Raw genomic sequence first — 72,089 nt, forward strand, 5'->3', positions numbered from 1 at the left:
AAGGGAGCTCGGTGGCGCTTCCGGTTGTGGAAGATATCGGCCTGCCGGCAAGGTGCTAGGGAGGCCTGGGCCATGGTGAAGACCCGGTTTACGAGGTCTGACCCAAACCACATGGCCGAAGTCGGACCTGTGGGGCCTGATGGGAAGGAGATCCCTGTAAGCTTAGTATACGGCCAAGTAGAATTGGCCGCAAAGTATTCCCAACAGGACTGTAAATTAGACAACCTGTTAGATGGTATAGAAGAGGAATACAATCAGTCAGAGTGACTATGTAATTGTTAATTGACATGTGTAATGCCTTCTAGCCGGATTGTAGATCGTTTGTCATTGCCGACCTTTTCGCTTCTACCTCGGGACCTGATGGTCCAGAGTGTGTCCGAATACCCTACCGGTTATGTACAAACCGGGGTATGCATGGAGACCAGGCGTAGGGGTCATTAGTGCTTTATCAGACAAGTGCCCAACTAGTTATGTTATATTACATGGTTAGTAAGAAACATCTTCCAGAGAGAATAGTTCCGTTAGGGGTTCCTTTCTCTGGGAGGCATGCCCTAAAGTGCATGTCCGGACTGCAAATGCAGGAAAATCATCTGGGGGCATGTATATAAATAAGGAAAAAAGGTCGTCTTTTAGTCACCGATCGAATATTCCCTTAAGAACGCTAGCTTTCGGCTTCACCCAGTCTGAGGTACACATCCGGCTGATCCGGCAGTAACAATCGCAGAGGTGCTCCCTTTACCGCCTAGCCGAACAATCGGGAACGTAGGGGTAAGCACAGGAGCCAGGCAACCCAGCTTGGCCAAAACTTAAGTCATATCGATGCATATAATGGTGAAGAAAAGGTACATGCGGAAGTTTGACGCATGTGTTGGGCGTGAAGCCCATATAAATAAGCTTCTGTTAAAGAAGCCCCCAGGTTTAATGAGCGCGGGTAGCGCGTCACTTAATGAGCCTTTAAGGGCTATAAGAGAAAAGAGGGGAAGGAGAGAAATGTAAGACAGAAAATGTAAAAAATGGACAGAGGAAGGAGACAAACACAGAGTCCGGCGCTAGGCATAGAATCTTCGGAGACGGGCGGCGTTCCATGGGTTCGGCTCGAGTCGGTTATCCGACGCATCTCGCAGGCGGTACGCTCCACCAGTCAGGACTTGGTCGATTATGAATGGACCTTCCCACTTGGGCTTGAGTTTGTCCTTTTTCTTATCCGGCAGGCGTAGAACTAGTTCGCCAACATTGTAATTTTTGGCCCGTACTTCTCTGCTTTGATATCTTCGAGCCTGCTGTTGATAAAATGCGGAACGGGCTTTTGCCACGTCACGCTCCTCCTCCAAGGCGTCCAAGTTGTCCTGCCGATCGAGCTCGGCTTCTCTTTCTTCGTACATGCGCACTCGAGGTGAGTCATGAATTATGTCGCAGGGCAGAACTGCCTCTGCGCCGTACACCATAAAGAATGGTGTGTATCCGGTGGTGCGATTCGGCGTGGTCCGCAGTCCCCAGAGTACGGAGTCGAGCTCCTCTACCCAGTGCGTGTTAGATTCCTTGAGGGACCGCACTAGTCTGGGTTTAATGCCGCTCATGATAAGACCATTTGCACGTTCGACCTGGCCGTTAGTTTGTGGGTGATAGACGGAAGCATAGTCGAGCTTGATGCCCATGTTTTTGCACCAGAGTTTTACCTCGTCGGAGGTGAAGTTTGTGCCGTTATCAGTGATGATGCTGTGGGGGACGCCGTAACGGTGTACAACCCCGGATATGAAGTCTATCACAGGTCCGGATTCGGCCGTCTTAACAGGCTTAGCTTCTATCCATTTGGTGAACTTATCCACCATGACCAGTAAGTATTTTTTCTTGTGGGTTCCGCCTTTAAGGGGTCCAACCATGTCAAGCCCCCAGACCGCGAAGGGCCAAGTGATGGGGATAGTTCGGAGGGCGGTGGGTGGCATATGGCTTTGGTTTGCAAAAAGCTGGCAACCGACGCATCGTTGGACCAAGTCCTGAGCGTCTGCTCGGGCCGTCGGCCAGTAAAAGCCCGTACGGAAAGCCTTGCTTACAAGGGACCGAGCTGCAGCGTGGTGGCCACCGAGTCCGGCATGAATTTCAGCCAGCAAGTTCCGCCCTTCCTCTTCGGAGATGCACCTTTGAAGGACTCCGGTAGTGCTTTTCTTATAAAGCTCTCCCTCGTGGACTTTATAGGCTTTAGATCGCCGCACTATGCAGCGTGCCTCGTTTTGGTCCTCTGGGAGTTCCTGCCTAGTAAGGTAGGCTAGGAACGGTTCTGTCCACGGGGCGATGACCGCCATTATTACGTGGGCTGAAGGTGTAATTTCGGTGGCAGGGCCTCCAATTATGTCAGATTGTTCGGCGTCGAGTGGTGCGGTTAGGTCCGGGCTGTTATCTGCGGGTTCCCCCTCCCATGCTACGGATGGCTTGAACAGTCTTTCTAAAAAGATGTTGGGGGGGACTGCATCGCGTTTTGCTCCAATGCGTGCCAGGACGTCCGCTGCCTGATTGTTTTCTCGGGCTATATGATGAAACTCCAACCCTTCGAACCGAGCTGACATTTTTAGGACGGCGTTGCGGTAAGCTGCCATTTTTGGATCCTTGGCGTCGAAGTCTCCGTTTATTTGGGATATCGCGAGGTTTGAGTCCCCGCGTACCTCTAGGCGTTGAATGCCCATGGATACTGCCATCCGGAGACCATGTAGGAGGGCCTCATATTCGGCTGCATTGTTGGAGTCCGTGTACATGATCTGGAGCACATATTGAACTGTGTCTCCTGTGGGGGACGTCAAGACGATGCCAGCCCCTAGTCCGGCCAACATTTTGGAGCCGTCGAAATGCATGATCCAGTTTGAATATGTGCCGTACTCTTTAGGGAGCTCGGCCTCCGTCCATTCTGCGACGAAGTCGGCCAAAACTTGCGATTTAATAGCTCGCCGTGGCTTATAGGTTATATCGAACGGGAGGAGCTCGATGGCCCATTTTGCGATCCGGCCCGTTGCATCGCGGTTGTTGATAATATCGTTGAGTGGTACTTCCGAGGCTACTGTTATGGAACACTCTTGAAAGTAATGTCGTAGCTTCCGGGATGCCATGAATACCGCGTATGCAATCTTTTGATAATGCGGGTACCGTGATTTGCATGGAGTGAGGACAGTGGACACGTAGTAGACCGGCCTTTGAAGGGGGAGTTTGTGTCCGTCCGTTTCCCGCTCGACGACGAGTACTGCGCTGACAACTTGATGGGTTGCTGCAATGTACAATAGCATTGGTTCGCCGGTGTTTGGCGCGGCCAGGACTGGGTTTGTTGCCAATATGGCTTTTATTTCATCAAGTCCGGCCGTGGCAGCATCCGTCCACTCGAAGTGTTCGGTGCGCCGAAGGAGGCGATAAAGGGGCAGTGCCTTTTCTCCCAAGCGAGAGATAAAGCGGCTTAGAGCCGCCACGCATCCGGTTAATTTTTGTATTTGTTTGAGGTCCTTTGGGATATCCAGTTGCGACAAAGCTCGGATCTTGGCCGGATTTGCTTCAATTCCTCTACCGGATACAATGAAGCCCAAAAGCTTTCCGGCTGGAACGCCGAAGACGCATTTTTCCGGGTTGAGCTTGATGTCGTATTTTCGGAGGTTGTCGAATGTTAGCCTCAAGTCGTCTACTAGAGATTCGACATGTCTTGTTTTGACGACCACATCATCCACGTACGCCTCCACTGTCTTGCCGATCTGGTTTGCCAGACATGTCTGAATCATGCGCTGATATGTTGCGCCGGCGTTTTTCAGCCCGAAGGGCATTGTGTTGAAGCAGAATGGGCCGTATGGTGTGATGAATGCTGTTGCGGCTTGGTCTGATTCTGCCATCTTAATTTGATGGTAACCGGAGTATGCGTCGAGGAAACACAACGAATCGTGTCCTGCGGTGGCATCGATAATTTGATCGATACGGGGGAGGGGGAAGGGATCCTTTGGGCAAGCCTTGTTAAGGTCTTTAAAATCGACACACAGGCGCCAGGATTTGTCCTTCTTTGGTACCATCACCAAGTTTGCTAGCCAGTCCGGATGTTTTATGTCTCTAATGAATCCGGCCTCCAATAGCTTGGCTAGCTCCTCTCCCATAGCCTGTCTCTTGGGTTCGGAAAAACGCCGAAGGGCTTGTTTGACAGGTTTGAATCCTTTTAGGATATTTAAGCTGTGTTCGGCCAGCCTGCGTGGGATTCCTGGCATGTCTGAAGGGTGCCAGGCGAAGATGTCCCAATTTTCACGTAGAAATTCTCGCAGTGCGGCGTCCATATCAGGGTTTAATCGTGCCCCGATGGATGCTGTTTTATTGGGGTCCGTTGGATGGACCTGGAACTTGACTATTTCGTCTGCTGGCTTAAAGGATGTGGACTTGGATCTCTTGTCGAGTATCACATCATCCCTGTTAACTGTGGAGCGCAGCGCAGTCAGTTCCTCAGCTGCTAAGGCTTCGGATAGTGCCTCCAGGGCTAATGCGGCTGTCTTGTTTTCGGCGCGGAGTGCTATGTCCGGATCACTAGCGAGAGTGATAATACCGTTCGGCCCGGGCATCTTGAGCTTCATGTACCCGTAATGGGGTATTGCTTGGAAAATTGTAAATGCTTCCCGCCCTAGTAGGGCGTGATATCCGCTGCTGAACGGGGCCACCTGAAATGTGACCTCTTCGGATCTGTAATTATCCGGCGTGCCGAACACCACATCTAGTGTGATTTTTCCTGTGCAGCGCGCTTCCCGACTGGGGATTATTCCTCTAAAGGTTGTGCTGCTTCGCTCAACGCGGCTCCAGTCTAGTCCCATTTTTTGAAGAGTTTCCTCATAAATGAGGTTCAATCCGCTGCCTCCATCCATGAGTACCTTGGTGAGGCGAAAGCCGTCCACTATCGGACTGAGGACCAATGCGGCTGGTGCTCGGGCTGTTCGGAATTTAGGTTCATCACTTGCGTTGAAGGTAATAGCCGTGTCGCTCCATGGGTTTATTGTTGCTACTTGATAGACTTCGGCAAGGCTGCGGAGTGTTCTTTTTCGCGTATTATTTGATGTGAAGGTCTCGAAGACTGTGAGAACGGTACTGGTGTCTCTGGGGTGGTTTTCTATGGCCTCCGAAATTAAGAGGTCCTCGCCAATTTTGGCCACTTGCCGGAGTATCCAACATGCTCTAAGGCTGTGAGTTGGTGTGGCGTCCTCTGTACTGTGAATTTTACAGGGTCCATCAAGCCATCTTTCCAGTACGGTTCCATGCTCTGTAGAGGGTTTTGGTTTTTTGGTGTTTAACCCGGGTGTCTTATGATGATGCACCCTCTTAGTTCGGACGGGATTGCTATTCAAGGCCGGATTATCCCAAAATTTTATTTCGGTTTTCCAGGCACTTTCCATCGCACAGTACTTTTGTACTATGGACGCCAAGTCAGCGAAGCGTGTAATATCACGACGACTTATGGCGTTAAGGATTCCCTCGTCCGTGCAATTACTGCAGAAGATTGATATTGCGTCTCCCTCACGTCAATCCTTTATCCTGTTCATAACCAGGAGGAATCTGGCCCAGTAATGATGTACTGTTTCCTCGGGCTTTTGCCTGATTTGGGAAAGATCGCTTATGTTCGGGTGGGCGGGTGGCGTTGATTCTGAAACCTCGCCCAATCTAAGATTCAGAGGCCGAAGAGCTTCCGAACTCTGAGGTCCGGATTCTTGGATGTTGTCCAATGAGTCTAGCCCGTTGCCTGATTTTAAGCTCAGGTCTCGAGTTACATCCTCCCCTCCGCGGGTATCCGGCTTGGAGGGGTCAGGAATTCGGACGTAACTAGTCCTTAAAATAGATGAAGGGTCGCCGCACTGCGCCTCTACCACGGCGACGTGGTGGGTGGCCTGGGGAGAGTTAATTTCTCTTAGATCGGGTTTAAGCCCAACCTGGTCGTAATCCGTAGTGACCCCCAGGGCGGCGATGCGATCCAAGAGCTCGTTTACGGAAGAGAGCTCCATTGGATCTAACTGCTCGGCGAGTTCCGAGCTGACGTGAAGATTGCTTTTGATGACCCGAGAGGTCATCGTCGGCGCAACAGCCGAACAGGCGTTCATAAGAAAACCGCCGAGCCGGAGAGTTTGGCCGACAGCCAAAGCTCCCTTAGCAACGGCGCCGTCTTTAAAGACGGGAAGAGGCATCCTTCCTGATTGCGACGACACAGAGGAACTCTCAATGAAAGCACCAATGTCGGTGTCAAAACCGGCGGATCTCGGGTAGGGGGTCCCGAACTGTGCGTCTAGGCGGATGGTAACAGGAGACGAGGGACACGATGTTTTTACCCAGGTTCGGGCCCTCTCGATGGAGGTAAAACCCTACTCCTGCTTGATTAATATTGATGATATGGGTAGTACAAGAGTAGATCTACCACGAGATCAAGGAGGCTAAACCCTAGAAGCTAGCCTATGGTATGATTGTTGTATGATGAAGTTGTCCTATGGACTAGAACCCTCCGGTTTATATAGACACCGGATAGGGTTAGGGTTACACAGAGTCGGTTACAATGGTAGGAGATCTTGAATATCCGCATCGCCAAGCTTGCCTTCCACGCCAAGGAAAGTCCCATCCGGACACGGGACGAAGTCTTCAATCTTGTATCTTCATAGTCCTGGAGTCCGACTGAAGGTATAGTCCGGCTATCCGAACACCCCCTAATCCAGGACTCCCTCACATTTCCTTATTACTTTAAGGATAATTTTGACTGTTGTCCAGTGATTCACTCCTAGATCACTCTTGTACCTCCTTGCCAAAACCATGGCAAGGCACACAATAAGTCTAGTACTTAGCATGGCATACTTTATAGAACCTATGACTGAGGCATAGGGAATGATTTTCATTCTCTCTATATATTTTGCTGTGGTCGTGTCTTGAGTCTAACTCAACTTCACACCATGTAATACAGGCAAGAACCCTTTCTTTGACTGATCCATTTTGAACTTCTTCAAAACTTTTATCAAGGTATGTGCTTTGTGAAAGTCTTATTAAGCATCTCGATCTATCCCTATAGATCTTGATGCCCAGTATTTAAGTAGCTTCACTGAAGTCTTTCATTGAAAAATTCTTATTCAAGTATCCTTTTATGCTATCCAGAATTTCTATATCAGTTCCGATCAATAATATGTCATCCACATATACTATCAGAAATGCTACAGAGCTCCCACTCACTTTCTTGTAAATACATGCTTCTCCAAAAGTCTGTATAAAACCATATGCTTTGATCACCTCATCAAAGCATATATTCCAACTCCGAGATGCTTGCACCAGTCCATAAGTGGATCCTGGAGCTTCACACTTTGTTAGCACCTTTAGGATTGACAAAACCTTCTGGTTGCATCATATACAACTCTTCTTTAAGATATCCATCAAGGAATGCAGTTTTCACATCCATTTGCCAGATTTTATAAAATGCGGCAATTACTAACATGATTGAATCAAGTTTTTGGTTAATACAATTCTAGCATGAATAATACATTTATCATGATATAAGGAAATATAAATAACAACTTTATTATTGCCTCTAGGGCATATTTACTTCACGTAGTGATACACATATTCATAATATTTATGCCAAAAGATGCAAAGTTGATAATGATAGTGCAACATACTTGTGGCACTGCCGTTTTGGTCATATTAGTGTAAAGCACATGAAGAAACTCCATGCAGATGGACTTTTGGAATCACTTGATTATGAATCATTTGATGCTTGCGAACCATGCCTCATGGGCAAGATGACTAAGACTCCGTTCTCTGGAACAAGAGAGCGAGCCACTGACTTATTGGAAATAATACATACCGATGTATGCGGTCTGATGAGTGTTGAGGCTCGCGGCGGGTATCATTATTTCCTAAACTTCAAAGATGATTTGAGCAGATATGAGTATATCTACTTAACGAAACACAAGTCTGAAACATTTGAAAAAGTTCAAAGAATTTCAGAGTGAAGTGGAGAATCATCGTAACAAGAAAATAAAGTTTCTACGATTTGATCGCGGAGGTGAATATCTGAGTTACGAGTTTGGTCTTCATTTGAAACAACGTGGAAAAGTTTTGCAATTCACGCCACCTGGAACACCACAGTGTAATGGTGTGTCCGAACATCATAACTGTACTTTATTAGATATGGTGCGATCTATGATGTCTCTTACCGATTTACCACTATCGTTTTGGAGTTATGCTTTAGAGACGAGTGCATTCACATTAAATAGGGCACCATCTAAATCCATTGAGACGACACCATATGAACTGTGGTTTGGCAAGAAACCTAAGATGTCATTTCTTAAAGTTTGGGGTTGCGATGCTTATGTGAAAAAACTTCAGCCTGATAAGGTCGAACCCAAATCAGAGAAATGTGTCTTCATAGGATACCCAAAGGAAACTATTGGGTACACCTTCTATCACAGATCCGAAGGCAAGGTATTCGTTGCTAAGAATGGATCCTTTCTAGAGAAGGAGTTTCTCTCGAAAGAAGTGAGTGGGAGGAAAGTAGAACTTGATGAGGTAGTTGTACCTTCTCTCAAATTGTAAAGTAGTTCATCACACAAATCAATTCCAATGATGCCTACACCAATTAGTGAGGAAGTTAATGATGATGATCATGAAACTTCAGATCAAGTTACTACCGAACCTCGTAGGTCAACCAAAGTACGTTCTGCACCAGAGTGGTACAGTAATCCTGTTCTGGAAGTCATGTTACTAGACCATGATGAACCTACGAACTATGAGGAAGCGATGGTGATCCCAGATTCCGCAAAATGGCTTGAGGCCATGAAATCTGAGATGGGATCTATGTACGAGAACAAGGTGTGGACTTTGGTTGACTTGCCCGATGATCGGCAAGCCATAGAAAATAAATGGATCTTCAAGAAGAAGATTGACGCTGATGGTAATGTTACTGTCTACAAAGCTCGACTTGTTGTGAAAGGTTTTCAACAAGTTCAAGGAGTTGACTATGATGAGACCTTGCCACCCATAGGGATGCTTAAGTCTGTCCGGATCATGTTAGCAATTACCACATTTTATGATTATGAAATTTGGCAAATGAATGTCAAAACTGCATTCCTTAATGGATTTCTCAAAGAAGAGTTGTATACGATGCAACCAGAAGGTTTTGTCGATCCTAAAGGTGCTAACAAAGTGTGCAAGCTCCAGCGATCCATTTATGGACTGGTGCAAGCATCTCGGAGTTGGAATATACGGTTTGATAGTGTGATAAGCATATGGTTTTATACAGACTTTTGGAGAAGCCTATATTTATAAGAAAGTGAGTGGGAGTTCTATAGCATTTCTATTATTATATGTGGATGGCATATTGTTGATTGGGAATAATACAGAATTTCTGGATAGCATAAAAGGATACTTGAATAAGAATTTTTCAATGAAAGACCTCGGTGAAGCTGCTTATATATTGGGCATCAAGATCTATAGAGATAGATCAAGACGATTAATTGGACTTTCACAAAGCACATACCTTGATAAAGTTTTGAAGAAGTTCAAAATGGATCAGTCAAAGAAAGGATTCTTTGTTGGGGAACGTTGCAGAAAATTAAAATTTTTCCTATGGTTTCACCAAGATCCATCTATGAGTTCATCTAAGAAACGAGTCAAGGGAGTGAGTTTGCATCTACATACCACTTGTAGATCGCGTGCGGAAGCGTTCAAGGGGATGGTGATGATGGAGTCGTACTCGACGTGATTCGGATCACCGATGACCAAGTGCTGAACGGACAGCACCTCCGCGTTCAACACACGTACGGGACGGACGACGTCTCCTCCGTCTTGATCCAGCAAGGAGGAAGGAGAGGTTGAGGAAGGCAGCTCCAACGGCAGCACGACGGCGTGGTGTAGTTGGTGCAGAAGTACTCCAACAGGGCTTCGCCAAGCACGTACGGAGGAGGAGAGGTGTTGGGGAGGGGAGGGGCTGCGCCTTGAGTTGTGTCTACTTGCAGCCCTCCCCTCACCCCTCTATATATAGGAGGAAAGGGGCAAGGGGGCCGGCCCTCTAGGGGAAACCCTAGAGGGGGGCGGTGGCCAAAGGGTGGGGGGCTTGCCCCCCAAGCAAGGGGGGTGCGCCCCCTTTAGGGTTCCCCCCCCCCCAACCCTAGGCGCATGGGCCCAAGGGGGGGGGGGCAAGCCCATCAGGGGCTGGCTGCTATCCCTACGCAGCCCAAGTGGCCCCCCGGGAGGGGTGGCCCCTCCGGGTGGACCCCCGGAACCTCTCTGGTGGTCCCGGTACAATACCGGTATGACCCCGAAACTTTCCGGTGTCCGTTTAACAACTTCCCATATATAAAACTTCACCTCCGGACCATTCCGGAACTCCTCGTGACGTCCGGGATCTCATCCGGGACTCCGAACAACTTTCGGTAATCACTTACAAGTCTTCCTAATAACCCTAGCGTCATCGAACCTTAAGTGTGTAGACCCTACGGGTTCGGGAGACATGCAGACATGACCGAGACTCTCCGGTCAATAACCAACAGCGGGATCTGGATACCCATGTTGGCTCCCACATGCTCCTCGATGATGTCATCGGATGAACCACGATGTCGAGGATTCAATCAAACCCCGTATACAATTCCCTTTGTCAATCGGTACGTTACTTGCCCGAGACCCGATCGTCGGTATCCCAATACCTTGTTCAGTCTCGTTACCGGTAAGTCACTTTACTTGTACCGTAATGCATGATCCCGTGATCAACCACTTGGTCACTTTGAGCTCATTATGATGATGCATTACCGAGTGGGCCCAGAGATACCTCTCCGTCATACGGAGTGACAAATCCCAGTCTCGATCCGTGTCAACCCAACAGACACTTTCGGAGATACCTGTAGTGGACCTTTATAATCACCCAGTTATGTTGTGACGTTTGATACACCCAAAGCACTCCTACGGTATCCGGGAGTTACACGATCTCATGGTCGAAGGAAGAGATACTTGACATTGAAAAGCTCTAGCAAACGAACTAACCGACCTTTTTGCTATGCTTAGGATTGGGTCTTTGTCCATCACATCATTCTCCTAATGATGTGATCCCGTTATCAACGACGTCCAATGTCCATAGCCAGGAAACCATGACTATCTGTTGATCACAACGAGCTAGTCAACTAGAGGCTCACTAGGGACATATTGAGGTCTATGTATTCACACGTGTATTATGATTTCCGGATAATACAGTTGTAGCATGAATAAAAGACAATTATCATGAACAATGAAATATAATAATACTTTTATTATTGCCTCTAGGGCATATTTCCAACAGTCTCCCACTTGCATTAGAGTCAATAATCTAGTTACATTGTGATGAATCGAACACCCATAGAGTTCTGGTGTTGATCATGTTTCACTCGCGAGAGAGGTTTAGTCAACGGATCTGCGACATTCAGATCCGTATGTACTTTGCAAATTTCTATGTCTCCATCTTGAACATTTTCACGGATGGAGTTGAAACGACGATTGATGTGCCTGGTCTTCTTGTGAAATCTAGGCTCCTTCGCAAGGGCAATAGCTCCAGTATTGTCACAGAAAAGTTTGATCGGCCCCGACGCATTGGGTATGACTCCTAGGTCGGTGATGAACTCCTTCACCCAAATAGCTTCATGCGCTACCTCCGAGGCTGCCATGTACTCCGCTTCACATGTAGATCCCGCCACGACGCTCTGCTTGCAGCTGCACCAGCTTACTGCTCCACCATTCAACATATACACGTATCCGGTTTGTGACTTAGAGTCATCCAGATCTGTGTCGAAGCTAGCGTCGACGTAACCCTTTACGACGAGCTCTTCGTCGCTTCCATAAACGAGAAACATGTCCTTTGTCCTTTTCAGGTACTTCAGGATATTCTTGACCGCTGTCCAGTGTTCCTTGCCGAGATTACTTTGGTATCTACCTACCAAACTTACGGCAAGGTTTACATCAGGTCTGGTACACAGCATGGCATACATAATAGATCCTATGGCTGAAGCATAGGGGATGACGCTCATCTCTTCTTTATCTTTTGCCGTGGTCGGGCATTGAGCCGAGCTCAATCTCACACCTTGCAATACAGGCAAGAACCCCTTCTTAGACTGATCCATTTTGCAATTCTTCAAAATCTTATCAAGGTATGTGCTTTGTGAAAGACCTATGAGACGTCTCGATCTATTTCTATAGAACTTGATGCCTAATATATAAGCAGCTTCTCCAAGGTCCTTCATTGAAAAACACTTATTCAAGTAGGCCTTAATGCTATCCAAGAATTCTATATCATTTCCCATCAGGAGTATGTCATCTACATATAATATGAGAAATGCTACAGAGCTCCCACTCACTTTCTTGTAATCGCAGGCTTCTCCATAAGTCTGCATAAACCCAAACGCTTTGATCATCTCATCAAAGCGAATGTTCCAACTCCGAGATGCTTGCACCAGCCCATAAATGGATCGCTGGAGCTTGCATACTTTGTTAGCATTCTTAGGATCGACAAAACCCTCCGGCTGCATCATATACAGTTCTTCCTTAAGATGCCCGTTAAGGAATGCCGTTTTGACGTCCATCTGCCATATCTCATAATCATAGTATGCGGCAATTGCTAACATGATTCGGACGGACTTAAGCTTCGCTACGGGAGAGAAAGTCTCATCGTAGTCAATCCCTTGAACTTGCCGATAACCCTTAGCGACAAGTCGAGCTTTATAGATGGTGACATTACCATCCGCGTCCATCTTCTTCTTAAAGATCCATTTGTTTTCTATCGCTCGCCGATCATCGGGCAAGTCAGTCAAAGTCCATACTTTGTTTTCATACATGGATTCTATCTCGGATTTCATGGCTTCTAGCCATTTGTTGGAATCTGGGCCCGCCATCGCTTCTTCATAGTTCGAAGGTTCACCGTTGTCTAACAACATGATTTCCAGGACAGGGTTGCCGTACCACTCTGGTGCGGAACGTGTCCTTGTGGACCTACGAAGTTCAGTAGCAACTTGATCTGAAGTACCTTGATCATCATCATTATTTTCCTCTTCAGTTGGTGTAGGCATCACAGGAACATCTTCCTGAGCTGCACTACTGTCCCGCTCAAGAGGTAGTACTTCATCGAGTTCTACTTTCCTCCCACTTACTTCTTTCGAGAGAAACTCTTTTTCCAGAAAGGATCCGTTCTTGGCGACAAAGATCTTGCCCTTGGATCTTAAGTAGAAGGTATACCCAATGGTTTCCTTAGGGTATCCTATGAAGACGCATTTTTCCGACTTGGGTTCGAGCTTTTCAGGTTGAAGCATCGCATCCCCAAACTTTCAGAAACGACAGCTTAGGTTTCTTCCCAAACCATAATTCATACGGTGTCGTCTCAACGGATTTAGACGGTGCCCTATTTAAAGTGAATGTAGCTGTCTCTGGAGCGTATCCCCAAAATGATAGCGGTAAATAGGTAAGAGACATCATAGACCGCACCATATCCAATAGAGTGTGATTACGACGTTCGGACACACCGTTACGCTGAGGTGTTCCAGGCGGCGTGAGTTGTGAAACGATTCCACATTTCCTTAAGTGTGTACCAAATTCGTGACTTAAGTATTCTCCTCCACGATCTGATCATAAGAATTTTATCTTTCGGTCACGTTGATTCTCTACTTCATTCTGAAATTCCTTGAACTTTTCAAAGGTCTCAGACTTGTGTTTCATCAAGTAGACATACCCATATCTACTCAAGTCATCTGTGAGAGTGAGAACATAACGATATCCTCCGCGAGCCTTAACACTCATTGGACCGCACACATCGGTATGTATGATTTCCAACAAGTTGGTTGCTCGCTCCATTGTTCCGGAGAACGGAGTCTTGGTCATCTTGCCCATGAGGCATGGTTCGCATGTGTCAAATGATTCATAATCAAGAGACTCTAAAAGTCCATCAGCATGGAGCTTCTTCATGCGCTTGACACCAATGTGACCAAGGCGGCAGTGCCACAAGTACGTGGGACTATCGTTATCAACTTTACATCTTTTGGTATTCACGCTATGAATATGTGTATTATTACGCTCGAGATTCATCAAGAATAAAACATCGACCATCGGAGCATGACCATAAAACATATCTCTCATATAAATCGAACAACCATTATTCTCAGACTTAAATGAGTAGCCATCTCGTATTAAACGAGATCCAGATACAATGTTCATGCTCAAACTTGGCACTAAATAACAATTATTAAGGTTCAAAACTAATCCCGTGGGTAAATGTAGAGGTAGCGTGCCGACGGCGATCACATCGACTCTGGAACCATTCCCGACACGCATCGTCACCTCGTCCTTCGCCAGTCTCCGCTTATTCCGCAGCCCCTGCTGTGAGTTACAAATATGAGCAATGGCACCGGTATCAAATACCCAGGAGTTACTACGAGTACTGGTAAGGTACACATCAATTACATGTATATCGAATATACCTTTAGTGTTGCCGGCCTTCTTATCCGCTAAGTATTTGGGGCAGTTCCGCTTCCAGTGACCCTTCCCCTTGCAATAAAATCACTCAGTCTCAGGCTTGGGTCCATTCTTTGACTTCTTCCCAGCAACTGGCTTACCGGGCGCGGCAACCTCTTTGCCGTCCTTCTTGAAGTTCTTCTTACCCTTGCCCTTCTTGAACTTAGTGGTCTTATTGACCATCAACACTTTATGTTCTTTCCTGATTTCAACCTCTGCTGACTTTAGCATAGAAAATACTTCAGGAATGGTCTTTACCACCCCCTGCATATTGTAGTTCATCACAAAGCTCTTGTAGCTTGGTGGGAGCGACTGAAGGATTCTGTCAATGACTGCCTCATCAGGGAGGTTAATATTCAGCTGGGTCATACGGTTGTGCAACCCAGATATCTTGAGTATGTGCTCACTAACAGAACTATTTTCCTCCATCTTACAACTATAGAACTTGTCGGAGATGTCATATCTCTCGACCCGGGCGTGAGCTTGGAAAACTAGTTTCAGCTCCTCGAACATCTCATATGCTCCATGATGCTCAAAACGCTTTTGGAGCCCCGGTTCTAAGCTGTAAAGCATGCCGCACTGAACGAGGGAGTAATCATCAGCACGAGACTGCCAAGCATTCATAATGTCTTGGTTCTCTGGGACAGGAGCGTCACCTAGCGGTCCTTCTAGGACATATTGTTTCCTGGCAGCTATGAGGATGATCCTCAGGTTCCGGACCCAGTCCATATAGTTGCTGCCATCATCTTTCAACTTGGTTTTCTCTAGGAACGTGTTGAAGTTCATGTTGATATGAGCGTTGGCCATTTGATCTACAAGACATATTTACAAAGGTTTTAGACTAAGTTCATGATAATTAAGTTCTAATCAAATTATGAACTCCCACTCAGATTAGACATCCCTCTAGTCATCTAAGTGTTACACGATCCGAGTCGACTAGCCCGTGTCCGATCATCACGTGAGACGGACTAGTCATCATCGGTGAACATTCTCATGTTGATCGTATCTTCCATACGACTTGTGTTCGACCTTTCGGTCTCCGTGTTCCGAGGCCATGTCTGTACATGCTAGGCTCGTCAAGTTAACCCTAAGTGTTTTCTGTGTAAAACTGTCTTACACCCGTTGTATGTGAACGTAAGAATCCATCACACCCGATCATCACGTGGTGCTTAGAAGCGACGAACTTTAGCAACGGTGCACAGTTAGGGGAGAACACTTCTTGAAATTGTTGTAAGGGATCATCTTATTTACTACCGTCATCCTAAGTAAACAAGATGCATAAAACATAATAAACATCACATGCAATTATATAAAGTAGTGACATGATATGGCCAATATCATATAGCTCCTTTGATCTTCATCTTCGGGGCTCCATGATCATCTTGTCACCGGCATGACACCATGATCTCCATCATCATGATCTCCATCATCGTGTCTTCATGAAGTTGTCACGCCAACGACTACTTCTACTTCTATGACTAACGCGTTTAGCAATAAAGTAAAGTAAGTTACATGGCGTTCTTCAATGACACGCAGGTCATACAAAAATAAAGACAACTCCTATGGCTCCTGCCGGTTTTCATACTCATCGACATGCAAGTCGTGAATCCTATTACAAAGAACATGATCTCATACATCACAATTCATCATTCATCACAACTTCTGGCCATATCACATCACATGATCAATCGCTGCAAAAACAAGTTAGACGTCCTCTAATTGTTGTTGCATCTTTTACGTGGCTGCAACTGGGTTCTAGCAAGAACGTTTTCTTACCTATGAATAACCACAACGTGATTTTGTCAACTTCTATTTACCCTTCATAAGGACCCTTTTCATCGAATCCGCTCCAACTAAAGTCGGAGAGACAGACACCCGCCAGCCACCTTATGCAACTTGTGCATGTCAATCGGTGGAACCGGTCTCACGTAAGTGTACGTGTAAGGTTGGTCCGGGCCGCTTCATCCCACAATGCCGTTGAAGCAAGAAAAGACTAGTAGTGGCAAGTAAGTTGACAAGATCCACGCCCACAACAAAATTGTGTTCTACTCGTGCAAAGAGAACTACGCATAGACCTAGCTCATGATGCCACTGTTGGGGAACGTTGCAGAAAATTAAAATTTTTCCTATGGTTTCACCAAGATCCATCTATGAGTTCATCTAAGCAACGAGTCAAGGGAGTGAGTTTGCATCTACATACCACTTGTAGATCGCGTGCGGAAGCGTTCAAGGGGATGGTGATGATGGAGTCGTACTCGACGTGATTCGGATCACCGATGACCAAGTGCTGAACAGATAGCACCTCCGCGTTCAACACACGTACGGGACGGACGACGTCTCCTCCGTCTTGATCCAGCAAGGAGGAAGGAGAGGTTGAGGAAGGCAGCTCCAACGGCAGCACAACGGCGTGGTGTAGTTGGTGCAGAAGTACTCCGACAGGGCTTCGCCAAGCACGTACGGAGGAGGAGAGGTGTTGGGGAGGGGAGGGGCTGCGCCTTGAGTTGTGTCTACTTGCAGCCCTCCCCTCACCCCTCTATATATAGGAGGAAAGGGGCAAGGGGGCCGGCCCTCTAGGGGAAACCCTAGAGGGAGGCGGCGGCCAAAGGGTGGGGGGCTTGCCCCCCAAGCAAGGGGGGTGCGCCCCCTTTAGGGTTTCCCCCCCAACCCTAGGCGCATGGGACCAAGGGGGGGGGGGCGCCAAGCCCACCAGGGGCTGGCTGCTATCCCTACGCAGCCCAAGTGGCCCCCCGGGAGGGGTGGCCCCTCCCGGTGGACCCCCGGAACCTCTCCGGTGGTCCCGGTACAATACCGGTATGACCCCGAAACTTTCCGGTGTCCGTTTAACAACTTCCCATATATAAAACTTCACCTCCGGACCATTCCGGAACTCCTCGTGACGTCCGGGATCTCATCTGGGACTCCGAACAACTTTTGGTAATCACTTACAAGTCTTCCTAATAACCCTAGCGTCATCGAGCCTTAAGTGTGTAGACCCTACGGGTTCGGGAGACATGCAGACATGACCGAGACTCTCCGGTCAATAACCAACAGCGGGATCTGGATACCCATGTTGGCTCCCACATGCTCCTCGATGATGTCATCGGGTGAACCACGATGTCGAGGATTCAATCAAACCCCGTATACAATTCCCTTTGTCAATCGGTACGTTACTTCCCCAAGACCCGATCGTCGGTATCCCAATACCTTGTTCAGTCTCGTTACCGGCAAGTCACTTTACTCGTACCGTAATGCATGATCCCGTGATCAACCACTTGGTCACTTTGAGCTCATTATGATGATGCATTACCGAGTGGGCCCAGAGATACCTCTCCGTCATACGGAGTGACAAATCCCAGTCTCGATCCGTGTCAACCCAACAGACACTTTCGGAGATACCTGTAGTGCACCTTTATAATCACCCAGTTACGTTGTGACGTTTGATACACCCAAAGCACTCCTACGGTATCCAGGAGTTACACGATCTCATGGTCGAAGGAAGAGATACTTGACATTGAAAAGCTCTAGCAAACGAACTAACCGACCTTTGTGCTATGCTTAGGATTGGGTCTTTGTCCATCACATCATTCTCCTAATGATGTGATCCCGTTATCAACGACATCCAATGTCCATAGCCAGGAAACCATGACTATCTGTTGATCACAACGAGCTAGTCAACTAGAGGCTCACTAGGGACATATTGAGGTCTATGTATTCACACGTGTATTATGATTTCTGGATAATACAGTTATATCATGAATAAAAGACAATTATAATGAACAATGAAATATAATAATACTTTTATTATTGCCTCTAGGGCATATTTCCAACATTCTTGTCTGTGTTACAAGGTGTGAAGTTGAGTCAGACTCAATGCTCGACCATTGCAGAAGATAGAGAGAAAATGAAAGTCCTTCCTTATGCCTCGACCGTAGGTTCTATCATGTATGCAATGCTGTGTACCAGACCTGATGTGTGCCTTGCTATAAGTTTAGCGGGGAGGTACCAAAGTAATCCAGGAGTGGATCACTGGATAGCGGTCAAGAACATCCTAAAATACCTGAAAAGGACTAAGCATATGTTTCTCATTTATGGAGGTGACAAAGAGCTTGTCGTAAATGGTTACGTCGATGCTAGCTTTGACACTGATCCGGATGACTCTAAGTCACAAACCGGATACATATTTATATTGAATGGTGGAGGTATCCGTTGGTGCAGTTCCAAGAAGAGCGTCGTGGCGGGATCTACGTGTGAAGTGGAGTACACAGCTGCTTTGGAAGCAGCAAATGAAGGAGTCTGGATGAAGGAGTTTATATCCGATCTAGGTGTAATACCTAGTGCATCGGGTTGAATGAAAATCTTTTGTGACAATACTGGAGCAATTGCCTTAGCGAAGGAATCCAGATTTCACAAGAGAACCAAACACATCAAGAGACGCTTCAAATCCATCCACGATCAAGTCAAGGAGGGAGACATAGAGATTTCCAAAATACATACGGATCTGAATGTCGCAGACCCATTGACTAAGCCTCTTCCACGAGCAAAACAAGATTAGCATCAAGACTCCATGGGTGTTAGAATCATTACAATGTAATCTAGATTATTAACTCTAGTGCAAGTGGGAGACTGAAGGAAATATGCCCTAGAGGCAATAATAAAGTTGTTATTTATATTTCCTTATATCATGATAAATGTTTATTACTCATGCTAGAATTGTATTAACCAAAAACTTGATACATGTGTGGATACATAGACAAAACACCGTGTCCCTAGTAAGCCTCTACTAGACTAGCTCGTTAATCAAAGATGGTTAAGTTTCCTAACCATAGACATGTGTTTTCATTTGATGAATGGGATCACATCATTAGGAGAACGATGTGACGGACAAGACCCACCCGTTAGCTTAACATAATGATCGTTAAGTTTTATTGCTATTGCTTTCTTCATGACTTATACATATTCCTCTTACCATGAGATTATGCAACTCCTGAATACCAGAGGAACACCTTGTGTGCTATCAAACATCACAACATAACTGGGTGATTATAAATATGCTCTATAGGTAGCTCTGTAGGTGTTTGTTGGGTTGGCATAGATCGAGATTAGGATTTGTCACTCCGAGTATCGAAGAGGTATCTCTAGACCCTCTCGGTAATGCACATCACTATAAGCCTTGCAAGCAATGTGACTAATGAGTTAGTTGTGGGATGATGCATAAGAAACGAGTAAAGAGACTTGCCGGTAACGAGATTGAACTAGGTATGAGGATACCGGCGATCGAATCTCGGGCAAGTAACATACCGATGACAAAGGGAATAACGTATGTTGTTATTGCAGTTTGACTGATAAAGATCTTCATAGAATATGTAGGAACCAATATGAGCATCCTGGTTCCACTGTTGGTTATTGATCAAAGATGTGTCTCCGTCATGTCTACATAGTTCTCGAACCCGTAGGGTCCGCACGCTTAACGCTCGATGACGATTTGTATTATGAGTTATGTATTTTGGTGACCGAATATTGTTCGGAGTACCGGATGAGATCAAGGACATGAAGAGGAGTCTCGAAATGGTCGAGAGGTAAAGATTGTAAGTGTATCTAGTGCCCCTTAGTGATTTTGGTGTATTGAAGACTTATATGTTAAGGGACTAATGCGTGTGTGAGTGTGCACAGGTCTATAAGTCTATGAGGAGTTTGATATTTATAGGAAAAGTCGACCCCTAAAAATGAATATCTTCGACTGAAGATTTTGGTATTTCTGAAGACTTTCATGAAGACTTTGAAAGTGAAGAAATTGGTGTGTCCGTGAAGACTTGATATTCATGCGAAAAATATGAAGCTTGAAGACTTTCAGGTTCATAGTTTTGTTTTTCTCTTTCTTGAGTCATAGGAAACACCGTAATGTTAAAGGGGGTCGAGGAAATACTAAGGAAAAATTTCCATGTGATGTTCAACTCAAAATCCTACACCTACCAATCCATTCGAGTGAAGCCATTGGAAATCTCATACAGTTCAGTCAATTTCTTCAGTGACAGAGACGAAGTTCTTATGGTCTCTGAGGAATTTGTCCTGACTGAGGAGTTAGGAATTCGCCAGTGTGGATTGCCTACACAGTGAGGAACATGATAGCCCTAAGGATTTTGCTACTCAAAATTCCGACCGTTGCTGTGCTATGCGCCAGCTGTCCCAAAATATCTATCCACCTAACGGTCATATGATTGAAGGGCATTTATGTCTTATCATGTCGGGCTGCTCCCTAGGCTATAAATAGCCGCCCCCTACAACCACTAGCTGGTTGGCTGCTCCGAGAGAAACTGACACTTGTTATTTGAGAGCAACCCATCCTCCGAGGACTTTGAGCGAAAATCATCAAGTGAGGAAAAACCAAAAACCCAAAACCCAAACACCTACAAACCCCAAGTGATTGAGCATCATTGAAGAGATTGATCCTGAGTGGATCCGACGCTTGTTACCTTTGAAGACTGTGCTTCTTCCAGACGGTTAGGCGTCATGGTCTAGAGCATCCAAGAGGAATTGTGGATCGCCGAGTGACCAAGTTTGTGAAGGTTTGGAAGTCGCCTGAAGACTTACCATGAGTGATTGGACGAGGTCAGTGTGACCTTAGTTCAAGGAGAATACGGTGAGGATTGGGTGTCTTGGACTAAGTGTCCTTGACTGGGTGTCCGGGACTGTGTGTCCTCGAGTTTAAATACTCAGCCGCTCCAACCAGACGTACAACGGAGACAACAGTTGGAACTGGTCTACCAAATCGTTGTCTTCATCGAGCTTACTGGTTCTATTTCCTCAAATGTTTCATTTCCTCATAACTGTGCTGTGTGTTTGTTCATATCTGTGTTTGAAGACTTTGACTGAAGACTTTCTCAATTTCCTCAGTTCAATTTCTTTAGTCTGTCTGTCTTCATCTCATGTTATCCTATGATTACGTTTCCTGTACTCTATGCCTGTCTTCATTTCATCATGATGACTATGCTTGTATTCTGTTATGTTTACGTTTGAGTACTTATTCCGCTGCTAGTAGTTCTTCGCTAAGGAATTTCCTCATGGGCAAATTCCTCGGTGAAGAATTTCATAAAAATCGCCTATTCACCCCCCTCTAGTCGATATAACGCACTTTCAATTGGTATCAGAGTGAGGTACTCCCTTGTTCTGTGTGATTTTGGTTTAACCGCCTGGAGTTTTAGTTATGTCAACTGCAGGTATGACGAAGGTGACATGCCCCATCTTTGACGGTCACGAGTGTCCCAAGTGGAAGGCCATGATGAAGAAACACCTCATGGCGATGAACAGCGAGTTCTGGACCGTCACTAAGATTGGCCTGACTGATCTGTGCAAGATGGCGGATGTTGATGACATTCGCAAGTATACTCTTCTCAACCTCACGGCGAAGGATGTCATCTGCTCGAGCCTGTCACAAAATCAGTTCAGGAATATCATGCATCTCGATCATGTGAAGCTCATCTGGGACCGTCTCTCTGAGGTCTATGAAGGTCATCGAACTTGTCATGATCCTTGGTTTGAGGACTTCAAGGAATCTCTCAAAACGATGACATTCGAACCAGAATCATCATCTTCTGCATCATGCCTTATGGTAAAAGATGCTGAGGTAACTGAATGCTACCTATCCGAGTCCAGTGATGATGAATCTGGTGATGAATTTGGACCCAGCTATGTTAAACTTGCTTCCCTTGCTACTAAACAACATAGAGCTTTGGAAAAAGCTCACTATATGCTAAACAAGAGCGATGATATGTTGGGTGAGGAAATGGATCAGTCAAAAGCTTTGGCTGAAAGTCTTCAGACTCTTCATACTAAGTATGACACCCTTCAAGATCAACATAACACTCTCTTATCGGATCATGAGAAGCTTTCTTATGAATTTCTTCAAAGAAAGCAAGACCTTGAGAAGCTAAGAGTTGTCGAAAATATGCCCTAGAGGCAATAATAAAATGATTATTATATTTCCTTGTTCATGATAATTGCCTATTATTCATGCTATAATTGTATTGTCCGGAAATCGTAATACATGTGTGAATACATAGACCACAATGTGTCCCTAGTGAGCCTCTAGTTGACTAGCTCATTGATCAACAGATAGTCATGGTTTCCTGGCTATGGACATGGGGATGTCATTGATAACGGGATCACATCATTAGGAGAATGATGTGATGGACAAGACCCAAACCTAAGCATAGCACAAAGATCGTGTAGTTCGTTTGCTGTAGCTTTTCTGGATGTCAAGTATCATTTCCTTAGACCATGAGATTGTGCAACTCCCGGATACCGTAGGAGTGCCTTGGGTGTGCCAAACGTCACAACGTAACTGGGTGACTATAAAGGTACATTACAGGTATCTCCAAAAGTGTCTGTTGGGTTGGCACGAATCGAGACTGGGATTTGTCACTCCGTATGACGGAGAGGTATCTCTGGGCCCACTCGGTAATGCATCATCATAATGAGCTCAATGTGATCAAGTGGTTGATCACGGGGGTCATGCATTACGGTACGAGTAAAGTGACTTGCCGGTAACGAGACTGAACAAGGTATTGGGATACCGACGATCGAGTCTCGGGCAAGTAACGTACCGATTGACAAAGGGAATTGAGTACGGGATTGATTAGGTCCTCGACATTGTGGTTCATCCGATGAGATCATCGAGGAGCATGTGGGAGCCAACATGGGTATCCAGATCCCGCTGTTGGTTATTGACCAGAGAGTCGTCTCGGTCATGTCTGCTTGTCTCCCGAACCCGTAGGGTCTACACACTTAAGGTTCGGTGACGCTAGGGTTCTATAGATATGAGTATGCAGTAATCGGAAAGTTGTTCGGAGTCCCGGATGAGATCCTGGACGTCACGAGGAGTTCCGGAATTGTCCGGAGGTGAATAATTATATATAGGAAGTATAATTTCGGCCATCGGGAAAGTTTCAGGGGTCACCGGTATTGTACCGGGACCACCGGATGGGTCCCGGGGTCCACCGGGTGGGGCCACCCATCCCGGAGGGCCCCATGGGCTAAAGTGGGGAGGGGAACCAGCCCATAGTGGGCTGGTGCACCCCCTTGGGCCCCCCCCATGCGCCTAGGGTTGGGAACCCTAGGGGAGGGGGCGCCTCCACTTGCCTTGGGGGGTACTCTACCCCCTTGGCCGCCCCCCCCCTAGGGGGCCTATATAAAGGAGGGGGGAGGGAGGGCAGCAACACCTCAAGCCTTGGCGCCTCCCTCTCCCCTGCTACACCCCTCCCTCTCGCAGAAGCTCGGCGAAGCCCTGCTGCGGTGACTGCTGCATCCACCACCACGCCGTCGTGCTGCTGGATCTTCATCAACCTCTCCTTCCCCCTTGCTGGATCAAGAAGGAGGAGACGTCACGCTGACCATACGTGTGTTGAACGCGGAGGTGCCGTCCGTTCGGTGCTAGGATCTCCGGTGATTTGGATCACGACGAGTACGACTCCTTCATCCCCGTTCCTTGAACGCTTCCGCGCGCGATCTATAGGGGTATGTAGATGCACTCTCCTCTCGTTGCTAGTTGACTCCATAGATTGATCTTGGTGAAACATAGGAAATTTTTTGTTTTCTGCAACATTCCCCAACAGTGGCATCATGAGCTAGGTTTATGCGTAGTTCTCTTTGCACGAGTAGAACACAATTTGTTGTGGGCGTAGATGTTGTCAACTTTCTTTCCGCTACTAGTCTTATTTTGCTTCAGCGGTATTGTGGGATGAAGCGGCCCGGACCAACCTTACACGTACGCTTACGTGAGACCGGTTCCACCGACTGACATGCACTAGTTGCATAAGGTGGCTGGCGGGTGTCTGTCTCTCCCACTTTAGTTGGAGCGGATTCGACGAAAAGTGTCCTTATGAAGGGTAAATAGAAGTTGACAAATCACGTTGTGGCTTTAACGTAGGTAAGAAAACATTCTTGCTAGAACCCTCTTGCAGCCACGTAAAACTTGCAACAACAATTAGAGGACGTCTAACTTGTTTTTGCAGCAAGTGTTTTGTGATGTGATATGCCAAAGTTGTGATGAATGATGAATGATATATGTGATGTATGAGATCATGTTCTTGTAATAGGAATCACGACTTGCATGTCGATGAGTATGACAACCGGCAGGAGCCATAGGAGTTGTCTTTATTTTTTGTATGACCTGCATGTCATTGAGAAACACCATGTAAATTACTTTACTTTATTTCTAAATGTGTTAGTCATAGTAGTAGAAGTAATAGTTGGCGAGCAACTTCATGGAGACACGATGATGGAGATCATGATGATGGAAATCATGGTGTCATGCCGGTGACAAGATGATCATGGAGCCCCAAGATGGAGATCACAGGAGCTATATGATATTGGCCATATCATGTCACTATTATTTGATTGCATGAGATGTTTATCATGTTTTTGCATCTTGTTTACTTAGAACGACGGTAGTAAATAAGATGATCCCTCATAAAAATTTCAAGAAAGTGTTCCCCCTAACTGTGCGCCGTTGCGACAGTTCGTTGTTTCAAAGCACCACGTGATGATCGGGTGTGATAGATTCCAACGTTCACATACAACGGGTGTAAGACATATTTACACACACAATACACTTAGGTTGACTTGACGAGCCTAGCATGTACAGACATGGCCTCGGAACACAGAAGACCGAAAGGTCGAGCATGAGTCGTATAGAAGATACGATCAACATGAAGATGTTCACCGATGTTGACTAGTCCGTCTCACGTGATGATCGGACACGGCCTAGTCAACTCGGATCATGTTAAACTTAGATGACTGGAGGGATGTCTATCTAAGTGGGAGTTCATTGAATAATTTGATTATGTGAACTTAATTATCATGAACTTAGTCTAAAATCTTTACAATATGTCTTGTAGATCAAATGGCCAACGTTGTCCTCAACTTCAACGCGTTCCTAGAGAAAACCAAGCTGAAAGACGATGGCAGCAACTATGCGGACTGGGTCCGGAACCTGAGGATCATCTTCATAGCTGCCAAGAAAGATTATGTCCTAGAAGCACCGCTAGGTGACGCACCCGTCCCACAGAACCAAGACGTTATGAACGCTTGGCAGACACGTGCTGATGATTACTCCCTCGTTCAGTGCGGCATGCTTTACATCTTAGAACCGGGGCTCCAAAAGCATTTTGAGCGACACGGAGCATATGAGATGTTCGAAGAGCTGAAAATGGTTTTCCAAGCTCATGCCCGGGTCGAGAGATATGAAGTCTCCGACAAGTTCTTCAGCTGTAAGATGGAGGAAAATAGTTCTGTCAGTGAGCACATACTCAAAATGTCTGGGTTGCATAACCGCTTGACTCAGCTGGGAGTTAATCTCCCGGATGACGCGGTCATTAACAGAATCCTTCAGTCGCTTCCACCAAGCTACAAGAGCTTTGTGATGAACTTCAATATGCAGGGGATGGAAAAGACCATTCCTGAAGTATTTGCAATGCTGAAATCAGCAGAGGTAGAAGTCAAAAAGGAACATCAAGTGTTGATGGTGAATAAAACCACTAAGTTCAAGAAAGGCAAGGGTAAGAAGAACTTCAAGAAGGACGGCAAGGGAGTTGCCGCACCCGGTAAGCAAGCTGCCGGGAAGAAGCCAAAGAATGGACCCAAGCCCGAGACTGAGTGCTTTTATTGCAAGGGAAGTGGTCACTAGAAGCGGAACTGCCCCAAATACTTAGCGGACAAGAAGGCCGGCATCACAAAAGGTATATGTGATATACATGTAATTGATGTGTACCTTACCAGTACTCGTAGTAGCTCCTGGGTATTTGATACCGGTGCGGTTGCTCACATTTGTAACTCAAAGCAGGAGCTGCGGAATAAGCGGAGACTGGCGAAGGACGAGGTGACGATGCGCGTCGGGAATGGTTCCAAGATCGATGTGATCGCCGTCGGCACGCTACCTCTACATTTACCTACGGGATTAGTTTTAAACCTCAATAATTGTTATTTTGTGCCAGCTTTGAGCATGAACATTGTATCAGGATCTCGTTTAATACGAGATGGCTACTCATTTAAATCCGAGAATAATGGTTGTTCTATTTATATGAGAGATATGTTTTATGGTCATGCTCTGATGGTGAATGGTTTATTCTTAATGAATCTCGAGCATAATGCTAGACATATTCATAGTGTGAATACCAAAAGATGTAAGGTTGATAATGATAGTCCCACATACTTGTGGCACTGCCGCCTTGGTCACATAGGTGTCAAACGCATGAAGAAGCTCCATGCAGATGGACTTTTAGAGTCTCTTCATTACGAATCATTTGACACGTGCGAACCATGCCTCATGGGTAAAATGACCAAGACTCCATTCTCAGGCACAATGGAGCGAGCAACCAACTTATTGGAAATCATACATACTGATGTGTGCGGTCCAATGAGTGTTGAGGCTCACGATGGCTATCGTTATGTTCTCACCCTCACTGATGACTTGAGTAGATATGGGTATGTCTACTTAATGAAACACAAGTCTGAGACCTTTGAAAAGTTCAAGGAATTTCAGAGTGAGGTTGAGAATCAACGTGACAGGAAAATCAAGTTCTTGCGATCAGATCGTGGGGGAGAATACTTGAGTCACGAATTTGGCACACACTTAAGAAAATGTGGAATAGTTTCGCAACTCACGCCGCCTGGAACACCTCAGCGTAATGGTGTGTCCGAACGTCGTAATCGCACTCTATTAGATATGGTGCGATCTATGATGTCTCTTACTGATTTACCGCTATCATTTTGGGGCTATGCTTTAGAGACTGCCGCATTCACTTTAAAAGGGCTCCGTCAAAATCCGTTGAGACGACACCGTACGAATTATGGTTTGGGAAGAAACCTAAGCCGTCGTTTCTAAAAGTTTGGGGATGCGATGCTTATGTCAAGAAACTTCAACCTGAAAAGCTCGAACCCAAGTCGGAAAAATGCGTCTTCATAGGATACCCTAAAGAAACTGTTGGGTATACCTTCTACCTCAGATCCGAAGGCAAGATCTTTGTTTCCAAGAATGGGTCCTTTCTAGAGAAAGAGTTTCTCTCAAAAGAAATAAGTGGGAGGAAGGTAGAACTTGATGAAGAATTACCTCTTGAATCGGTAAGTGGCGCAGCTCAAGAAAATGTTCCTGAGGTGCCTGCACCGACTAGAGAGGAAGTTGTTGATGATGATCATGAAACTTCAGATCAAGTTGCTACTGAACTTCGTAGGTCCACAAGGACACGTTCCGCACCAGAGTGGTACGACAACCCTGTCTTGGAAATCATGTTGTTAGACAACGGTGAACCTTCGAACTATGAAGAAGCGATGGCGGGCCCGATTCCGACAAATGGCTGGAAGCCATGAAATCCGAGATAGGATCCATGTATGAAAACGAAGTATGGACTTTGACTGACTTGCCCGTTGATCGGCGAGCCATAGAAAATAAATGGATCTTTAAGAAGAAGACAGACGCGGATGGTAATGTGACCATCTATAAAGCACGGCTTGTCGCTAAGGGTTATCGACAAGTTCAAGGGGTTGACTACGATGAGACTTTCTCACCCGTAGCGAAGCTGAAGTCCGTCTGAATCATGTTAGCAATTGCCGCATTCTATGATTATGAAATATGGCAAATGGACGTCAAAACGGCATTCCTTAATGGTTTCCTTAAGGAAGAATTGTATATGATGCAACCGGAAGGTTTTGTCGATCCTAAGAATGCTGACAAGGTGTGCAAGCTCCAACGCTCGATTTATGGGCTGGTGCAAGCATCTCGGAGTTGGAACATTTTCTTTGATGAGATGATCAAAGCGTTTGGGTTTATGCAGACTTATGGAGAAGCCTGCATTTACAAGAAAGTGAGTGGGAGCTCTGTAGCATTTCTCATATTGTATGTGGATGACATACTATTGATGGGAAATGATATAGAATTCTTGGAAAGCATAAAGGCCTATTTGAACAAGTGTTTTTCAATGAAGGACCTTGGAGAAGCTGCTTATATATTAGGCATCAAGATCTATAGAGATAGATCGAGACGCCTCATTGGTCTTTCACAGAGTACGTACCTTGACAAGATATTGAAGAAGTTCAAAATGGATCAGTCAAAGAAGGGGTTCTTGCCTGTATTGCAAGGTACGAGATTGAGCTTGGCTCAATGCTCGACCACGGCAGAAGATAGAGAAAAGATGAGTGTCGTCCCCTATGCCTCGGCCCTAGGGTCTATCATGTATGCTATGCTGTGTACCACACCTGATGTAAACCTTGCCGTGAGTTTGGTAGGAAGGTACCAAAGTAATCCCGGCATGGAACACTGGACAGCGGTCAAAAATATCCTGAAGTACCTGAAAAGGACTAAGGAAATATTTCTCGTTTATGGAGGTGACGAAGAGCTTGTCGTAAAGGGTTACATTGATGCTAGCTTCGACATAGATCTGGATGACTCTAAGTCACAAAACGGATACGTGTATATTTTGAATGGTGGGGCAGTAAGCTGGTGCAGTTGCAAGCAAAGCGTTGTGGCGGGATCTACATGTGAAGTGGAGTACATGGCAGCCTCGGAGGCAGCACACGAAGCAGTGTGGGTGAAGGAGTTCATTACGGACCTAGGAGTCATACCCAATGCGTCAGGCCCGATGACTCTCTTCTGTGACAACACTAGAGCTATTGCCCTTGCCAAGGAGCCCAGGTTTCACAGGAAGACCAGGCATATCAAGCGTCGCTTCAACTCCATTCGTGAAAGTGTTCAAAATGGAGACATAGAGATTTGTAAAGTACATACGGACCTGAATGTAGCAGATCCGTTGACTAAACCTCTCCCTAGAGCAAAACATGATCAACACCAGAATTCCATGGGTGTTCGATTCATCACAATGTAACTAGATGATTGACTCTAGTGCAAGTGGGAGACTGTTGGAAATATGCCCTAGAGGCAATAATAAAATGATTATTATATTTCCTTGTTCATGATAATTGTCTATTATTCATGCTATAATTGTATTGTCCGGAAATCATAATACATGTGTGAATACATAGACCACAATGTGTCCCTAGTGAGCCTCTACTTGACTAGCTCGTTGATCAATAGATAGTCATGGTTTCCTGGGTATGGACATGGGGATGTCATTGATAACGGGATCACATCATTAGGAGAATGATGTGATGGACAAGACCCAAACCTAAGCATAGCACAAAGATCGTGTAGTTCGTTTGCTGTAGCTTTTCTGGATGTCAAGTATCATTTCCTTAGACCATGAGATTGTGCAACTCCCGGATACCGTAGGAGTGCCTTGGGTGTGCCAAACATCACAACGTAACTGGGTGACTATAAAGGTACATCACAGGTATCTCCGAAAGTGTCTGTTGGGTTGGCATGAATCGAGACTGGGATTTGTCACTCCGTATGACGGAGAGGTATCTCTGGGCCCACTCGGTAATGCATCATCATAATGAGCTCAATGTGATCAAGTGGTTGATCACGAGATCATGCATTATGGTACGAGTAAAGTGACTTGCCGGTAACGAGACTGAACAAGGTATTGGGATACCGACGATCGAGTCTCGGGCAAGTAACGTACCGATTGACAAAGGGAATTGAGTACGGGATTGATTAGGTCCTCGACATTGTGGTTCATCCGATGAGATCATCGAGGAGCATGTGGGAGCCAACATGGGTATCCAGATCCCGCTGTTGGTTATTGACCAGAGAGTCGTCTCGGTCATGTCTGCTTATCTCCCGAACCCGTAGGGTCTACACACTTAAGGTTCGGTGACGCTAGGGTTGTATAGATATGAGTATGCAGTAATCCAAAAGTTGTTCGGAGTCCCGGATGAGATCCTGGACGTCACGAGGAGTTCCGGAATTGTCCGGAGGTGAAGAATTATATATAGGAAGTATAGTTTCGGCCATCGGGAAAGTTTTGGGGGTCACTGGTATTGTACCGGGACTACCGGATGGGTCCCGGGGGTCCACCGGGTGGGGCCACCTATCCCGGAGGGCCCCATGGGCTGAAGTGGGGAGGGGAACCAGCCCATAGTGGGCTGGTGAGCCCCCCTTGGGCCCCCCATGCGCCTAGGGTTGGGAACCCTAGGGGAGGGGGCGCCTCCACTTGCCTTGGGGGGGTACTCTACCCCCTTGGCCGCGGCCCCCTAGGAGATCCCATCTCCTAGGGCCGGCGCACCCCCCTAGGGGGGATATATAAAGGAGGGGGGAGGGAGGGCAGCAACACCTCAAGCCTTGGCGCCTCTCTCTCCCCTGCTACACCTCTCCCTCTCGCAGAAGCTCGGCGAAGCCCTGCTGTGGTGACTGCTGCATCCACCACCACGCCGTCGTGCTGCTGGATCTTCATCAACCTCTCCTTCCCCCTTGCTGGATCAAGAAGGAGGAGACGTCACGCTGACCGTACGTTTTTTGAACGCGGAGGTGCCGTCCGTTCGGCGCTAGGATCTCCGGTGATTTGGATCACGACGAGTACGACTCCTTCATCCCCGTTACTTGAACGCTTCCACGCGCGATCTACAAGGGTATGTAGATGCACTCTCCTCTCGTTGCTAGTTGACTCCATAGATTGATCTTGGTGAAACGTAGGAATTTTTTTGTTTTCTGCAATGTTCCCCAACAAGAGTGAGTTATGTAGATCTTTAGAAGGAGCGCGATTCATTACTTGCTCAACAAATCAGCGCATCTCAGGAAGAATTTGTTCCTCCATGCTTGAAGTGCATTGAACGTGAATCTGCTAATTCTTCACCTGAATTTTCAAATGCTGCTAATGTTTCAAATTCTTCACATGCCTTTGCTATCACTAATTCCTCATCTAAGGACATTGCTAGTATCACTGACAATGCAGGGCTGAAGGAATTGTACATGACAGGCATGTACAAAAGCCTCAAAGGGCATCAGGCTCTTTGTGATGTGCTTAAAAAGCAGATCCTCAACAAGAACCCTAGGAAAGAGGGTATCGCCTTTGAGAGGAAACTCAATGCTGATGATACATATTGGAAGCCTGAGCAGTACCCCAAAACTACATGGGTTGCTGCAAAGGGACCTCCAGTTGATCCATCTAACTTATCTAGATTTGCATGTGAACCTCCTCATTCTGTTGATGAGACAATCGACTCCAACTATAAGCTATTCAAAAATCAGAATGGTGAAGTATTTGCTAGATATGTTGGCACTAACTGCAGGAACGGCTCCCCGATGAAGAAAATCTGGGTTCCCAAAATATGCCTTGAAAATCTTCAGGTGAATGTCATCATGACGCCACCTATGAAGAATAGGAACCCCAGATCAAATTCCTCATATGGACCAAATTCCTCATATGGATCAAAGTCCTCATATGAACATAATCATGCTAACCCGTCTGTTTCACAGGGAAGATCTAAGGATTATGGATATGTGCATTATTCTTCAAGTCATTATGTCCGTAAGTCCTCAAAGAATTTCTCTGCTTACTCATATGCTTACTCTAACCCATCTTATGTGAAACGAAATGGATTGGCTTCTATGCCATCCTTCTCGTATGGAGCTCGCAGAATGATGAACTCTTTGCCACCCCTTCAGATGTGGATGGTGAAGAAAAAGAACTAATCTCTTCTGCAGGGTCAGGTCTCCAAATGCACGTAATCGTCTGAAGAATTTGCTGGAGACCTGAGCATGCCTGATAGGACGCAGGCTAATCATGAAGAAATGAACTTTCATTTCTCACGTCCTCATATTGCTTTATCAGTTCTCTTACTTGATGAAATTGATCTGATGAATTGATGTCATATTCTTCACTGATGAAGTATATGAGTTTGTAAGCTGCACTAATTCATCTGCAGGATGATCAACCCAAAGCCACTGAGTGGGTCCTCGATAGTGGATGTACAAACCACATGACTGGTGACAAGAATCTATTGATGGATGCTCCATTATCTCCGTCGCATCTGAAGCATATCATCTTTGCTGACAAAGGCAAAAGTCAGGTATTGGGTCTAGGTAAGGTTGTGATTACAAAGGATCGACACATGGACAAAGTCATGCTTGTTGAGTCCTTAGGATACAACCTTATGTCTGTCTCAATGCTTTGTGATCTTGATATGGTTGTTGTCTTTGGCAAGTACCATTGTGTTGTGGTTATGGAAGCTGACAATTCCAAAGTCTTCGAAAAGGCTTTAGGAGAGGAGGCCTGTATATTGTTGATTTCTCTATAGGACCACAACCAGCCGTGTGCTTACTTGCAAACGCTTCAGAAGGCTGGCTCTGGCATCGACGACTTGGTCATGCAGGCATGAGGAATTTGCACACGCTTGCGAAGAAGAAGCATGTCATTGGCATCGAGAATGTCAAATTCCTCAAGGATCACCTATGCAGAGCCTGTGAAGCTGGGAAGATGACCAAGGCCAAGCATCCAGCGAAGACTATCATGACCACCACTCGCCCATTTGAATCGCTTTACATGGATCTCTTTGGTCCTAATCATTATTCTGCTATCTCAAATGAAGCATCTCAATATGGCTTCATTATTGTTGATGATTATTCTCGTTACACATGGGTACACCTTGTTACTTACAAACAGGAAGTGTAGGAAGTCTTCTAACGATTTTCCTCGAGGGCTTCAACCAACTTTGGTGTGAAGATCAGGCACATCAGAAGTGACAATGGCACTGAGTTCAAGAATTCTGGTCTCAATGACTATCTTGATGAACTTGGTATCACTCATGAGTTATCTGCTCCTTACACTCCTCAGCAGAACGGTGTCGTGGAGCGCAAGAACAGGACTCTTGCTGAGATGGCTCGCACTATGCTTGATGAATACAAAACGCCTCGTCATTTCTGGACTGAGGCAATTGATACCGCGTGCCACATCATCAACAGAGTATATCTTCACAAATTCTTCAAAAAGACTGCCTATGAACTCCTCACTGATAAGAAACCCAATGTAAGTTATTTCAAAGTCTTCGGTGTTAAATGTTGGATTAGAGATCCTCATCACAACTCAAAATTTGCACCAAAAGCACATGAAGGTTTTATGCTTGGTTACGGAAAGGACTCGCACACCTACAGAGTCTTCAACAACGTTCTTCACAAAGTTGTTGAAACTGTAGATGTGCGGTTCGATGAAACTAATGGCTCGCAAAGAGAGCACCTACCTACTGTGATAGATGAACCAACACCTGAGGAAACTATCAAGTTCAAGGCTACTGAGGATGTCATTCCTACTGAAGAATCTGCTGAAGAATTCATTCCAGAACATGAAGAACGTCGAGCTAATGCACCTGAAGAAAATGCTGAAGAAAATGGTGCTGAAGAAAATGTTGATCAAACTCTTCAACGACAACCAGCTCATCCTCGCATTGCAAAAGAAGTGCAAGTTGAAAAGATCATCAATGACATCAAAGCGCCAGGTTCTCTCACATGCTCAAAAGCTTCACATTTGTCTAACTTTTGTGGGCAGTATGCTTTTGTCTCTATTACAGAGCCCACTAAGGTAGATGAAGCATTTCTGGAGCCTGAGTGGATTCAGTCCATGCAAGAAGAATTACATCAGTTCGAGCTCAACAATGTCTGGGAACTGGTCAAACGTCCAGATCCTCGCAAGCACAATATCATCGGCACAAAGTGGATCTACCGCAACAAGCAAGATGAAAATGGCCTTATGGTGAGGAATAAGGCACGACTTGTAGCTCAAGGCTACACACAGGTTGAAGGAATTGATTTCGATGAAGCTTTTGCACCTGTTGCTAGACTTGAGGCTATTCGCATATTACTTGCTTATGCTAACCATCATGATATCACTCTATATCAAATGGATGTGAAAAGTGCATTCCTCAATGGTAAGCTTGAGGAAGAAGTATATGTTGCTCAACCCCCAGGTTTTGAAGATCCAAAGAATCCTGACAAAGTCTTCAGACTCAACAAGGCCCTCTATGGCCTCAAGCAGGCCCCACGGGCTTGGTATGATACTTTGAAGGAACTCTTCATGAAGAAAGGCTTCAAACCCGGTTCACTCGACCCTACTCTTTTCACTAAATCTTATGATGGTGAATTGTTTGTGTGCCAAGTATATGTTGATGATATTATCTTTGGCTGTACTAACCAACGTTATAGTGATGAATTTGCCTATATGATGAGTGAAGAATATCAAATGTCTAGGATGGGAGAGTTGAAATTCTTCTTAGGTCTTCAAATTCGTCAACAACACAATGGCATATTCATATCTCAGGAGAAATACCTCAAGGATGTACTTAGGAAATTCGGCATGCAAGATTGCAAAGGCGTCAAAATTCCTATGCCCACAAATGGCCATCTGTGCACTGATGAAAATGGTATTGACTTCGATCATAAGGTATACCGCTCCATGATAGGTTCCTTATTATACTTATGTGCATCTAGGCCAGATATAATGCTTAGTGCTTGCATGTGTGCCTGATTTCAAGCTGCACCGAAGGAATCACACCATAAGGCTGTGAAGCATATTCTTCGATATCTAGCTCACACACCAACACTTGGATTATGGTACCCCAAGGGCTCGGCTTTTGATCTTGTTGGATATTCTGACTCTGACTATGCTGGTGATCATGTGGATTGCAAGTCAACATCTGGTACATGTCATTTCCTTGGACGATCTTTGGTCTGTTGGTCCTCAAAGAAACAGAATTGCGTATCACTATCTACTGCTGAAGCTGAGTACATTGCGCTGGTTCTTGCTGTGCCCAATTGCTATGGATGAAGCAAACTCTCAAGGACTACGACGTCAACATGAAGAATGTGCCTCTCTTCTGTGACAATGAGAGTGCCATCAAGATTGCTCACAACCCAGTTCAGCACTCGAAGACAAAGCACATTCAGATTCATCATCATTTTCTTCGTGATCATGTGTTGAAGGGCAACATTTCTATTGAGCATGTGAAGACTGAAGAACAGCTAGCCGATATCTCCACAAAGCCCTTGGATGAGAAGAGATTTAGCAAGTTGCGGTGTGAGCTAAATATCAGTCTTCGAATGTTCTTTGAAAAGGACACTCATCCTAACACTTATGCAAAATTGATGACTTAGGTGTGCAACACATGAAGAAACGTTTTTCTTTAAATCAATGAAGAATAACACTCTTAGTGTGAAGAAATTAACGAAGAATTTGATTCTCAGAACCCTACGATAATTGTACGCGGTGTCTGAAATCATCATTCTTATACGGTGGGTCACGCCGCCACCAAAAGTTGAAATTCCTCAAATTATTCATATTCTTCAACTTTGCATAGTCTTCACTGGTTCCATCGTTTTTCTTCATTGGCTATATATATATATATATATATATATATATATATATATATATATATATATATATATATATATATATATATATATGAGTTTATGTCCTCTACAGCATTCACTTATTGCTATTTCTTCAAGTTGGTTTTCTGCTAAGTGAATGTGATCAGACCCTTCCCCTCTATGCTATACTCAACCCAATCTATTCACAAATTCTTCATGTGCGTTCTATTTGAAACTCGCTCAAAATCTTCACTGTGTCCTTGTCAGCTGAAGAAATTGCGAAGGAACTTTAAAACCTATCGTATCGAAATTTTCGGTTTTGCCGCTCAAACCGTTCCGCATCCCACGATACACTTATCCACTCACCCACGATCTAACATGATCTCCACCTCTCACTACGTGGGTGACACATGTCATGCGAATGAGAAGGGTCAGGGGCACGTTCATCCAATTTCTTTGGGCAAACAATTTTTCACCGTGGCTATAAATACCCCTCGTTTCCTTCCTCACTTCTTTTACTCCGCTCGACCTCTCTTTCCAGCTCGAGCTTCTCAAACCCTAGCGCCGCCGCTACTTCATCGCCGCCGGTGAGGAAGAGCTTCACTTCCTCGACCTCGTCGCCGACGTCCTCGCACCGACCGCAGACATCTTCACTCTGCCGCCGCCGTAGCCGTCTTCCTCCGCCAAGTTAGGGCGTGGAAGATCTGCACATACGAACTTCACATCTCCTCACTCCAGTTCGTCATGTTCTTCGTCCAGGGTAAATAAAAGTTACTTTTACTGCCCTCGTTGATTCGAATGATTATCTACAAAATCTTCAAAAGTGTTTTTCTTCATATCTTCACACACTTAACACCTCACAAAGTCATCTGTTCTTGATTCGTTTCTCTAAGCATCATTTTTCTTCAAGATTATTGTGTGGATCTTTGATCTATACAACTCTAGAACCTAAGACAAAGAACGCTTAGTGAAAATCTTCAAGACTCATCTGGTCAAATTCCTCAAACTTGTTCATTTTGAAAAACCTTCTGAGAACGCATATGACCTCTCCAAATTCCTCGGAACTATACTCTGTTCACAGGTACACATGTCAGCTGCTGAATCACTAGGTTCTCATCAACTTAACTCATTTGCAGCGTTCCTCGAAGAAAAGTTGCATACTTCTTCAGAGAATTCAAATTGTTCAAATTCCTCAACTAAAGAAAATGGCTGATGGTAAAAGGCCTCAGAAGGGAGGAAAGAGGCCTGAGGTAAATACAGCGTTTGAAATCCCTGATGACATATATGCTGGGTACTGCACACCTATTGAGGAAACCAAGAATGAGCGCAAAGTACGCATTCAGAAGATAGAGAGGAGATGGGCAAGAGAATGGAGGGAGTACAGATATGTCACTCCTAAGTATATGAAGAAATTCGCACTCAATCCTCCATGCCCAAGAACACCACTGGCACCTGGCCAAATTGCTGATCTAACCAGCCTTAAGCGAGGTGAGGACTATCCTGATGAATGGGCCAAGCGCCAAGGCAAGTTGGCTAAGCAAGCCAAAGAAGCAGTGCAGAAATTTAATGAAGACTCTGCTGCTGCTGCTGCCTCTGCTGAGGTCCTTGCTGTCAAGCCAAAGAAGGCCATGTCAAAGAAGCCTGCACGCAAGCCAAGTGCTTCCTCAGCAATGCCCTCACGTCGAGAATCATCAAAGCCCTCACGACCAATTCCTCATGCTGCTCCTATTCCTCCAAAGTCCTCAGCTCCTCCGCCAAAGCCTTCAGCTGTTCTGACCAAATCCTCAGCACCTGTGCATCTCGCTTCATGCCAAAGGACTGCCGGCATCTCCATTGCCTCAGGTGTCTCAGCTAGTTCCTCAGCTGCACCAAGTTCCTCAGCTGGCCCCTCACTACTGAAGACAAAGGCCACTGCTGGACGAGGTCCACGCCCAAGTCCTCAAAAGAAGCAAGTCGCTTTCCAAGTGTCGTCTGATGAAGACGAAGCTGATGATGATGAACTTGCAGAAGTGATCAGAGACAGGCAAGTCAGGGCCGCTAGAGCCAAAGGATCAGAGGTGCCACTACTTTTGGATCCCAAGCTGATCCTCGACTACATTGATGATTGGCACAAGGACCCCAACACTCCCTTGCCTAACTTCAAGCTGACTCCTGGCCAGAGTCACATGCTGACCCACTTCATTCAAGAAGAAAAGTGGAAATTTGAGAAGGCCAGGCAGATCAAGAAAGCGCAGTACAAGAAAGAGCGCTATCTGAAGAAAAACGTTGTCTCTATGACAACTGAAGAACTTGTCACTACTCAGACTGAGATTAAGAAACTCAGTGATGACTTTGAAGCATATCACGCTGATTGGCTTGGAGCCAAGGTTCATTTTGTGAAACTTGCAGATAACTTCACTTCCAATGTTGCAGCCCGAACGCAACAGGAAATTCCTCAGGCTGAAGCATCTGCTCAGCCTACTGAAGAAAATGCCAGCACCGCTGATGACAATCAGGCTGCTGAAGATAATGTGAGTTACAGGGCTGATGACTGCATTCCAGCCGCTGAAGAAATTGCCAGGGCACCCACTAGAGGTGTGCCTGCAGAAACTGAAGAACTCAGGGCAACTGCATTAGTTGTGCCTAAAGAAAATCAACCAGATTCCTCAGCTGCTCCTGCACCAATTTCAACTCCAATCCTTCCATCTGCATCGGATGTGAAGAAGACCAAGGCTGCAGAGCATGCTGCAGTGAAGAAAAGGAAAGCATCAGCTGCTTCAGATTCTTCAGCTCCGAAGAAAATGAAGCCTATGACAAGCTCATTTGCAAATCTGATTGATGTTGTTCCCATCTCGACCAGGCCATCAAAGGACCTCATTCCCTTTGATGAAGAACATGTGATCCCCAGCGGATCTGATGACGAAACTCCTTCTGCTGCTTCGTCTGAACCAATCGATGAAGAAATTGAAGTGGATGATATCCCTTCAACACCTATCATCTCCTCGCCTATGCCTCAGCTCACAGCTGAAGAGGCTGGCGTTGAAGAAATGGAAGATGAAGATGTGGACATTGGCTGCTCCACACCCGTAATCAGTGATGAATTCTGGGAAAGTCAGCATCCAAACTCGCCAATGTTCACCCCTCTACAACAAATTCCTCAGTCCCCCACACAAACTGTTCACCTGGGCTCTGAAGAAACTCATCCCACTTCATCTATCCATGAGGAAATTCCAGCCACTAGCGCTGAAGAAACTGCTGCTACTGAACAACCAACTACGCAGACTGCCACTGAGGAGGAACCAGAAATTCCTCAGCCTGAAGAACCTGCGATTGAGATTCCTGAGGTCGTGATGCAACTCACTGACACTCCTCTGCCGAAGCCAAAGGATCCATTCTCACGCAAGCAAAAGTTCAAGGCTGATGATTTCTTCGGCGAGCATGTATTCTTTGAAGATTACAACCCATATGACTCTGCTCGCATTAGGAAGAGGTGTTTCTAGATTGCTAGTCAAGCCAATTTCTATTCCTCGGTGCTGTTCAACAAGGAGAAGATTTTCTACCATGAGCATATTCCTCACGTGGATATGGAATCTCTGCTGTGCTTCGCACCAGTCCTCAGTGTTCTTCACAATGCTGGGCTGCTCAACTTTTGCTCTAACATCTGCGATTGGAATGAAGAACTGATTCTTCAATTCTATGCAATGCTGCACATCACCGGAGATGCTGAAGATGTGAATTCATGGGTGCTGGACTGGATATCTGAAAACACTCACTACATTGTTCCAGCCTCTGAATTGCTTCGTGCTCTACCACTCAGTCCTCCCCTTGAAGAAGCTTGCTGCATCTACAGTGAACCTGAGCTCACACATCATTACATGCAGGTGCTGATGAAACCTTTGAAGCCAGGTCAAGCACCAAGAACCAAATTCCTCGTGAAGGAATTGTTGTACGTGCCCAGAACTGTCTATCGTATTCTGACGAGGACAATCAGTCCTATCAAAGGCCACGACTCATCTGATGAGGAAATTGTTGGCATCATGAAGAATCTTGTATTCAACATCGTTCATGGCATTCCTGTCAATTATCACGATTTCTTCATGAGGACTATGGCCAATGTTGCACTGTCTCCGTTTGAGCTGAAGCCTTATGCACCTTGGATCATGAGATTCCTCAGGACAAGGTCTTCACTCAACTACAAAGCTGATTTCCAGAATCATCTCAGCTACTTGCCCCCAATTGAAGTCCTCAAGCAGACATATTCCTTAGTTGATGGAAAGGGCAAGGCACCAGCTATAATTGATGAAGGCATTTATCCATTGGATGGTCAGTTTTGCAAAGCTGCATCTTATTCCACCAATGATGACTCTGCCACACATGACTCTGCCAATGCACCCAAGTCCACTCCTCAAGCCACTGGTCCGCACGTGGTGACTGACCGTGAACTTTTGCTTAGTCTTCACCAGAAGGTGGATCGAAATCACAAATGGTTTAAGCGTCAGTTTGGTTCACTTCTTCACAACATGACTGCCACACACAATGCAGTGAAGAAAAACCACTACTACCTCCATCAAGTCTTCGGTCGCACCTGGGCAATCCTGTCACATCTGTATGGTGAAGAAGATCTGAAGAACATGGGTCTTAATGAATATTTTGACTGGTCTGCACCTCCACCGAAGAAATTCAAGAAGGTCAAGGTTCCTTCTCTGGTGGCTAGCTCATATTCTTCATCGCGCGACACTGATGAACATGAAGACTTGGACGACACTGCGGCAGGCCCTACATCAACCAACGACCCAACAACGCTGGCGCTCCTTCATCAACATGATTATCTTCAGGGGTGTTAGTCCTCATTTTCGATCCTTTTGGTCATTCGATGACAAAGGGGGAGAAATATGAGTTAGTCTTCAAGCGGGTCTACTATATGGGCGTGTTTTTGCTAAGTTACAACTCTCGTTCTTCTAAAACTTTATTGGATCGAGTTGTAATCTTAAACCCGATGGTGCTCTGATACTTTTGATGCACTATGCTCTGATACTCTTGATGCACTATTTTGCATGCTTATTCCTTGTTAATATTATTGCACGCATGCTGAATTTCATCAAGCACCATATATCATCATGCATTTCAAATTCTTCATATTATATGTTAAATGCGTGTATGAATTACAAGATATAGGGGGAGATCTCCATGATTCAACTCTTCAAGTGTGCATTGCTTCAAAAGCAAATTCCTCACTATGCACATCTTCAGGGGGAGTTCTTCTATATCTTGCAATCAAATTCCTCAATATCAGTATTTACACTTCATATGTTTATCCCCGTTGAAAACTTAACCTATATTGTCATCAATCACCAAAAAGGGGGAGATTGTAAGTGCATCTAGTGCCCCTTAGTGATTTTGGTGTATTGAAGACTTATAGGTTAAGGGACTAATGCGTGTGTGAGTGTACACATGTCTATAAGTCTATGAGGAGTTTGATATTTACAGGAAAAGTCGACCCCTAAAAATGAATATCTTCGACTGAAGATTTTGGTATTTCTGAAGACTTTCATGAAGACTTTGAAAGTGAAGAAATTGGTGTGTCCGTGAAGACTTGATATTCATGCGAGAAATATGAAGCTTGAAGACTTTCGTGTTCATAGTTTTGTTTTTCTCTTTCTTGAGTCATAGGAAACACCGTAATGTTAAAGGGGGTCGAGGAAATACTAAGGAAAAATTTCCATGTGATGCTCAACTCAAAATCCTACACCTACCAATCCCTTCGAGTGAAGCCATTGGAAATCTCATACAGTTCAGTCAATTTCTTCAGTGACAGAGACGAAGTTCTTCTGGTCTCTGAGGAATTTGTCCTGACTGAGGAGTTAGGAATTCGCTAGTGCGGATTGCCTACATAGTGAGGAACATGATAGCCCTGAGGATTTTGCTACTCAAAATTCTGACCGTTGCTGTGCTATGGGCCAGCTGTCCCAAAATATCTATCCACCTAACGGTCATATCATTGAAGGGCATTTATGTCTTATCATGTCGGGCTGCTCCCTAGGCTATAAATAGCCGCCCCCTACAACCACTAGCTGGTTGGCTGCTCCGAGAGAAACTGACACTTGTCATTTGAGAGCAACCCATCCTCCGAGGACTTTGAGCGAAAATCATCAAGTGAGGAAAAACCAAAAACCCAAAACCCAAACACCTACAAACCCCAAGTGATTGAGCATCACTGAAGAGATTGATCCTGAGTGGATCCGACGCTTGTTACCTTTGAAGACTGTGCTTCTTCCAGAAGGTTAGGTGTCATCGTCTAGAGCATCCAAGAGGAATTGTGGATCGCCGAGTGACCAAGTTTGTGAAGGTTTGGAAGTCGGCTGAAGACTTACCACGAGTGATTGGATGAGGTCTGTGTGACCTTAGTTCAAGGAGAATACGGTGAGGACTGGGTGTCTTGGACTAAGTGTCCTTGACTGGGTGTCCGGGACTGTGTGTCCTCGAGTTTAAATACTCAGCCGCTCCAACCAGACGTACAATTGAGATAACAGTTGGAACTGATCTACCAAATCATTGTCTTCACCAAGCTTACTGGTTCTATTTCCTCAACTCTTTCATTTCCTCATAACTGTGTTGTGTGTTTGTTCATATCTGTGTTTGAAGACTTTGACTGAAGACTTTCTCAATTTCCTCAGTTCAATTTCTTCAGCCTGTTTGTCTTCGTTCTGTGTTATCCTGTGATTACGTTTCCTGTACTCTGTGCCTGTCTTCATTTCATCATGATGACTATGCTTGTATTCTGTTATGTTTACTTTTGAGTACTTATTCTGCTGCTAGTAGTTCTTCGCTAAGGAATTTCCTCACCGGCAAATTCCTCAGTGAAGAATTTCATAAAAATTGCCTATTCACCCCCCTCTAGTCGATATAATGCACTTTCAAAGATTGATATATTGGACGATAGTACTTGGACACTGGAATGGTTTCGGGACATTTCGGATATTTATCGGAGTACCGAGGGGTTACCGGAACCCCCAGGGAAGTAAGGGGAGAGAGAGGGGAGCCCACAAGGGCTGGCGCCCCCCATGGCTGTCCGAATTGGACAAGGGGAAGGGGGCGCGGCCCCCCTTTCCTTCCCCCCTCTCCCTCTCCTTCCCTCTTTCCCCCTCCATGAGAAGGAAAAGGGAGGGGGCGAATCCTACTAGGACTGGAGTCCTAGTAGCCCCCCTCATGGCGCGCCCTTGGTGGCTGGCCTCCTCCTCTCCCTCATTTATATATGTGGGCAGGGAACTCCTTGGAGACACACCAGTTGTTCCAAGCCGTGTGCGGCGTCTCTCTCCACGGTTTACTCCTCCGGTCATATTCACATAGTGGTTAGGCGAAGCCTTGCATGGTCACATCACCATCACCGTCACCACGCCGTCGTGTTGACGAAACTCTCCCATGACCCTCTACTGGATCAAGAGTTCAAGGGACGTCATCGATATGAACGTGTGCTGAACTCGTAGGTGTCGTACGTTCGGTACTTGATCGGTTGGATCACGAAGATGTTCGACTACATCAACCATGTTAACCTAACGCTTCCGCTTTCGGTCAACGAGGGTACGTGGACACACTCTCCCCCTCTCGTTGCTATGCATCTCCTAGATAGATCTTGCGTGATCGCAGTAATTTTTTTGAAATTGCATGCTAGTTCCCCAACACTACGATCGAGATTCGATAAACCAATTACATTGGGTGTATGACCATAGAAGGTTTTATTCATGTAAACAGAACAACAATTATTTTCTGACTTAAATGAATAACTGTATTGCGATAAACATGATCCAATCATATTCATGCTCAACGCAAACACCAAATAATAATTGTTTAGGTTCAACACTAATCCCGAAGGTAGAGGGAGTGTGCGATGGTGATCTTATCAACCTTGAAATTACTTTCAATACACATCGTCACCTCACTATTAACTAGTCTCTTTAACTCCTGTTTCGAGTTACTAATCTTAGCAACTGAACCGGTATCAAATACCTAGGGTTACTACAAACACTAGTAAAATACACATTAATAACATGTATATCAATTATATCTTTGTTCACTTTGCCATCCTTCTTATCCGCCAAGTATTTGGGGTAGTTCCGCTTACAGTGACTATTTCCTTTGCAGTAGAAGCACTCAGTTTCAGGCTTAGGTATAGCTTTGGGCTTCTTCATGGGAGTGGAAATTTGCTTGTCATTGTTCTTGAAGTTCCCTTTCTTTCCCTCGCCCTTTTTCTTGAAACTAGTGGTCTTGTTAACCATCAACATTTGATGCTATTTATTGATTTCTACTTTCGCTGATTTCAGCATCGCGAAGAGCTCGGGAATCATTTTCGTCATCCCTCGCATATTATAGTTCATCATGAAGTTCTAGTAACTTGGTGATAGTGACTAGAGAATTCTGTCAATCACTATCTTATCTGGAAGATTAACTCCCACTTGATTCAAGTAATTGTAGTACCCAGACATTATGAACAGATGCTCACTAGCTAAGATATTCTCCTCCATCTTGTAGGCAAAGTACTTGTCAGAGGTCCCATACCTATTAACACGGGCATGAGCCTGAAATATCATTTTCAGCTCTTGGAACATCTCATATGCTCTGTGGCATTCAAAAAATTTTGAAGCCATAAAGCATGGTGCACTTAACTATCAAGTAGTCATCATACTGAGCTTGTCAAACATTCATAACGTCTGCATCTGCTCTTGTAATAGGTTTTTCACCTAGCAGTGCATCAAGGATATAATTCTTCTGTGCAGCAATGAGGATAATCCTCATATCACGGACCCAGTCCGTATCATTGCTATTATCATCTTTCAACTTAGTTTTCTCTAGTAACATATCAAAAATAAAACAGGGGAGCTATACGCGAGCTATTGATCTACAACATAGGTATGAAAATACTATCAGGACTAAGTTCATGATAAATTAAGTTTAATTAATCAAATTACTTAAGAACTCCCACTTAGATAGACATCCCTTGAGTCATCTAAATGATACGTGATCCAAATCAACTAAACCATGTCCGATCATCATGTGGATGGAGTAGTCATCAATGGTGAACATATCTATGTTGAACATATCTACTATATGATTCACGTTCAACCTTTTGGTCTCGAGTGTTCCGAGGCCATGTCTGTACGTGCTAGGCTTGTCAAGTTTAACCCGAGTATTCCGCATGTGCAAAACTGTCTTGCACCTGTTGTATGTGAACCTAGAGCCTATCACACCCAATCATCACGTGGTGTATCAGCACGAAGAACTGTCGCAATGGTTCATACTCAGGGAGAACTATACCTTGAAATTTTAGTTAAGGGATCATCTTATAATGCTACCACCATACTAAGCAAAATAAGATGCATAAAAGATAAACATCACATGCAATCAAAATATGTGACATGATATGGCCATCATCATCTTGTGCCTTTGATCTCCATCTCCAAAGCACCGTCATGATCTCCATCGTCACTGGCTTGACACCTTGATCTCCATTGTAGGGACGTTGTTGTCTGATAACTCACAAGTATAGGGGATCGCAACAGTTTTCGAGGGTAGAGTATTCAACCCAAATTTGTTGATTCGACACAAGGGGAGCCAAAGAATATTCTCAAGTATTAGCAGCTGAGTTGTCAATTCAACCACACCTGGAAACTTAGTATCTGCAGCAAAGTGTTTACTAGCAAAGTAATATGATAGTGGTGGTAACGGTAACAAAGTAAAGACAGCAAAAGTAATGTTTTTGGTATTTTTGTAGTGATTGTAATAGTAGCAACGGAAAAGTAAATAAGCGTAAACCAGTATATGGAAAACTCGTAGGCACCGGATCAATGATGGAGAATTATGTCGGATGTGGTTCATCATGTAACAGACATAACATAGGGTGACACAGAACTAGCTCCAGTTCATCAATGTAATGTAGGCATGTATTCCGTAAATAGTCATACATGCTTATGGAAAAGAACTTGCATGACATCTTTTGTCCTACCCTCCCGTGGCAGCGGGGTCCTATTGGAAACTAAGGCATATTAAGGCCTCCTTTTAATAGAGAACCGGAACAAAGCATTAACACATAGTGAATACATGAACTCCTCAAACTATGGTCATCACCGGGAGTGGTCCCGATTATTGTCACTTCGGGGTTGCCGGATCATAACACATAGTAGGTGACTATAGACTTGCAAGATAGGATCTAGAACTCACATATATTCATGAAAACATAATTGGTTCAGATCTGAAATCATGGCACTCGGGCCCTAGTGACAAGCATTAAGCATAGCAAAGTCATAGCAACATCAATCTCAGAACATAGTGGATACTAGGCATCAAACCCTAACAAAACTAACTCGATTACATGATAAATCTCATCCAACCCATCACCGTCCAGCAAGCCTATGATGCAGTTACTCACGCACGGCGGTGAGCATCATGAAATTGGTGATGGAGGATGGTTGATGATGACGACGGCGACGAATCCCCCTCTCCGGAGCCCCGAACGGACTCCAGATTAGCCCTCCTGAGAGAGATTAGGGCTTGGCAGCGGCTCCGTATTGTAAAACGCGATGAAACTTTCTCTTCGATTTTTTTCTCCTCGAAAGCCAATATATGGAGTTGGAGTTGGCGTCAGAGGGCCACCAGGGGGCCCATGAGGTAGGGGGCGCGCCCAGGGGGGAGGGGCGCGCCCCCACCCTCGTGGACAGGGTGTGGGCCCCCTGGTCTTCATCTTTGGCGAGGATTTTTTATTATTTATTCTAAGATATTCCGTGGAGTTTCAGGTCATTCCGAGAACTTTTGTTTTCTGCACATAAAACAACACCATGGCAATTCTGCTGAAAACAGCGTCAGTCCGGGTTAGTTCCATTCAAATCATACAAGTTAGAGTTCAAAACAAGGGCAAAAGTGTCTGGAAAAGTAGATACGACGGAGATGTATAAACTCCCCCAAGCTTAAACCCTTGCTTGTCCTCAAGCAATTTAGTTGACAAACTGAAAGAGAAAAAGAAAATCTTTTACAAACTCTGTTTGCTCTTGTTGTTGTAAACATGAAAAGCCAGCATTCAAGTTTCAGAAATTATTATGAACTAACCATACTCACAGTAACACGTAGGTCTCACAATTACTCATATCAATAGCATAATCAGCTAGCGAGCCATAATAATAAAACTCGGATGACAACACTTTCTCAAAATAATCATAACATGATATAACAAAATGGTATCTCGCTAGCCCTTTCTGAGACCGCAAAACATAAATGCAGAGCACCTTTAAAGATCAAGGACTGACTAAACATTGTAATTCATGGTAAAAGAGATCCAGTCAAGTCATACCCAATATAAACCAATCATAATGAATGCAAATGACAGTGTGCTCTCCAGCGGGTGCTTTTTAATAAGAAGGGTGATGACTCAATATAAAAGTAAATAGATAGGCCCTCCGCAGAGGGAAGCAGGGATTGGTAGAGGTGCCAGAGCTCGATTTTTGAAATAGAGATAAATAATATTTTGAGCGGCATACTTTCACTGTCAACGTAACAACTATGAGATGGCTGTATCTTCCATACTACATGCATTATAGGCAGTTCCCAAACAGAATGGTAAAGGTTTATACTCCCCCTCCTCCACAAGCATCAATCCATGGCTTGCTCGAAACAACGAGTGCCTCCAACATTCAACGGGTCCCAGGGGGAGTTTTGTTTAATTATTTTGATTTGCTTTGATCTTTTTGGATCATGGGACTGGGCATCCCGGTTACCGGCCCTTTCTCGTGAATGAGGAGCGGAGTCCACTCCTCTTGAGAATAACCCACCTAGCATGGAATATATAGGCAACCATAGTTGCACATGAGCTGCTCGAGCATACAAAACAGAATTTCATTGGAAGGTTTGGAGTTTGGCACATACAAATTTACTTGGAACGGCAGGTAGATACCGCATATAGGAAGGTATAGTGGACTCATATGGAACAACTTTGGGGTTTAAGGAGTTTGGATGCACAAGCAGTATTCTCGCTTAGTACAGGTGAAGGCTAGCAAAAGACTGGGAAGCGACCAACTGAGAGAGCGACAATAGTCGTAAACATGCATTAAATTTAATTCACACCGAATATAAGCATGAGTAGGATATAATCCACCATGAACATAAATATCATGAAGGCTATGTTGATTTGATTCAACTACATGCGTGAACATGTGCCAAGTCGAGTCACTCAATTCATTTAAAGGGGGATACCATCCTATCATACCACATCATAATCATCTCAATAGCATGTTGGCACGCAAGGTTAACCATTATAACTCATAGCTAATCAAGCATGGCACAAGCAACTATAATCTCTAAATGTCATTGCAATATGTTTACTTCATAATAGCTGAATCAGGAACGATGAATCATCATATTTACAAAAACAAGAGAGGTCGAGTTCATACCAGCTTTTCTCATCCCAATGAGTCCATCATATATCATCATTATTGCCTTTCACTTGCACGACCGAACGGTGTGTATAATAATAGGAGTGCACGTGCATTGGACTAAGCTGGAATCTGCAAGCATTCAACTCAAGAGAGAAGACAAGTAATATGGGCTCTAAGTTAAATAAACAATCTTGCATATAAGAGCCACTAAGCATTTTCAATATAGTCTTCTCGACCCCCAAAGAAAGGAAAAGAAAAATAAAAACTATTTACACGGGAAAGCTCCCAACAAGCAAAAGAAGGACGGGAAATATTTTTGGGTTTTCTTTTTAATTCTACTACAAGTATGGAAAGTAGACTAACATTAATTTTTTTTGTTTTTCTTAAGGTTTATTAAACTCACAAGAAGAAAGCAGGAAAAAGGAAAATAAACTAGCATGGATATTACAGTGAAAGAGTATGAGCACCAACATCTAGCAATGAGTGTGAACATGAATGTAATGTCGGTGGGAAATACGTACTCCCCCAAGCTTAGGCTTTTGGCCTAAGTTGGTCTATTGCCAGGGATAACCTGGCTGATATCCGTAGGTGAAGCTGGGGTCGTACTACGATGAAGAATAGTTGGGATCATAATGTGATGAAGAGGACTCTGACTGCCAATGGCTGGCAACCGCCTCAAGATCCCAAGAATAAATAGACATTCGTGGAGGCTCTGGTTCCGAGACTGGTGCAGGATTCCGATAGGCTTGAACAGCCGCCCACGGAACAATGTAAGTACCTGCAGACAAGTTAAACAAAGAGGGAGAAGGCAAAGTAATAGTCTCAGGGTGATGTTTATCAAAGTACAATTTATATTTAAGCGCCCTTTCGCGATTCTTAACAAGAAAATCATGCACTACCATACTCTTATAATCTAAATAAGCACGGGGCAGCACTGTTTCTTCTTTCTCCTCATGCCTAATAGGTATTTCAAAATGTTCAGCTAGGCGTGAAGCATAAATGCCTCCAAAGATGGGGACCTTAGTACGGTTCATACTCAACCGTCTAGCAACAATTCCACCCATACTAACAGAGTTATTGCGGTATAAACCATGGAGCAAAATAATAATATCAGGAATACTAAGGTTCCCACAGTTCCCGCGACCAATCAAGCAACGACTAGCAAATAAGGCAAAGTAGCGTAAAACATGGAAATGTATGCTAGTAATTCTTGCATCATAAACCTTCCTGGTTTCTCCCACAGTGATAGTGTCAATATAAGCTTCCACTTCATTATGGTGTGGTTCATCTAAAGAACCCTCGAAAGGTATTTTGCAAACCTCGCAAAATGCAGCTAATGTCATCTCCCTAGCAACATCATATAAATGGAACTCTACTGTTGGAGGTGATTTCTTAGGGAAAAAGTAGAAGTTCTGCACAAAAGTATTTGTGAGTAAGAGATACTGATGACGTTGGTCGCGGAGGAAGTTGGTGAGGCCGGCATTCTCAATCAATAGATAGAAATCTTCATAAATCCCGGCACTCCTCAAGAAGTCATCGGAAGGCCATTCACACGGCCGGACCTCCGCGATACGAGGCAGATTAAATTTGGGCTTCTGTTCTTCTTCCTTTTGTTTCTCCTTAGAACTTCGGCTCGACGAGCCCCTCAAAAGTCTCTTCATTATTTCTGAAACAATCTGAAATTTTTAGTAACTTCAAACAAAGTGAACCAACTTCAATAAGATTGATAGCAACTACTCATACAAGTGCCTAGAGCATATATCAAGCATTAGAACTACTTGGAACCATATATATTTGACATGCAAGCTCAAGAACATGGTCACCTATGCAGCACAAATTTGCAATGAATAAAGCACTAGAACAAAAACTAATTGGACCAATGGAGGAGTCACAAACCAAGGAACAATCTCCCCAAGCAGTTTTGCGAGAGGTGCTTTGAGCAAGGAGATCGAAAATCGCAGCAAAAGTTGCTGGAACACGAGCTTGAGTTGGTTTTTCGTGTTTGTGCAAGACAGAGGAAGAAGATGGGTGCAGGAATAAGTGGAGGAGGGCCACCGTGGGCCCACGAGGCAGGGGGCGCGCCCAGGGGGTTAGGGCGCGCCCTCCACCCTCGTGACCAGGTGGCAGCTCCCCCCGCGGTAATTTTTGCACTAAAAATCCTTAAATATTCCCGAAAAAATCATATTAAATTTGCATGGCATTCTGAGGACTTTTATTTTCGGGATATTTTTATATTGCACGGATAAGTCAGGAAACAGACAGAAAAATACTATTTACTTTATTTCTACTAAAGAACAGAAAATATAAAGAGGGTACAGAAGGTTGTGCTTCTAGTTTCATCCATCTCATGCTCATCAAAAAGAATCCACTAACAAGGTTGATCAAGTCTTGTTAACAAACTCATTCCGATAATCATGGAACCGGACAAATTTCGAATAACACTATGTTACCTCAATGGGGATATGGACATCCCCAACAATAAGTATATCATATTTCTTTTTGACAGTAGGAAGAGGAAATTCAAAACCTCCAAATATAATTGATGGAATTTTTCCAATAGAGTTGATACTATAAACTTGAGGTTGTTTCCTCGGAAAGTGCATCGTATGCTCATTACCATTAACATGAAAAGTGACATTGCCTTTGTTGCAATCAATAACAGCCCCTACAGTATTAAGGAAAGGTCTTCCAAGAATAATAGACATACTATCATCCTCGGGAATATCAAGAATAACAAAGTCCGTTAAAATAGTAACGTTTGCAACCACAACAGGTACATCCTCACAAATATCGACAGGTATAGCAGTTGATTTATCAGCCATTTGCAAAGATATTTCAGTAGGTGTCAACTTATTCAAGTCAAGTCTACGATATAAAGAGAGAGGCATAACACTAACACCGGCTCCAAGATCACATAAAGCAGTTTTAACATAATTTCTTTTAATGGAGCATGGTATAGTAGGTACTCCTAGATCTCCAAGTTTCTTTGGTATTCCACCCTTAAGAGTGTAATTAGCAAGCATGGTGGAAATTTCAGCCTCCGGTATCTTTCTTTTATTAGTAATGATATCCTTCATATACTTAGCATAAGGATTTGTTTTGAGCACATCAGTCAATCGCATACGCAAAAAGATAGGTCTAATCATTTCAGCAAAGCGCTCAAAATCCTCATCATCCTTTTTCTTGGATGGTTTCGGAGGAAAAGGCATGGGTTTCTGAACCCATGGTTCTCTTTCTTTACCATATTTCCTAGCAACGAAGTCTCTTTTATCATAACGTTGATTCTTTGATTGTGGGTTATCAAGATCAACAGCTGGTTCAACTTCTACATCAGTATCATTACTAGGTTGAGCATCATCATGAACATCATCATTAACATTTTCACTAGGTTCATGTTCATTACCAGATTGTGTTTCAGCATTAGATATAGAGATATCATTTGGATTATCAGGTGGTTCAACAATAGCTTCACTAGAAGTTTGCACAGTTCTATCATTTTTCTTTTTCTTCCTTTTAGAAGAACTAGGTGCATCAATATTATTTCTTTGAGAATCTTGCTCGATTCTCTTAGGGTGGCCTTCATGATACAAAGGTTCCTGAGTCATTCTACCAGTTCTAGTAGCCACTCTAACAACATAATCGTTTTTCTTACTATTCATTTCATCAAGCATTTCTTTCTGAGCTTTAAGTACTTGTTCTACTTGAGTGGTAACCATAGAAGCATGTTTGCTAACAAGTTTAAGTTCACCTCTAATATTATCCATATAATCACTCAAGCGTTTAATCATAAAGGTATTCTGCTTTAATTGTCTACCAAAATAAGCATTAAAGTCATCTTGCTTAAACATAAAGTCATCAAACTCATCCAAGCACTGACTAGCAATTTTAGTAGGAGAGACTTCAACTTTATCATATCTATAGAGAGAATTTACCTTTACTACCTATGTCGGGATATCGGGAGGTTCTTCAATAAATAAGTAATTGAGATCATATACTTCTTCAACAGGCGGTAAATTAAGACCATGTATTTCTTCAATAGGAGGTAAATTCTTAACATCTTCAGTATTAATACCTTTTTCTTTCATAGATTTCTTTGCCTCTTGCATATCTTCGGGACTGAGAAATAGAACACCTCTCTTCTTCAGAGTTGGTTTAGGATTAGGCTCAGTAATTGGCTCAGGGGCTGGCTCAGGAGTTGGCTCGGGAGGTGGCTCAGGAGGTGCCCAATTATTTTCATTTGCCAACATATTATTCAATAAAATTTCAGCGTCATCCGGTGTTCTTTCCCTGAAAAGAGAACCAGCACAACTATCCAGGTAATCTCTGGAAGCATCAGTTAGTCCATTATAAAAAGATATCAAATATTTCAGGTTTCTTAAGAGGATGATCAGGCAAAGCATTAAGTAACTTGAGAAGCCTCCCCCAAGCTTGTGGGAGACTCTCTTCTTCAATTTGCACAAAATTGTATATTTCCCTCAAAGCAGCTTGTTTCTTATGAGCAGGGAAATATTTAGCAGAGAAGTAATAAATCATATCCTGGGGACTTTGCACACAGGCAGGATCAAGAGAATTAAACCATTTCTTAGCATGACCCTTTAATGAGAATAGAAATATTTTGAGCATATAAAAGTGGCGCGATCTCAGATTATTAGTAAACAGGGCAGCTATTTCATCTAACTTACGAAGATGTGCCACAACAGTTTCAGATTCATAGCCATAAAAAGGATCAGATTCAACCAAAGTAATTATATCTGGATCAACAGTAATATCATAATAATCCTGATCAGGAACATAGATAGGTGAAGTAGCAAAAGCAGGGTCGGGTCTCATCCTACCTCTAAAAGATTCCTTACTCCACTTAATTAGTAACCTCTTACGTTCAGGTTTATCCAGACAAGCAAGAATAGCTTCATAAGATTCATTATTAAAAAGATAACCCTCAGGAATAACAGGCATAGGTTCATCATCACTAACATCATCGTGTTCAGGTTCACTAATTTCTCTTTCTCTAGACTTAGAAATTTGCTCATCTAGAAATTCACCAAGTGGCATAGTAGTATTAAGCATAGAAGTAGTTTTATCATAAGTATCATGCATAGCAGAACTAGCATCATCAATAACATGCGACATATCAGAATTCATAGTAGTAGTAGGTTTAGGTGTCACTAGCTTACTCATAACAGAAGGTGAATCAAGTGCAGAGCTAGATGGCGGTTCCTTACCTCCCCTCGTAGTTGAGGGATTTTTTTTTGTCTTAGTGTCTTTCAAGTTCTTCATAGTGTCCAGCAAATATAAATCCCAAGTGACTCAGAGAATAGAGCTATGCTCCCCGGCAACGGCGCCAGAAAAAGGTCTTGATAACCCACAAGTATAGGGGATCGCAACAGTTTTCGAGGGTAGAGTATTCAACCCAAATTTGTTGATTCGACACAAGGGGAGCCAAAGAATATTCTCAAGTATTAGCAGCTGAGTTGTCAATTCAACCACACCTGGAAACTTAGTATCTGCAGCAAAGTGTTTAGTAGAAAAGTAATATGATAGTGGTGGTAACGGTAACAAAGTAAAGACAACAAAAGTAATGTTTTTGGTATTTTTGTAGTGATTGTAACAGTAGCAACGGAAAAGTAAATAAGCGTAAACCAGTATATGGAAAACTCGTAGGCACCAGATCAATGATGGAGAATTATGTCAGATGTGGTTCATCATGTAACAGGCATAACATAGGGTGACACAGAACTAGCTCCAGTTCATCAATGTAATGTAGGCATGTATTCCGTAAATAGTCATACATGCTTATGGAAAAGAACTTGCATGACATCTTTTGTCCTACCCTCCCGTGGCAGCGGGGTCCTATTGGAAACTAAGGCATATTAAGGCCTCCTTTTAATAGAGAACCGGAACAAAGCATTAACACATAGTGAATACATGAACTCCTCAAACTATGGTCATCACCGGGAGTGGTCCCGATTATTGTCACTTCGGGGTTGCCGGATCATAACACATAGTAGGTGACTATAGACTTGTAAGATAGGATCTAGAACTCACATATATTCATGAAAACATAATTGGTTCAGATCTGAAATCATGGCACTCGGGCCCTAGTGACAAGCATTAAGCATAGCAAAGTCATAGCAACATCAATCTCAGAACATAGTGGATACTAGGGATCAAACCCTAACAAAACTAACTCGCTTACATGATAAATCTCATCCAACCCATCACCGTCCAGCAAGCCTACGATGCAATTACTCACGCATGGCGATGAGAATCATGAAATTGGTGATGGAGGATGATTGATGATGACGACAGCGACGAATCCCCCTCTCCGGAGCCCCGAACGGACTCCAGATCAGCCCTTCCGAGAGAGATTAAAGCTTGGCGGCGGCTCCGTATCGTAAAATGCGATGAAACTTTCTCTCCGATTTTTTTCTCCTCAAAAGCCAATATATGGAGTTGGAGTTGGCGTCGGAGGGCCACCAGGGGGCCCACGAGGTAGGGGGGCGCGCCCAGGGGGAGGGGCGCGCCCCCCACCCTCGTGGACAGGGTGTGGGCCCACTGGTCTTCATCTTTGGCGAGGATTTTTTATTATTTATTCTAAGATATTCCGTGGAGTTTCAGGTCATTCCGAGAACTTTTGTTTTCTGCATATAAAACAACACCATGGCAATTCTGCTGAAAACAGCGTCAGTCCGGGTTAGTTCCATTCAAATCATACAAGTTAGAGTCCAAAACAAGGGCAAAAGTGTTTGGAAAAGTAGATACGACGGAGACGTATCATTGTCTTGCCAACGGTTGCTTCTACAACTATCGCTAACACATAGTGATAAAGTAAAGCAATTACATGGCGTTTGCGTTTCGTACAATAAAGCGACAACCATAAGGCTCCTGCCAGTTGCCGATAACTTCTACAAAACATGATCATCTCATACAACAACGTATATCACATCATGTCTTGACCATATGACATCACAACATGCCCTGCAAAAACAAGTTAGACATCCTCTACTTTGTTGTTGCAAGTTTTACGTGGCTGCTACGGGCTTCTAGTAAGAACTGTTCTTACCTATGCATCAAAACCACAACGGTGATTTATCAAGTTTGCTGTTTTAACCTTCAACAAGGACCGGCCGCAGTCAAATTCGATTCAACTAAAGTTGGAGAAACAGACACCCGCCGGCCACCTTTATGCAAAACTAGTTGCACTACAAAAAAATACACTTCCATGATGATATGTGTTTGTCACATTAGGTCACGTTTTTTGTCATGCATGTACATCCCTGACAGTTTTATGACAGAATCGAGATAGTCATACATGTTTTGTCGTAGAAGTGTTCCATGACATTACCAAAATTATCATCATGGAAGTGTCCACTTCCATGACGATAAATGGCTCATCATAGAAGTGCCTTCGTAAAGGGTGACTGACACGTGGCATCCACCGTAACGGGTCGCCATTAAGCTATCGGGTCCTGTTTTGGATCCGATAACCCGCTAACATCCCGGACCAATAAGGATTTTCCACGTGTAAAATTATCATTGGCCGGAGGAAACACGTGTTGGCTCACCGTTGGGACAGATGTATCCATTCATTGGACAGGAGGCGCCTATGATACGTCGTCACGTGGCACGACCCAACAGAGGCCCATTTCGGTGAAAAGGCCGGCCCATTTGACATGGTTAAAAGGTAACGGGACGGCCCACGGAAAGCGTGTTAACGACCTGTTCGTATATGGACCATTTAGGGCTCGCTAACTCACGGCCCGTTACAGCCTATCAGAATTAAGACCAGTAGCTTCATCTGGGCTGTCCAATATGATTCCAGCCCGTTGTAACTTCTGGCCCATGTATGGCCCATGATGTATTTCGGCCCATACGAGGCCATTTGTAACTCTTGGCCCATTAACGGCTCGTCGTGGATCTGGCCCGCAATGAACAGTGTACCGCTTTATACCCATTAATGGCACATTATTCTATTGGAGCGTTTCCAACCCGTGTTATCTTTTGGCCTTCTCAGGGACCATTTATTCTTGGGCTCATTTCCAGCATTCAGTTACTTACGACCCGTTACTGGCCTTTTCTGCTTGTGGGCCAAATTCAGCCCGTGGTTACAATCGACCCGTTAATCTGTTGGGCTATTTTCATAGCGTCATCAAATACGGCTGATTAAAGATGACCCGTTATTGTCGGCCCATGAACGGACGATTCCAAATCTAGCCCGTTTATGACCCATAATGCGGTCTGTTATTGGCCCATGTTTGGCCGATCGATCATATGGTTCGTAGAAGGCCCATTGACGCTACGACACGTAGAAGGCCCGTTGATGCTATGGCCCATAGAAGGCCTATTGATGCTACGACCCATAGAAGTTTCTACGATCCGTAGGAGGCCCATGGTAACTACAGTAAATATGCAGCCCATGGTTATTGTGGCCTAGTTTTAAAAAATAGGTTATTGCGGCCATTAGCAAACTGTGGAAAAAGAACTGCACTAACTACAAGCAAACAAATAAACAAGACAACAAGGAAATAAATAAGCAAGGAACTTACGTTAGTCTATCACGGCTATTACACATATTACATCCACTGGGCATCAAAGTTCACCACTAGTGCAAATATAGGGAACAAAGCAGCATATCATATACACTCGTTGTCAAAGTTGGCAACCAGTGCAAATAAACGCTGCAGCAAAACAAATCCAGAACTAAAACCACTTCAGAAGAGCTCAAGAAACAATATCCTGGGTACCCATAATGCTGGCAAGATGCTTAGCAAGCTTATTAACTTTTTCTTATTTAGCGCTCAAATCCTCCAGCACTTGTTGTTGCACCAGAAAGTATGCATCTGAATTATGCAGGGACTTCCTCAGTCCTTCAGCTTCCTGTCGCATAACATCTGATCGATGTCTTTCAACTTGAAGTTGAGACTCAAGAATCCAAAATGATTCAGGCAGCGAGTTCGAAGAGCTGGTGCCAGTAGTAGTAGCCAGTAACTCGAACACTACACCAAGACAAGACTTTAGGGTTGTCTCAATATCTTCAATATAGTTTTTATCAGCTTTCTTGGAGACCAACAGGGATGTCTCACTATCTTGAACCTGATATGCATTACTTCCTTTACCATTGCATAACGATGCACTCTTCTCCAATATTTTATCCGCGTTCTAAAAGAGAAACGAACAAACACATCACATGTTTACCATGTTGTATATGAAACTCATTTTGGTAAACCAGTTCAGTAGTAAGGTGGACAGGATAACACATGAAACAAACATATATCTATGTAGTTTGGTCTCTGTATGGTCTATATCATTCTAGTTTATGTTTCCAAATCAAGATAGAGACAGTTCGAATCATATCTATTTAAGACAAAGCAGCATAGACAGACTATAAGTGTGGGAAAGTACACAGCAATAACAACACTTGTAATGTGCATGGCATGAGAACATAACTATTTATTCAATTGAAACTGAAATCAACATAGAGCAAGTTACAACAACAAACACGTTAAAGAAACAGGTTTAAAACATACATGCTGCACCATTGGAGTTTCAATTGCATCCTTCAAAATTGAAATTAGTTGGTATGAGTAAATAGAGTGATGCAAGAGCAAAGTAGTATGAACCATAGCTACGGAACCTGACCTGGGAACAATTCTTCTTCTGCTTTAAGTGTTGACTTGGGGTCTGGAGTGGTGGTCCTCGTGCTTTGGGCACTGCAGTTGCCTTACTAACTGCTCGTGTTTGGGTGCTCTGTGGTGGAGACGGTGTTGTGTCAACTAGAACTGGGTTACTATCTGCTGGGGTTGGGGTTAGAAGGGGTGTAGATGGTTCTCTGTCCAACTAGGTAGGGGTACAATCTGCGTGAGTCTAGGTTATGTGTGGTGGGGCTGGTTCTTGGGCAAGTACAACCGTGGTTCTATCTGCATCGACAGGTAGCACGATCTTTTCTAAAGACCGTGTTTTTACTCCCACAGATACTGCCATCACCCCCTCCAATTGAAATGGCTGATAAACAAGAAAAGTAATTGAATGTACAGACATTGTAAGATAGACATGTGCAATGGGTAATAGGGAAGAAAACAGGGCATGAAATAATTCACATTTATGTTGTCTAACCATACATAATAGCGGGACATAATTTCACATATATGATGGCTAATTAAACAGGATAGCATGACACATTTTCACATGTATGATGGCTAACTAAACATGATAGAATGACATACTTCAAAATATGATGACTATGTAAACAGGATGACATGATATAACTATACGATGTGTCTATTAAAGTGGTTGGCATGCCATAAATCACAAACATGCCGTCGATGGAAACACGATGGCATGATATAATTCACGAATAGAATGACATAATTCAAAATATGATGACTATGTAAACAGGATGAGATGATATAACTATATTATGTCTTTAGAAAATGGGTTGGCATGCCATAATTTAGATATATGATGTCTATGTAAACATCATGACATGATATAATTCCAATATATGATTTATGTACTAAGCAAGTGAGCAGAGGGCAATCGCATATATGATGTGTCAACTAAGGAGATGGCATTCAATATTGTGTATATGATGTAAAAACTAAGCATTGCAATACAACATATGTATGATATGAGTAATATAACCATGCCAAGTTTGAGCATACACCTCAGGGGGATAATAGGATTGTCCATCTGCCTCTGAATCCTCCTCTGAAGAGCTATCTGTAACCAACAAGATATTTGCTTCGCAGGTAGCATTGTCTGCGCTGACGACCTTGTTTCCACTCCATATTTCTCCATCACCAATTCAAATGGCTGATGCACATGAAGAGCAGTTGACTATACAAACATTGTCGACAAATGCAATGAGAAATACAAAAAAGGACGACATGATATAATTCACATATATGATGCTTGGCTAAACAACATGCCAACATGGCATTGCATAATTCACATATATAATGCCTTGCAACAAGATCGCACTGCATAATTCACGTATATAATGTCTTGCAACAAGATGGCATTGCATAATTCACATATATGGTAATTAGACACTAAACAAGTGGCATTCACACAAAGCATGTCTAAACTAAGCAAATGACATAGCAATGCAAGATACCATACGCACGATATGAGCAACATAACCCTGCCAAGTTAGAGCATGCACCTCGGGGGGAAATAGGACTGGTCATTTGTCTCTGAATCCTCCTCTGAGGAGCTATCCATAACCAGCAAGACATGCGCTTCGTCAGATAGCATTGTCTTCTCTGAAGACCTTGTTTCCACTCCAGATTTTTCCATGACCGTGCCGAATGGCTGATGCACAGGAAGAGTAATTGAATGTACTAAAATTGTTGACAAATTTAACACGTAATAAAAAGGATGGCATGCTATAATTCACATATAAGATGACTGGCTAACCAGGGTGGCATTGCAAAATTCACATATATATGATGCCTAGCTAAACAAGATGGCACTGCATGATTCACATATACGATAAAGAAACTAAATATATGGCATTCATACAAAGCATGTCTAAACTAAGCATATGATATATTTGATGTATAAAGTAAGCAATGCAAGGCACCATATGCATGATATTACCAACATTAGCATGCCAAATTAGAGCAAAGACCTCAGGGGGTAAATAGGAGTGGTCTTCTCCTTCTGAATCCCCCTTAGAACAGTTATCTTCCTCTTGATTACAATCCGAAATGGGTGGAGGGGGATGCCTTTGCGCCTACCGTGGAGCAACGTCTACATGAAATTTTATTGCCATGCAAGGCTTGTCTCTTTTGCTCTATATGTTTAGTTCCATTGTGTACAATAACTGACATGCATAGGAATAAAACGTAGTGAGATTATGTAAGGAGTGCATGTACAAATCCAGAGTGATGGTAACAAACTGTGGATAGATCCAAAACCAATGATAGCAGGCAGATAATAGCTTTAGTTAAAAAATACAGATAATGGATCCTTTAATGTTTGTTTGCACCCAACATGAAACTCATAGTAGACACCCGAGATTAACCAAATAGTACTGATTGCTGCCCCAATATGTACGCCACAACCATTTAAAAACTCAAGTTTCAGCATTAGTTTGGACCTGACTCGGAGTCTAATAGGTGAACACGACGATAAAGTAGCATGTCATCATATTAATCCATGCATAACGTAAGCAGACACGGAAGAGTGCGACCTCTTTTGCGGACCTGTGTAGTCCTCAAGGTGATCTGCTCAGTTGATGATGGTAATGCAGTTGTCGTGGCTACCTGCGGCGGGGAAGAAGATCTGTGGAGGTGAAAGATAGTCTGGAGAGCAGATCCCTGCTGTGGTGAACCCTTCCGTCATTGGAGCAGCTGAGCTGGGGTGGAACACATCGCAAGAAGAGCAGGACAAACCACACAAGGTTTTCTTTGACACATATGTGTAACAGAAGTAATTGTTTAAGGGCTTGTTTGAATTTGAGGAATCCAACAATGCAGGGATAGGAAATAGACAGGAATAGGATAGTAATGCACGTGCAAAATAGAGAATTTAAAATCACAGGATTTCTGCCAATCTGGGTGTTTGGTTCACAAGAATTGGAAGATCACAGGATGCAAAGAAGCATGGTGAGATTAGGTCAAACCACAAGAAAATGTACGGTTATAATGCTATTATGCTACTATCTCTTAGTCTTGTGCTTCATGAATAGAAATTTGAAAAGGAGGACAAGTGGAAATTAAAATTCCTACGGTTTTTCTTTCAAGGAGACACTAAAGGAACAAATCCTGCAGTTTTCCTTTGCTCCATTCCTTTGAACCATAGGAAACTTTCCAATTCCTATGTTTTTCCTTCACTTTTCCTTTCAAGAACAAGCGATTCTAATAGGCAGGCTTGAGCAAGGAAAAGCCTACACTCAAAAAATGTTTTTGTGCTAATTCTACTACTTTGGACCCAGGCCACTGCCCTACTAGCTTAACTCCCAGGCCCATCGACAAATGCATAGCTCAAATGCGCAGAGATAAATAATGATGGGATTCAAGAGAGTCCATCATGGACAGTTAAGTTTCCTGGTACCTCATTGCTTGTCATATAGTAGGATAAAATAACCGTATTTCACGTTACTACGTGTGCTCAGTGGACAATACATATAACATGTAGAGTAAAAAAGAGATGCAACAAGTGTACAACCTCTTTGGCGAAGCCATGTCGATCTCAGCATGATTGGGTTGGTCGGTGAGGATGCTCCGGCTGACTTGGCTGTCGGAGGAGGGGAAGAAGATCTTAGGTGTCTGGAGATGGAGCCCGGGGTACTACTCCGCTGTGATGGAGGGTTTCGTCGTTGGAGCAGCTCCGGTGAGTTGTACGACACCGAGGCTGAAGCAGGACAAGAGAGACAACATTAACCTGAGTGGAATTCTAATAGCATCTCCAATAGATGATGTAAAATACATAACCACAAAGTGCTAGATGTAAAATACATCAGCTGCTCATCTCTGAATTTAACTGTCAAAACTGAATTTAACTGTCGAAACTGAACTTAACTGTCGAAACTGATTTTTTCTATCGAAAATGAACGCACTAGTAGCAGAAAAGCAACAGTAGCAGCAGCAACGCGTGCGAGAGCCGGGGCAGCTGGTCGTGTAGCAGCATCAGGTGAGGCTACCCCGAGCCGCCAACCACCACCGGCCAAACACTGAATTTAACTGTCAAAACTGAACTTAACTGTCGAAATTGAATTTCGCTGTCGAAACTGAATTTTACTGTCGAAACTGAATGCACTAGTAGCAGAAAAACAGTAGCAGTAGCACGTGCGAGAGCTGGGGCAGTTGGTAGCAGTTCATCTTCAACCTCCACCCCCTGAGCCGCCAGCCACCACCGGCCAAACCCCTGCTCCCCGCCGCCGGTGACCGTCGGTGCGCCGCCCTGCCCGCCCTGAAACCACTCCCCACCGCCGATCCGCCGCCGCCTCGGCCATCCCTCTAGGCCCCCCGTGCCGAGATTTTTCTCCAGCGATCCCCACGCCACCGCGCCACCACCACCCCACCCTGAACCCTAAGATAGATAGTGGGGTACCTCTCTAGCGAGCCCCTCTCCCTGCTGCAGCTGGTTCTTCCTTAACTCCGGCGAGCCACCCCACCCCCTGAAAATCGACTGACCAAAAGTCGACTCAGTCGACTGACGTGTAGCCAAGTCAGAGAAGCATCGCAAGCAAGAGCAAGACCGAGAGCAGCAGCGTGAGCAAGAGCAATAACAAGAGCAGACCAGGCAGGGGACCGAGAGCAAGAGAAGAGCAGCAGCGCGAGCGAGAGCTAAAGCTGCAGCAGCGTGAGCGAGAGCTAAAGCAGCAACATCTCCTACTAATGTGGACGTCGCTGCCGAGGGAGCGACGCCGTGGAGGAAGTGGCCGGCGACGCCGCCGTGGATGGAGCCGCGTCATGTCGGCACGGGACCGAGCGCCGGCAGCACCGTGAGATCGAATCGAGAAGAAAATGTGGCAATTAGTGTACAACCTCTTTGGTGGCACCGATTAGGCCTCAACTTGATCCGAGGAAACGGTGATGATGCTGCTCTTCCGGTGGTGGAAGTGAAGACGACGGTGTGGGAATGGAGGTGGTGCGAAAGACGAGGGGAACATTGGGGCAGCTCCTTGGAGGTGGAGGATGGGGTGGCTGAACTGGCGGGACAATGAGATCGATGATGGATCCTATTTTGTACAGTGGATGAGAGACGTCGAGGTGTTGCTGTGGACGACATCGTTGGGGAAGAGGCTCTGGCTACGTGGCGGACAGAGGAGGGTGTGGGGCTTCGCGGGTTTTCGCGGCCTCGGTGTACGAATGGGTGGGCGGATGGGATGGGAGTGGGGAACCATGGCTTAGGGACGCGCTTGTCCCAAATGTGGGGTAAGTTACAAAAGTACCCCCACCGATTTGAGCTAGGCGGTTCTTTCGGTTCAGGGGTATCACGGACATTTCGCATGTCGGGATTTCGCAAGAGGTGGGATTTTTCGCGCGCGTTGTAATTTTGGGATAGCATGGCGCGTGTTGAGATGGAGGGAGTTTTTGGAGCACAACGAGACAAAGATATATTTTAAATATTTCGGGGTAACAAGTCGCGGGTTGAAGAGGCGGGAGTTTCGCAGCACGATAGACAGAGATGCTAGCTTGAAATTTCGGCATAACAAGGCGCGACTTGAAAGTTCGGGAGAACAAGCTTAACATGTACCCAAAAAAAGACAATTCACACCTCATCACTAGAGAGAGCCATGTCCTGTTTTACTATATTACTAGAAATGCATTCAAATACAACAAAAAAACTAAAAAATCGGGACAACAAACATAACGTGTACAGTACCAAAACAATTTGCACTTCCCTCAACAATAAAAAAACAATGTGTGTTGTCTAGCATATGGACTAAATTTGAGTACATTTTCCCTGTTTGAATGGGATTGTACTCGGGTTAGTTATACAACCATCTAAATATTATCTTCACAACACATGACATGAATATAGGAGAAGTAAATTCCTATATAAATACGAACTACATGTACATACAATCTCAAATTCAAATATATGTATCCATTTTATGTTGAATTCAAATCGTAGTACATGTATGCTCTAGCTAGATGTTCGGAATCTAAACCATGTATGATACTACATACAGTGTGTTTAACACGCACAACACACCCACAAACACCATTTAGACTAGTAAGGTACACGTGCATTGCATGCATGAGATTTGGCAACTAAATTATGAATAAATACCACATTATAGCATGTAAGCTTTGAGTCATATTTGCATGATGTAGATGTTCGTTCAATTCTTATAGTTCATTTCATTCAAAATCATCTAGTTTTAAGCTAATCTATTTTTAGATTCATGGAATTGTGCATTGTAAAGCATAAAGTAAAAACAAATAATGGAAAATCATGTAGGAAAACATTTGGGCAATTCTGATAGGAAGATTCTAGAACAAAGAAGAAGTGCTTGTGTTTTGAGGTTTGTGCATTATGCTTAAGTTCAACCATGGAGTCTTCTAGATTGTACATGTGGCAAAATCTGGTGGAATCTAGATGATATCCAACGGCTAGTAGTGCTCAAATTTTCCATCTCCGCACCATCAGCTTGTGTAGGATCGAAAGTATGTCTAGAGGGGGGGTGTGATTAGACTACTTGACCAAATAAAACTTATCCTTTTCCCAATTTTAGTTCTTGGCAGATTTTAGCAACTTTGGACAAGTCAAGCAATATTAACACAATTCAAGCAAGCATGCAAAGAGTATATGAGCAGGGAAAAGTAAAGCATGCAACTTGCAAGAATGTAAAGGGAGGGGTTTGGAAGGTTCAAACGCAATAGGAGACACAAATGTTTTTGTCGTGGTTCCGATAGGTGGTGCTATCGTACATCCATGTTGATGGAGACTTCAACCCACGAAGGGTAACGGTTGTGCGAGTCCACGGAGGGCTCCACCCACGAAGGGTCCACGAAGAAGCAACCTTGTCTATCCCACCATGGCCATCGCCGACGAAGGACTTGCCTCACTAGAGGTAGATCTTCACGAAGTAGGCGATCTCCTTGCCCTTACAAACTCCTTGGTTCAACTCCACAATCTTGTCAGAGGCTCCCAAGTGACACCTAGCCAATCTAGGAGACACCACTCTCCAAGAAGTAACAAATGGTGTGTTGATGATGAACTCCTTGCTCTTGTGCTTCAAATGATAGTCTCCCCAACACTCAACTCTCTCTCACAGGATATGGATTTGGTGGAAAGAAGATTTGAGTGGGAAGCTACTTGGAAGGCTAGAGATCAAGATTCATATGGTAAGAATGGAATATCTTGGCCTCAACACAAGTGTAGGTGGTTCTCTCTCAGAAAAAGGTAAGTTGGAAGTGTAGGTTCGTTCTGATGGCTCTCTCCATGAATGAAGAGGAGGTGGAGGGGTATATATAGCCTCCACACAAAATCTAACCGTTACACACAACTTGCCGATCTCGATGGGACCAAATTGATAAACTCGGTCGGACTGATTTAGCAAAGCTAGTGACTGTTAGGGTTTTCGCTGGGACCGACATGCAACTCGGTAGGACCGATATGGTTAGGGTTAGGGCATAACGTAATCTCGGTGAGACCGATTACACAAACTCGGTGAGACCGATTTTGGTAATAAGCTAACCAGAGAGTTGGTCAGGTAAACTCAGTGGGACCAATTCGCTCATTTCGGTGAGACCGAAATGTTACAAAAGGTAAATAGAGAGTTTACATTGCAATATCGGTGGGATCGATCGCTCATCTCGGTGGGACCGAAACGTTACGAATGCAAACAGAGAGAGTACAATCCCATCTCGGTGAGACCGAGATCCCTATCAGTGAGACTGATTTGCCTAGGGTTTGTGGCAGTGGCTATGACATTTGAACTCGGTGGCGCCGGATAGAAAGAATCGGTGGGGCCGAGTTTGACTTTTGGTTTAGGTCGTATGTGGATGTGAGAAAGTAGTTGAGGGCTTTGGAGCATATCACTAAGCATTTTGAGAAAGAGCCTCATTAAGCAACACCTCATCCCTCCTTGATAGTATTGGCTTTTCCTATAGACTCAATGTGATCTTGGATCACTAAAATAGAAAATTTAGAGTCTTGAGCTCTGAGCTTGAGCCAATCCTTTTGTTCTTAGCATTTTGAGGGGTCCACTTTTCTCATCCATGCCATGCCAATCACTGAGCTTTCCTGAGATATTAATCTTGAAATAGCATTAGCTAAATGAGCTATATGTTGTTAGGAATTACCAAAACCACCTGGGGATAGTTGCACTTTCAATCTCCCCCTTTTTGGTAATTGATGACAACATATAGATCAAAGCTTCGACAAATGATAATAAGAATGAAAAACATTGTCGCTTTGAGAAGTATGTGAAAAGCAAGAGCTCCCCCTAAATTTGTGCATAGTTTAAGATTTGCTTTGGACTGCAAATGCACAATGAGTTAGGATCATGGGTTACTCTTCCACGTCACATACATCTTGGTGGAGCACTCAAAATGATAATAATTAAATACATGCACTCATCACCAAGCAAAGTGAATGATCATATAGGGATATAAAAGGATAATGTCATCCAACAAGCATTAAGGTAGCATATGATCAAACACATTATCATCCAAGTATCACACAAAAGCATAAAGTATCTCAAACAAGCAAATAACAAGGTTCAACCACCAAACAGTAGGAGAGAATAAAAAGCAACACTCTCTCTCAAAGCCTATGATCTATACATTTTCTCCCCCTTTGGCAACAAGTTACCGAAAAGTTCATAAAAATGCCTAGTGCTAGATCGACTCTCAGGCTTGGTCTTCAGGTGGTGGTGTAGATAAAACTCCAAGGATGAAGGCATCAGTTGATGTAGATGGAGCTGGTGGAGTGGGTGCTGGAGCTGGTGGCACTGAAGCTGTAGCTGGTGCAGATGAAGTTGCTCTGGTGTCTGTAACAGGCACTACAACAGATCTCTGTCCTTTGGGCACTCTAGCAAAAGCATCAGTGGTAGACTTGCCCTTCTTCTCCCGCACTTCATCCTGAAGTTGATCAATAACTGTCTGTATCTCGGTGACCTTCACATATAAATCATAGAACTTCTGCTCCACGATCCTCTCCAAGCTCTCCTGGTTTTGAGTCAGGGTGGCCAATCCCTTCTCAATCCTTAGAGTGGAGGCAATCAAGTAGCCAAGATGATCTTGCTTGCTCTTCAGAAGGTACTGAGATGCCTCATCAGTGGTTGGCATCTTTGCAGCCTTTTCAGTCCTTGCTTTCTCCCTCTTTGCTTGTGCTTGCACAGAAGATGGTTCATTCTCATCCATCACCACAGTGTTGTCCTCAAAGTCTAGGTAGATGGGCATGTGTTCCTTGTCCAAGAGATATGTGCCAGTGCCCATCTTGGAGTTGATTAGCTCCTGGATCTGTGGGGCATACCCACAACTTCTCTTCTGATCTGTAGCTGTTCTCTTTATGGTTTCCACAATTAGGCTCATGACTTTGAACTTTTGAGGCACATCAAATATGTGAAGCAGGTTAATTGCATGGCCTCTGATCATCTTGTGATCACCTGACTTTGGCAAGAGAGTGTGCCTGAGGATCCAGTTGATTGTTGGCAAGCCTGACAGAAGGTAATGTACTGATCCAAACTTGTGTGTCTCAAGAGCAGCATCTGGGATCTCTTTGTACATTTGTGCCATGGTGTTGTGATCCTTCTTCTTCTTGGCATAGACATCCAAGCCATCTTCATTCTCCTCAGGAGCATTGATCAATTTTTCCCATTCTTCAACCATTGACTGGTACCTAGTACCTTCAGACATCCAGACAACCCTTCCATCTGGGTAGAAATGAGCTGTGGAGTAGAACTGCATAATAAGCTCATCATTCCACTTTGTGAGCTTCTGAGCCACAAACTCATCAACTCAACATGCCTTGTAGCTGTCATATACACCAAGGAAGTGATCCTCATTTTCCTCAATGAATTTCCAATCAACCCATCTCATGTCACACACTATGGGCTTCTTGTCAAGTAATACTGTCTCATAGAAGTCCTGCTGTTCCTTTGTATGGAACCTGTAGTCCACAGTAGTCCTTCTCCTAGTGGCATATGGATCAGACTCTCTCCATAGCCTCAATCTTGAATACTTCCTGATTTTCATATTCTCTGCTACTAGATGAGCATCATTGTGATTTGGAATTTTGGGCTTCAACTTCCTCAAAACAACAGAATCATCATCTTCTTCAGTAGCTTGAGGCACTGGGGCCTTGTTCTTCTCCTCAGCAGGGATGTTCCTGGTGCTCCTCTTGGGTTTTGGCTTTGGAGATGGAGCAGCAGTCTTAGGAGCAGTTTTGGGCTTAGATGGAGCAGCCCCTGCCCTTATAGCATCTCCCATAAGCTTTTGAGCTTTGGGTGCTGGTGCTGCATTCTCTTCCTCTTCCTCTTCTTCAGAACTCTCACAATTGAGGATCTGCCAAGCACTCTGGCAGTGGTCTTCTTGACCCTTTCCTTCCTTTCCTTGCCTTCTCCAACTGCCTCTTCTAATGGCTTGGAGGTTTCAGCAGTGGATGCTCTGGCCTTTGACATAGGAACTCTCTTGGCAGGAATCTTCATCTTCATTCCTGACTTGGTGCTAGCAGCTGTGCCATATTCCTTTTTCAGAACTTTCTTCTTTGAGGTGGCCTCTTCCTCAACAGCCACATAGTCCCCATCCTCAAAATCTGAGGTTTTCTTCTTTCTGGTCCTAGTGGATGCCTTAGGCAAGTTGCTGGGTGTACTCCTTCTTCCCTCATCAAAGCTGCTAGAGGGACTAGTGCCCTCACTCATGTTAACTTGCTCCTCAGATTTGTTCTGGCTGTCACCCTGATCTGACATGATGCAAATACTGACAGCAGACCCTGTGAATAGATTATAGATGAGGTAGATTGGATGAGCATCACAAAGTACATAGGTTTTTGCAAAAGAATGAGTCAAAAACTTAGTTTTAGTTTTCCACAGAAAGCATTTCGGATCTACCGATTTGAAAACTCGGTGATACCGAAGCAGCTTTTGGAACCTAAACTAGTGAACTCGGTAATACCGAGTCACAGTTTGGTGGCACCAAGACTGCTAGGGTTTCACAAAGTATTGAACTCAGTCACACCGATTTGCAATTCTCGGTCAGACCAGGAATCACATATGCAATAGCCTTAGCCAAATCGGTGGAACCGATTTCAACAACTCGGTTGGTCCGAGATGATTTCGGCGGAAACCTAACCCTATTTTTTCAATCCACGACTAAACTACGGAGTGATTTCGCTGGATAGAGTGACCTCAATCGTGGCAAGATACATGGCAAAAGAATGTGCTAGGAATCGGAGTGAGATTAGCACAAGGATCAAGTACATACCCTAAGTGCGGCGATGGACCTGCTACGGCAGCAACGACGGAGACGATTCCCGTTGGCAGCGGCAGAGACCAGCGGCGGGAGGAAGCTGGCGATGAGCAGGATCATCCGGAGACCCAGGGAGGTAGAGCAGGCTGAGCGCGGGCGAAGGGGTTCAGAAATTTTTCCAAATTTTGGCCTGGGGATATATATAGCCTGACCCTGTCGGTGTGACCGAGTGGAACAACTCGGTGGCACCGAGATGCATAACTACAAGCAGTTACTGCAACTCGGTGTGACCGAAAAGTTCAAATCATTTGCATCGAGATTGAAAACCTAGATCGACTTAGTGATCTCGGTATGACCGAAATGGATGAATCGGTCAGACCGAAACGCACAAAGAAGTTTTGGAAGTTTAAGTCTATGACGAATCGGGGACTCCGAGTGCTCCTCACACAGAGTGGTCCGAATCTGACTTGACCAAAATTTGTGATGTAGCATGAATAGAGTTTGAGACAAGAAAAGCATAGATAGCTAGAGAAGGTTCTTAGGCATTCTTGTCCATCCACTTGGCAAAAGAAAAAGGAGCCAAACAATCAAAATAACAAGTGTATGTCCTCGAATGAGTAAATTATGCAACCAACATGCTCACACAATAAAATGGCAAATGAAATATGTGGCAAAGCATGCACAACCAATTCTAGCATCTATTAAGCAATTGGCGATGACTAGGTCATCTATATATGAGTATATTGACTTAGGAGTCAAATGAGAACATTTGATCATAGGTCATACTCATCGTTTAAGCACAAGTGGGGTTACCACTTTTACATAAAATGTTGTTGTGTTCACACCATTAGAGTTGCTTTTAGCTCAATTCTTAGAGTAAAGCTCGCCCTAGATGTGAGATCCCCCCTAAGAGGGAGGAACTAACCTTGGGTTTTGTTGATGATGACTTCATGTAGGTGTTGAAGATGTGGATGCTCAATGTTGATGTAGATCATTTGGAGCAATCCTTTGGAGTGAGTTGCACTTTCAATACCTACACGGGTTAGTCCCACATGGAACAAACAAGGATATCCATAGATATAGAGTGATGCACACACAAGATGATGTCTATGAAAGCATTAGGTTACCTTGTCCCTTGTCTTACCAACAAGAGGGTTTGTGACTCCTTGAACTAGTGCGAGATGTGGAAGTTGATTGCACTTGTTCTTGCCAAAATGATAAGAGTGAAGTATGTTGGCAGAGTCACCCTCAAGAACTCTCTAGTTCTTCTTCTTCGGGATCCACATCATCTTGATGGGAATCCTTGGAGTTGTAGTCGTACTTGATGAAGTAGAACTTTATGTAGTCTTGGGAACCCACTTGGCCAAGGCCTTAGGTGCTTCATCAAATGCATCAATTTCCTCTTGAAGCTTATCCTTGCCTTTTTGCTCGTGGTCTTGTGGTGGAAGATTATCTTGAGCATGTGTCCCTTTGAAGGAAGTAGGATCATACTTCTTTTGTTGAGGAACAAACTTCGTCTTGGGGTATTGATCTTCTTCCCACTCAACTCCATTGGCATTGAACTTTCGTTCAAAACCAACACCTTGGTTCTTCTGGTATCTTCCTTGCTTGCGTACAATTTCCTCGAATTGCTTACTCCCGGCAAGGCTCTTGTAAACACCTTTCTCTATAATTCCCTTCAATACGCTATTTTCTTGCTCAAGTGTAACTTGGCTAAGAGAATCATTAGTGGAATCAAGAGAACTACTAGAAGCAACACCATTGGATTTAGCATGATTATTGTTACTAGTAGAGGAAGAATCTTTCTTGTTCTTGTTACTAGACTTGACTTGAGGCATGTAAGTGGATAAGAGTAAATGCTTGGCAATGTAAGAAGAACTTTTCTTGTGAAGATCATCATTGATTTCCTTTAATAACTCATGCTCTTGCCCAAGGTTGAGCTTTTCAAAACGTAATTTCTCATGAGTCCTTAAAAGTTCTCGATGATCTCCTAAGATAGTTTCATGAGCTAACTTAAGAGTGTTTAGTTCTTTAGTTAGAAACTCAATCTTCTCCTTATCATTGTCATTCGTTTTATCTTGATTAGCATGATTAATTGACGTTTCATCATAGTATTCATCACTAGAGTTGTCAACAAGTAAATCATCATCACCTAACAAGTCATCTTCATCACTATTGAAATCAACATACTCGGGGAGTGATACCTTTGGGCCTTTAGCCATGAAGCATCTTCCAAGTCCTTCATTTGGTGAATCAAATATGTCGTAGGAGTTGGTTGACACAAGTGCTAGACCGGCAACACCTTCATCTTGAGTATATTCGGAGTCGGAGTGATAGCTTCTCTGAGTGATTGTAGGAGTCGGAGCCGGATACCCATTCACCAACATGAGCTTGATGTCTTCGTTTTGTGTAGCTCCTTGATGACTTGTCCTTCCTTTCTGAATCCTTGCTTCTCCGGGATGTTCTTCATTCATAACGATCATCTCTACTCCTTCTCTCTCTTGATGGTGATTCTTCTCTTCTACTTCTTCTTTTTGGAGAATCTTCTCGTCTCTTGTAGGGTGCCGTACACTCATTGGAATAGTGTCCGGGTCTTCCACAATTGTAGCAATTTCGCTCTCGACTAGAAGATCTTTTGTCATTGTAGGACCTTGACTTGAAACTTCTCTCTTTGCTTCTACTCTTGTAGAACTTGTTGAAGTTCTTCACCATTAGGCTTAATTCTTCATTGAAGGTTTGTTTCTCACTTGATGATGTGGGAGCTTCACATGAGGCTTTGTAAGCACCACTTGACTTGTTATGGAGCTCCTCCTTATCCTTGAGTGACATCTCATGAGCAACAATTCTTCCAATGACTTCCGTTGGCTTGAGATCTTTGTAATTGGGCATCATTTGGATCAATGTGCATACGGTATCATATTTTCCGTCCAAAGCTCTTAGGATCTTCTTGATGATGAATTTGTCGATCATCTCTTCACTTCCTAAGCCGGCGATCTCATTTGTGATAAGAGCAAGCCTAGAGTACATTTTAGCGACACCTTCACCATCCTTCATTTTGAACTTGTCAAGCTGACTTTGAAGCACATCCAACTTGGATTC

Source organism: Triticum aestivum, chromosome 2A, assembly GCF_018294505.1.
Source record: "Triticum aestivum cultivar Chinese Spring chromosome 2A, IWGSC CS RefSeq v2.1, whole genome shotgun sequence".
Taxonomy (NCBI): domain Eukaryota; kingdom Viridiplantae; phylum Streptophyta; class Magnoliopsida; order Poales; family Poaceae; genus Triticum; species Triticum aestivum.